At 41.1% G+C, this 72,089-nt stretch overlaps 6 protein-coding genes across 6 annotated transcripts in view; 2 read left to right on the forward strand and 4 right to left on the reverse strand.

Moving 5' to 3' along the window:
* The first annotated feature begins 3,689 nt into the window (after nucleotides 1–3,689).
* Nucleotides 3,690–10,438, forward strand: LOC145443305 (uncharacterized). Its single transcript, XM_080321289.1, has one exon. The coding sequence runs from the start codon at nucleotides 5,984–5,986 to the stop codon at nucleotides 7,115–7,117; it is 1,134 nt and encodes a 377-aa protein (XP_080177415.1). The 5' UTR covers nucleotides 3,690–5,983; the 3' UTR covers nucleotides 7,118–10,438.
* Nucleotides 10,439–18,758: 8,320 nt separating this feature from the next.
* LOC145443174 (uncharacterized) lies at nucleotides 18,759–23,430 on the reverse strand. Its single transcript, XM_080321164.1, has one exon. The coding sequence runs from the start codon at nucleotides 23,136–23,138 to the stop codon at nucleotides 22,005–22,007; it is 1,134 nt and encodes a 377-aa protein (XP_080177290.1). The 5' UTR covers nucleotides 23,139–23,430; the 3' UTR covers nucleotides 18,759–22,004.
* Nucleotides 23,431–35,430: 12,000 nt separating this feature from the next.
* Nucleotides 35,431–36,365, forward strand: LOC145443200 (uncharacterized). The gene has a single exon (XM_080321191.1). It carries the CDS (start codon nucleotides 35,503–35,505, stop codon nucleotides 36,301–36,303), a length of 801 nt encoding a protein of 266 aa, XP_080177317.1. The 5' UTR covers nucleotides 35,431–35,502; the 3' UTR covers nucleotides 36,304–36,365.
* A 3,283-nt stretch (nucleotides 36,366–39,648) lies between these two features.
* LOC145442420 (uncharacterized) lies at nucleotides 39,649–42,865 on the reverse strand. The gene has a single exon (XM_080320325.1). The coding sequence runs from the start codon at nucleotides 42,122–42,124 to the stop codon at nucleotides 41,711–41,713; it is 414 nt and encodes a 137-aa protein (XP_080176451.1). The 5' UTR covers nucleotides 42,125–42,865; the 3' UTR covers nucleotides 39,649–41,710.
* Nucleotides 42,866–66,116: 23,251 nt separating this feature from the next.
* On the reverse strand, nucleotides 66,117–67,713 carry LOC145443628 (uncharacterized). Its single transcript, XM_080321564.1, has one exon. The coding sequence runs from the start codon at nucleotides 67,234–67,236 to the stop codon at nucleotides 66,142–66,144; it is 1,095 nt and encodes a 364-aa protein (XP_080177690.1). The 5' UTR covers nucleotides 67,237–67,713; the 3' UTR covers nucleotides 66,117–66,141.
* A 2,768-nt stretch (nucleotides 67,714–70,481) lies between these two features.
* Nucleotides 70,482–72,089, reverse strand: part of LOC145443622 (uncharacterized) — a 1,667-nt gene continuing 59 nt past the window's right edge. The window contains exon 1 of the mRNA XM_080321559.1: nucleotides 70,482–72,089. This exon is cut by the window's right edge and continues 59 nt beyond it. Within this exon, the coding sequence (XP_080177685.1) occupies nucleotides 70,980–72,068 (1,089 nt within the window). The 5' untranslated portion in view covers nucleotides 72,069–72,089 and the 3' untranslated portion in view covers nucleotides 70,482–70,979.

Below are 72,089 nucleotides of genomic sequence, written 5' to 3' on the forward strand. Positions count from 1 at the left end.
CTGATACTAAATCAAGTGAATGCTGCATCTGCATTTATTTTTAGGCCTTTCAAAATCATTTTTCACGAAATTCATAGAAATTTAAGTGCTTGTAGTTCGATCTATTGATGAAGCAGCGTTTGATATGCTGTATAGCGAAAGTGTATCAAATTGTTGCATTGGTGGCTGCAATTTGTTATAGCAATCGTTTTACTTTGATAATAATGGATTCCAGAAAACATTGTATGCTATTTGTATTGGATTTTTATTGATTTCCATAACCTAACCCTAACTCCTCCGCTGAATAGATTAATACATACACATCAAGTCCCGAGTGCCGAATTCACCATGTATTGATAATGATGCAATATATTGATGCATTAGGTATTAAATTTCTTATGCTAGATTTACCAAGTACCGAGCTCACTTGTAACCGCATATTCAATACACATGGATTGTCCTCTCCCAAAACAATTTTTATAGATTCCAGTGGCGCTTTATGTGGAAATATTTTGATGGATTGGAGTCATAGAACCATAGCATCTGTTGCATTTGGCAACTAATAGATAAAAACCACCGATGTCGTAGCCTGATACTACGCGTGTCATTCCTAGTCTTCATTTACTTCCTCCCGTTCGACGTTGACGAAGTGAACACTGGGCAGTCTTCGAATTGTTGCCAAACTATTTTTGTACACTTCAATCCCAGTTCCAAATATCGATTAGTCATGGAGATTTCCAGCTGTCTATTCGCAACTATATCTGGTTTCACGTTGCTGTGAAAAGAACGCTGTTTATACTCCCCGCGTAGTTGATATAGTACGTTCGGATGTAATCTATTAGCAAGATGAAGCAAAGACGAAAAATTCTTCCTATAATATTGTTATCCTATCATGTCATCAGCGCTGCTGTAAGAAGGATTGAAGACAGAATAATCGGTCAGAGACGATAACCGTATATAGCTGTGTACACGTACAGCATGATATATGCCGAGTACGTTAGTTTGCGTTTTCGCCAAATGAATGACGAGGAGTATAATTAAACGTAGCGTGCAAACTATAAGCGTGTATTCTCGAACGAGGAGTTATCGCGAGTGTCTCATTTAGATTGATATAATTTCTTCATATTTCGCGTATCAAATGAATACCAATGCTATCATATGACAGTGTAAAACCGAACCAATACGGGAATTAGCCATTTTGAGTGTTGGATTGCCATTTTATCCAGCGGCGTCCTGGCCTTGTGAATGGTAGTGATGGTCTTGGTCAATCCTAATTAACCACCATTGGCATTGCCACTCGAATGAATTTTCAGTCACAGAATTTGACGCTATCAGAACTTTAATTATTTGTAATTAGAATGAACGAACGCTATTTTAATTTATCACTCATATGAGCCGTGAGGGCTACCGTTTTAACTTTGGCATAGAGAGACGCGTTGCCACTCTTGCCAGGTGTAAACCTGTTAGTACATCGAAGTAGGAGTGCTTATCTGGAGAATTATTACCGGGCGCTTTAAGCCAATGAGTCAATTGTGAGTCATTGGGCCATTTGAATTAACCGCGAGTACAAGATCCGATTATTCTAATTTCAGTAATACCAGTTTAGACAGAACCGAGAGCGGAGATAGTCAACTGAGTTAGGATGCTGCCAGTACCCTCTCGAAGTCTGAAAAAGATTTGAATTTGGTATTGCTCATGTTAAATACTCGATGTGATCAGACCCGCCAATTCAGCGCCATAGCAAGTTTATACGAAATCAGATCGAAAGTGGGAGGATTAATGGTGAATTGTGCTATGAGGCAGACTTCAACATTCGTGAAAGAATAATTTCAAGCAGACGCAAATGCTCCAGATTCTCTGTTTCATCCACGTACATATAAGCCGATGCGACCGAGACAATACTCTTCCTCACCACCAGTTCAGAATACCTGGTTCTGGTCAATCAAAAACATGACGATTTAGTGAAAATTAAAATTTACCTTGGTACTTTATACAGCGGGTAGCTGGATTTTATTACAAGTGCTATATTCATTGAGATCTGGTGGATATATTTACTAGAAGTGCTATATTCCTGGATATCTGGTAGATGTATTTACCAGAAGTTGCATAATCGTTCAGATTTAGTAGATATGTGTGGTCTTGGACGACTAACTGAGTTCAATTGAAGGACAGATAAGCATACTGATTCCAAGAAGATGATTCTTTAATGTATATGACAAACCTAAACTTTGGTATGGTATGGTATGATCCTTGCTGTGGGGTATAGCAATCCGCTTCAAGTACAGTATGTATGTGCAACGGGTTTTATGGTGTTCGACTATTAAGGTCTTGTGCACCGGGCCTGAGGGAGCTATAGTTAAATCAGATATGTCAACACAATACAACATATTCTACGACCGGAACAATCATGTGCGGATCAGGTAACAGACATTCCAAGTTGAAGCTCACTTTCAAGCACAGTCGGCCCGCTCCTGCGAGATTGTTACATGAAACCTCGCTATGAATAAAACTATGTAGCGGAAGTAATATGGTAGACCCAATTTTCAACTTTCTAAACCACATGGTGGGATATGAAAAGCAGCTATCAACCCACACGTATAGCCGGGATGATCAATCTTACTGACGTTATTAGATTTGATTGCTCATAGCAATTCTATTTAGATTCGTGCACTGCGTTGAGTTCAATGCAAAAGGACGGTGAAATCTAGAGTACTAACATAAAGTTTTGGGAAAACGATCGATAGAAACGCCATACAACACAATCAACATGATATAATTAAATCAAACCAGAATCGTGAGCAATATACTTCAAAAGTGGATAACTATAGTTTCAAGGAAACGACTGATGACAGGTGACGTCATATTTGGTGATACGACTGTTGACATACAAAATTCTCTCCAATTCTCTGCTAGTTGCTGATAATTACCCCTGCCGAGTATCAGCCGAAAATATTCGGGTTCATTTCAATATGAATACACTATTCAATTGTGTATTGAAGTTCTGTATCTCCAAGAACCTTATCAAATTCCGTGAAAGACACACAGGCCTACTACGTAATATCGTTTGGCATTCTCAGCGCTCTCTGCATATCGATTTGGTTTCGTTATCAAACGTGACCAAATTGGCTTGTATTTACTTTAGGATTCCATGGACTATACAAGAACACTGAGATCTCAGTTCGATAACGTTGTAATACCATTTCCTGCAATGAATGATGTAGATCAGTTTTGTTAGCGTAAATCCATATTTTTGCAACACGTTTCTTACTTGATAAGTCAAACGTGCAATATGTAGCTTCCGGAATGAAGTCAAGGGCATGACAAGTTCTTTTAATGTATCGACATCGTTCAGTATTGTTTGCTCGATCTTGACTTCAATGGATTTGAGATCCACCACGCCGCACACAGTACGTATATGCAACCAAACGATTCTAGCTTCCTGGTTGCAAAATATGTTTTGGTAAGGTAGAGACTGACATCGGGAAAGTCATATAGTTTTGCAGAGGTGTCCGGTCAATACCGAGAATACTATTACCGAGAATGAACAATACCGTGAATGAACATTACCGAGAATGCAATATATGCAATGCAGGTATGTTATGCATATGAACAGGTCGTGTGTGTGAATGACGGCGTGGTCACATTCGGTATCGATTCTGAGGTATAAGTTTCTCGACAACGTCCGTCCCAGTAAGCTAGATTCTTGGCATTGGCAATTCTCGGTAATGTCCATTCTCAGTAAATGTCCGTTCTCGGTAATGTCCATTCACGGTAGGCTAATGTCCGTTCTCGGTAATGTCCATTCTCGGTAATAGCATTCTCGGTAATGTCCATCTTGGTAATAGTATTCTCGGTAATAGTATGGAACCTCTTGCAGATGCGGCAATATGTCAGGATCTGATGTTGCATATAAAGAACATGTAACATACTGAAGCAGTCGTCTTCCGCGGGCCTGATAACTTTTGAGATATTACTGGACGGACACGTGTCTTGGGCAGTGCAACATGAGTTTGCCTGAGTGTTTAGATTTTGAATGAGTATTAACTTCGAGTCGAGTAGCCTATTCGTGTATCTCTCATTATTAGGTCATATCGGCATGAAATATGCCGAAAGTTTAAATGTGTGCCTCATATACACAGAATTCAATGCCGGTTCTTGATGAAAGTAAGGATAAATTTATAATATTTTGAAAATGTAAATTTCATTGCACTTTGTGACAATGCTGTGGATGGATCACGACTTCACAGACATGTTATTTCCGCGAACATACGTAGCTTTTGTTCTACACATTTCGTATGCTGAGATACAACCAATTGAGGTTTGAAGGTTTCCACAGATAATACCATTGTTGGGAAGACTCGAGTCATGACTTGACTTGAGTCAGACTCGAGTCACCTTTTTCGCATGACTTGACTTGACTCAAGTCACTTTGCTCAAATGACTTGACTTGACTCGGCATATCAAAAATATGGATTGACTCGTGACTCGGAGCAAAATTCACAAGTCAATTTCAAGTCATCAATTAATCGGTGTCGATAAAAATCACTGTATCTTGCATATGTTCGGATTGTTCGCGAAACGCTGGTGTAACCCGTGGGAGCGACCAATCATTCAATGATCGTGCGTTTTACTGAGCCTCCGTTGTTCTCTCGCAAATAAATTGACCACAAACGGAGTGATCGAAGCTTACAGCTTACGTTGTAGTAAACTAGTAGTAAAGTAATATAATAGAAAATTATCTACCTTAACCAAACCTCTTATTTTATTGATATTGAATTCGAATATAGTTTATATACTCCTCAAGCATTGGCACAGGCTCGACTTGTATCATATCAATATATAAATGGGTAAAGGGTAATGTATTACAACTTATCAATTAGTTTCTCCATTCTCTATTTTGGTTGGTAACTATAACCTGAGGCTACGTATATGCGAGCGATACAGCGCCTTCTTAAGTGTACTCTATATTCGTGCATCGGTTCAAAATCAATGACCACTCAATCTGTATTTCAGACAGCTAGCAAAATGTAATGACGTAATAATGCCTCATACTACGAAAAGGCAACTTGACTTGAATTTTGACTTGACTCGTTACCTGACTTGACTTGAATCGAGTTGACTCGAGTCACCTCAAAAATCGAGTGACTTGACTTGACTCGAGTCCCCTTCGAAAACCGATTGACTTGACTTGAGTCAAAATGTGCAATGACTCGAAATGACTCATGACTCGAAAGTATAGCGACTTGATCCCAACACTGGATAATACGCGAGATAGCATAGCAGTATAATCCAAAGCTGCAACACCAATGGGTTGCGGGTTCCAGTCCGACAGAGGTCGATTCCAGAATTTCTACCTTAGTGTAGAAGGTTTATCTAAGCTCCTCCTCGCCATCTGATCCGTGCAAGGGGTATCTTATAAAAGACTAGAAGTGGGCCGTGCTACAAATCGGCAGCTACGGGATAAAATTGAAAAAAGTTGACCTGGTGTATATGACCGTAGTACTCGACAAACACCACGAATAACACAAACAACAACAACAACAACAACCTATTTGTAGCGTCATTGGTCATTTACCTTTACTAGCGAAGATGAATTTTGCAATTTCAAAAGTAGCAACATCAGATTAACTGCTAAAATTATGTGACCCAGTTACGAAATCTACTTGAGGAAACTAATTACTTGAGAACTTTTCAGATCTTCATTTTCCACTTATACTTGAAGTAGTTTCGACTTGTATTCGAAATTGTTACTTCTACTTGTTACTGCGTAAAAATTTATGGCTTTATTTCTACTTCTACCTGAACCAGCTTTGTCATATCTTGGTAATTGCAAATTCTACTTGTAATTTAGTCGACATTTACAGTGTAACGTATACTTCTACTTGAGTAGCAAAACTGACTACTTTGACCTGACTCTGTCGTTTTTTTTTCTCAGTATCTTAAATCTACGTATCTGAGAAAAACAGGTTCGCGGAAATAATTATTTATCTTCGACAAGAGAGGTATGCATTATAACGGCTCCACGGAACCAACAGACTTGCAGCTGAACGTCACGCTGAGGAAAAGGACTATTTGCCTCATAATTAATTGCTGCTTGATGACTATCCATTTATGGGTAGCGTTCACGACCACCGCGCACGCCGTAAAAAGCCGCAAAAGAAGAAGCACACTTGGCGGAGGCAGGGTCATATATTCCGCAGCTCTGGCTGCCTGCATTCCGAACGTCAGATACCTTGCCACGTTTTCTTTAATTATGATCACAGTGAGCGGTTCCACAGAAAGATCTTGCGAGATTGTGATTGACATCGGGAAAGTCGCTATGATTATTTCAATAGTGTGCGTCAGTTTATTCTTCTGGGCGAGACAGAGAGCGTTCTACAGCCACCCGTCTTTGGGACGTTCGTTCGGAAACTGCGCCAGCATTCTTAGCGTCAGCAGTATCACTTTAATAATCCTCCTGGCTGTGATTAGTATTCCACTGTCTGTATTTCCTTCAGAGTATGACTCGTATTTATCTGGAGCCATGTGCGGCTTTAAAGGAGGCAAGAAGCAATATGCGTTTCGGAATTACTTTTACGCGTCTGTGTCGTTGACAACCCAATGTCTGCTTCTTGGACTGTTCATACACCCACTACGCCTCCATAATCAAACTCAGCGACAGGCGAACGCGGAGAGACAGATTGAGTCAGTATCTAACAGCAAACAAGATCCACTACCTACCATATCTGATACTAATCCACGCGTTTCTCGACTGGTGCAGCTTGGACAAGCCTTAAACTCCGATGGAGCGAACGGGACGGATTTTCGAACGAAAATGAAGGAAAAATGTCGCTCAAAAAAGCAGCAACGAGTGTACGCTTTGATAAAGCGCACCACGGCGTTAAGTTGTGTCGCGAGCGTGACTGACCTAATCGCGATGATCATAATCGGCGTTGTAATATCAGCAGACGACGCACAGGTCGTCACACGTTTAGTATACGACGTGGACTTGTCCGTGAATGTGTTCACCGTTTTGTTTTCGTTGGAGAACTGGCGGAAGATACTGTGGCCTTTCGGCCGAGTCTACGAAGTTCAAGGACCCGCGAATACGCAAAACGGCAGTACGGCTGCTTCGAGATCATCGATGTCAAACGCGTGAGGCCGTGAATCCCTAAAGTGCGTACGCGATAATCGACTATGCTTACAGGCCTGGCTCTGCAGCTGTGGAAATATCTGACCCGTATAAGTCTCAACAGCAGATTTGGATAACTAGATAATTCCATTTGTCTAGTTAGAATATAATTAGTAGGGATGGTGTTAACATGAGGTTCACGTTCGCGTTCTGTCTGTGCGCCTCAGAAATATAGAGGCTCACTTCACAAACGAACCTTGGTAGGTTCTGCACTGTAAACCTTTTTCATTTATTACAATTTTTCACGTCATTATAACATCTTCGGTTGAAATTCTCTGCATTTCAACTTCGGACCACGCTTATGCATGGCGCTGGCAGCATAAACAAAATCAACATCAAACGAGCATGCACCTTGATAATCTCAACAATTTTACTTGCTCTGTTTCAAAAGTTTGCTCGAAATATTCAGCTTTACGTTTGTGAATATGTATAGAGACTCTCTGTCGTGAACTTGACCCGCAATCGCATAACATCCTGAACGAAATGCACTACATATATGTAGTCGGCGAATGATGCATATTCAACCAATCAATGAAATCGATATAAAGAATACATCGGTGTGTAATAAGGTTGTAACTTGTAACCAAGTTGCAAGGATCCGAGTTACAAGTCAATCTCACTCTAATAGTTTTGACTCCAGTCAAGTCGAGTCATTTTCAATTCACCACCGAGTCAAGTCCAAGTCAGCGTGCAAATGGCCGAGTCCGAGTCTTGGTATTATGACTCGAGTCCGAGTTCAAGTCGATGTGTTGATTGCTCAGTTTAAAGTTTAAGTCTTGTTGAACCCACTTTTTATAACTATGTTTGGTGATATCGAATGGTTCGCAATTATAATATACTTATTTTCATCACTTTTAGCTGTTTCTGGTCGCATTCTCAAAAACCAGTACCATTAGACGGAATCCCTATATTGTGGTTACTTAACTATTCTTCGAAATTACAATAAAATGTCGGTCTACCCTGCCCGAGTCTCGAGTCGAGTCATTTCCGTAGTTTGAGAAAATGACTCGCGTTAAGTCGAGTCATCGGAAAATCGGGACTCGAGTCATGAATCGAGTCATTACAACCCTAGTCTAATGTAACAAATCTGGCAGGCGTACGGGATCCATCTTGATTTCATGTTTATTGTATCATAAAACGAAATCCGTGCGATTGGGGTGTTGGCTAAACTGTATAACTTGTTAATGGAGTAGTATCGGTAGCAAGTATGTAAACCCGTTTGAAACTCTGCTCAATATCAATGTAGCAATTGTCAGACGCTGAAAGCTTTGTCTGGTGCGGCCTAGACCGATAAGGCGTAAGCTTATGTTCCCTTGCATGTCTTCGTCTAAATTGTTAGCAAAGCGACGGAAGATATTGAATTTTTGGGATTATTATAGTATAGTTCAGGGGTCACCAACCCGGTACCCGCGGGCCCCAGGTAGCCCGCGAGGACCAGATGAGTAACCCGCGAGCTCGTTCTAAAGATATATGGAATATCAGCATTTACCAATATTCGACAGATTATCACCAGTGAGCTGTTAAATATATATAGATTGATTCCGCAATTCTTGTTTAAAACACACTAACATGTAACTTAAAGACAATAAACACTTAAAAATATCTTCAATTATAATGGTAATATATAGATATACGTGATAGAATCACCAGAAATTGAAGATACGGCGCACTGCCTACAGGCGACATGACGGAATGTCATTCACGGTCTTCTTGAAATGGCGGGGGGGGGGGGGGGGTCCGTTATAATAGCTCGACGTTCAGGGCAATGCCAAAGTAATAAACAATATTACTATTCGGAGTCAGTTAGCCGTGAAGTACTATCAGATTTTAAATATATGTATGCCGATTACGTATTGCATCTTTTGATACAGTTTGTTTCTCTTACACTCGACGCAGTTTAGTACCATGTTTCTAACTTTCTGTAATCGTTGCTGCTGTCCGGTATAATGAAATCTCGTCATATATGGATGCTGGACAGTTGGAGATTGAAATTGTAACACTGAAAAATGACCTCCACCTCAAAGCCTACCAGACTGCAGCAAACGTTTGGTGCCTTGCTGATACGGAAAAGTAGAGTGGTGTATGCGCGGCAGCTATGAAGGTCGCAAGAGTGTGTGGTTCAGCTTATCGTTGTGAATCAGCCTTTCCGGACATGAACTTCATCAAAAACAAACACAGAACACGCTTGACTAATGCACATACGGAGCGCTCACTCAGAGTTGTAGTGCCAAGTTACATACCAGAGTACAGCGCACTATAATTGATATCATACAATGCCAGGCTTCCCACTTACTGCTATAGAAACAGATAACATGCTGTCCAGTCTAAAGTGGGGCGTGATATATTTTGAAATTTGAGTTGACTGTTGTTGTGTAATTTATACAAACATTGTGCGAAGTAATTCATGATTTCTTAAAAAATATTAGTGGCTAGCTAGATGAAATGAGATGTTTGGATTTAAAAGACTCTATTAAAAGTCTTCCAACAATGTGATTCCTGCCCAGTGCTATGGATATCAAAGCGGAAACTCGGTGATGAATACGGGTAAACGACGGGAGTAAATGGTAGCCCGCCGCTTCAATCAGTATGCAAAAGTAGCCCTCGGTTGCAAAAAGGTTGGCGACCCCTGGTATAGTTGATACATCATGTGTCGTTTAAAAAGTCAGCATGTACTATCGCATTGTGACATAATGTGACCGGAGACGGTAATATTAATATGCCACTTCAGTGAAATGTAGGGTGGAATTAGCAATAGGTCGTCATGTGACGTCATAGGTTCACGTTCGCGTTCACACAGAACCTTTCAAAAAGATTCGCGTTCACACGATTCTGAACCTTTCAGGGGTTCGCGCCATCCCTACTTATTAGAGCGAATTACCGGTAATCTAATTATAATCTAACTTGTGAAATGATTCTATGCTCTAATAGCAATTTCAATCTTATTCACGGGTTTGCTGAAAATGGAGATGCTGGAGAATTGTATAATGCGAAACGAGCCAAGCTGGGCGTACAATGAGCATCCGCTTGTCATCCTCGTGCTTTTGGAAATGGACGCTGGAATCGTGTCAACTGAACTTGATATTTCATGTTAATATTTGTTCGAATTTCATTCAATTTCCGAGTTTATGCAAATTCAGTATTTCTTATTCCTGTATAATTTGGAAAGGCGAAAACTTGGTACAACTCTGCTCGGTGCAATGATATTGCGCCGTTGCATTGTCGGCGCACGACACGTATTTATGTGTATGTAGCTATGTACCGAATAAAAAATCAGATGTTCCACGGTCATGACTTGTTTTAAAATTTGTATCGCTAATTACGAAGATTCTAGAAGACTATTCAGTTCGCCAAGGACAGAAAATCACTTGCATCCTCGTGATTCTTACAATGCTCTGTATAGAAAGTATTCGTAGACACATAGCGAAGTGGTGGCGAGATAGCGTAGTGGTATGATCCACAGTTGCAACACCAATGGGTTGTGGGTTCGAGTCCGACCGAGGTTGACTCCAAAATTCCTACCTAAGTGCTGGAGGTTTATCTAGGCTTCTCCTCGCGACATCATCCACGTAAGCGGTGTCTGAAAAATGCCTAAAAGTAGACCCTGGTACAAGTCAGCAGCTGGGACATCGGTCTTGTGTAAATGACCATTATAGTCGACAAACACCATGAATACAGCAACAACCATCACACAATCCATTGACTCATCCTTTCAAGCTTAATGCTGAGTGATCAAAGGCCATAAACTCTGCCATTAGCAAATATCTGTTGGATAATCCCGCTTGTGCGAAAAATTAGCGAAACGACAGATTTCGCGTCCTCGAAAAGGGCTGCTCACACTTTTATCTGTATGCCTTGGAGTCGACCTTTATTAAAATACATCAGCCCAAGCTTTATCCACATAAGGCGTTCGTGTACCATCTTAAAGGAGGACCCCTCTCTTATTTGAGATTTCTTTCCATGCTGGTGACGTCATATGTTGTGATACGATTGTTGATATACAATTTTCTTTCCAATTCTCTACTAGTTGCTGACGATTACCCCCGAGGAGTGTCCGCCGAAAATATTCGGCTTCATTTCAATATGAAAATACTATCCTATCCATTTTGTAGAATTTGATTTTTCCATTTAAACGTTCAAGGTTTAGTGGCCGTTTCTGATTGGTAATCCCCAAATAGAAACTTCGACAACCAGTTGCGAAATTGCCCGTCCAATATAGACGATGACATCTCTCACGTTTCCCCGCTCTACTAAGTTCAGTACATCAACTCCAGGTAAGTATACTGCGATCACGTACGTTAGCACAAGAGCCACATTTAAACCGATACCTATAAAGCTGATAACTAGCACCTTCTCTGGCCTATATACGGCCGATATTTAAAAAAAGTCGCATCCATGTTGGGGTGCATTTTAAACGATTGGCAGGATTGTAATGACCCGAGTCACGATTTTCTGTCACATGACTCGAGACTCAGACGGCCAAGACCGACATTTCATTGTAATGTCGAAAAATAGTAAAGTAACCACACTATTGGGATTTCGTATATTGGTGCTGGTACTTGAAAATGCGACCAGAAATAGCTAAAAGTGAGGATAATTAGTATATTATAAATGCGAACCATTCGATAGCACCAAACAGAGTTATAAAAAGTGGGTTTGCAAGAATTTAACTGTAAACTGAGCACAGTGATCAGTCAACACAATGATTTGGACTAGGACTCGAGTCATAATACCATTACACGGACTCGCTTACTTGGACTCGGACTTGACTCGGTGGTGAATTGAAAATGACTCGACTTAACTCGAGTCAAAACTATAAAAACGAGATTGACTCGTGACTCGAGGCCTTGTGACTTGGTTACAACCCTGACAATTGGTGTTTTAAAACCCATTGTTAAAAATATGTTTTAAACGGGGGGAAATATTCTCGAAGGAACATGTAGTATAAGCTTACGGGTGATTTTCACCTATTATAGTCGACGTATGCGATACGGAATGGTTGAAACCCTCGACACCGTCGTCAGTTCAACAGTTATAGAACGTAGATATAGAGCATTGGTACAAATGAATGTTTGATGATGATGATCGCCTACCGCAACAAATCTGCATAACGATTTAGTACTGGTCGAAGATATTTGTCGTCCGTTAATGATGGGTCTAAATCCTTTTTCGTCAAAGGAGCCATATTTACCCTGTATTTTTAACTGTCAATGTAAATTTACTGTGCCGTCACGATTCAAAAATCTTAGCGTCACAGCTAAAACATGTTTTAAACAAGGGCCGCCTTTAAACATGTTTGTCTTCAATTGACTTTTGCTTTAAATGCAACCCTACATCCATGGTCAAGGCGCATTTTCAAAAGTGAAGAGCATATATATCAGGGGTCACCAACCCGGTGCCCGCGGGCCTCAGGTAGCCCGTGAGGACCAGATGACTAGCCCGCGAGCCCGTTCTAAAGATATATGGAATAGCAGCATTTACCAATATTCAGCAGATTATCACCAGTGAGCTGTTAAATATATATAGATTGATTCCGCAATTCCTGTTTAAAACACACTAACATGTAACTTAAATGATAATCAACACTTAAAAATATCTTCAATTACAATGGTAATATATAGATATACGTGATAGAATCACCAGTAATTGAAGATACGGCGCACTGCCTACAGGCGACATGACGGAATCTCATTGAAATGGCGGGGGGGGGGGTCCGTTATAATAGCTCGACGTCCAGGACAATGCCAAAGTAGTCAACAATATTACTATTCGGAGTCAGATAGCCGTGAAGTACTATCAGATTTTAAATATATGTATGCCAATTACGTATTGCATCTTTTGACACAGTTTGTTTCTCTTACACTCGACCATGTTTCTGACTTTCTGTAATCGTTGCTACTGTCCGGTATAATGAAATCTTGTCATATATGGATGCTGAACAGTTGGAGATTGAAATTGTAACACTGAAAAATGACCTCCACCTCAGAGCTTACCAGACTGAAGCAAACGTTTGGTGCCTTGCTGATACGGAAAAGTACAGTGGTGTATGCGCGGCAGCTATGAAGGTCGCAAGAGTGTATGGTTCAGCTTATCGTTGTGAATCAGCCTTTCCGGACATGAACTTCATCAAAAACAAACACAGAACACGCTTGACTAATGCACATACGGAGCGCTCACTCAGAGTTGTAGTGCCAAGTTACATACCAAAGTACAGCGCACTATAGTTGATATCATACAATGCCAGGCTTCCCAGTTCCCACTTACTGCTATAGAAACAAATAACATGCTGTCCAGTCTAAAGTGGGACGTGATATATTTTGAAATTTGAGTTGACTGTTGTTGTGTAATTTATACAAACATTGTGCGAAGTAATATTTACACGATTATGCCTTAATTATACAACGTTTAAAAAAATAATAATTATTAAATATTGATACGTTCAAAAAATAACAAAAAATAACAATTTTTAGAGGCATTTTTTTAAACCCTGTTTAAAACATATTTTTAACAATGGGTTTTAAAACACCAATTGTCAGGGTTGTAACCAAGTCACAAGGCCTCGAGTCACGAGTCAATCTCGTTTTTATAGTTTTGACTCGAATTAAGTCGAGTCATTTTCAATTTACCACCGAGTCAAGTCCGAGTCCAAGTAAGCGAGTCCGAGTAATGGTATTATGACTCGAGTCCTAGTCCAAATCATTGTGTTGACTTCTCACTGTGCTCAGTTTACAGTTAAATTCTTGCAAACCCACTTTTTATAACTTTGTTTGGTGCTAACGAATGGTTCGCATTTATAATATACTAATTATCCTCACTTTTAGCTATTTCTGGTCGCATTTTCAAGTGCCAGTACCAATATACGAAATCCCAATAGTGTGGTTACTAGGGATGGTGTGAACCTCTGAAAGTTTCGGGTTCGTGTGAACGCGAACCTTTTTGAAAGGTTCTGTGTGAACACGAACGTGAACCTCGTGACGTCATATTGCTAATTCCAACCCTATCTTTCAATGACGTGATAGCCTATTACAATTGTACACGATACCCAGCGAAGACTCGGGCCACATAATGTCGCATTGCTTAAGTACATATTCGCGTTTTAAACGTCGCTAACTGTATCAACGGCGGTCATCAAAGGATATAATAATCTCATAAAATCAATACATTCCATCGCTTTGCCAACAATTTCGACGAGGACTTACAGGGAATATAAGCTTACGCCTTAACGGTCTTAGCCAGACCGGACAGTGTGTCCGAAATCTGAGTATTGCTACATTGATATTGAGCAGAGTGTAAAACGGGTTTCTATACCCGCTACCGATATAATAAACAACAAGTTATATAGCAGTAGCCAGCACCTTAATCGCACGGATGTAGTTTCATTGATGCAGTAAAGATATGAAGTCGAGATTGACCCCGTACACCCGCTCGATTTTTTACATCAGAGAACGATATCAATGTCATTGATTGGTTGAATAAGCATCATTCGCTGACTACGTATATATCGCTGGTGATGTTGTGTGATTGCGGGTCAAGCTCACAGCAGAGAGTCACTAAATATTCACAAACGGAAAGCTGGATATTTCGAGAAATTTTTGAATACTTTGTTGCGCCGATGGCAGACGATGTATATAAACGTAAGACCTTGATAGCTTTCACACCCTATTTGACGTCCACTTGTATGCATACTTCGACAACTAGAAAATTTTCAGCCTTTCCAAATTAGATTAGAATTATATTACTGGCATTTCGCTCTAATTTAGTGAAATTAGACAACTAGAATTATCTAGTTATCCAAGCATATACTTGGACAACTAGAAAATTTTCAGCTTTTCCAAATTAGATTAGAATTACATTACTGACATTTCGCTCTAATTTAGTGAAATTAGACAACTAGAATTATCTAGTTGTCCAAGTCTGCTTGTATGAATATTACTTTATTAGTTACACGAGCTTTCGGCAACTTTTGGTAACAAAAAAGCAAGAACCGGTAAAACTTTTAAGGTTGTCAGGGTGCATGCTCGTTTAGTGTTGATTTTTTACGCTGCCAGCGCCATGCATAGAGTGACCCGCAGTTGAAATGCAATAAATTTGAACCAAAGATCTTATAATGAAGTGCAAATTACAATTTACCAAAAAGGTTCACAGTGCAGAACCTACCAAGGTTCTGTTGTGAACGCGAACCTCTAAATTTCCGAGGTTCACACACAGAACGCGAACGTGAACCTCACGTTCACACCATCCCTAGTGGTTACTGTACTATTCTTCGACATTACAATGAAATGTCGGTCTTGGCCGTCTGAGTCTCGAGTCATATGACAGAAAATCGTGACTCGGGTCATTACAATCCTGCCAATCGTTTAAAATGCACCCCTACATGGATGCGACTTTTTTTAAATATCGGCCGTATACAGGCCAGAGAAGGTGCTAGTTATGAGCTTTATAGCAGGGGTCGCCAACTCAAAATGGGTCGCGGGCCACTTTTCCGAATGCCGAGATGCCGCGGGCCGCAGGACATCAATATCGATATAAAAGTAGGCAAAGCAGTTCAGCAACCACATCTGATAACTCTTCGTTATTACAATGCTGTGCTCTCTAACATGGGCGACGGTTATAGTCACCACAAAAGAAATAATATTTTATTGAACAAACACAAATACAACAAAAGTATCATGATCATCAATTTCCAATTTCGTTATATTTTGAACTATGAGCTGTACACGATACCTGACACTCTGTAGCCGCTAAAACAGGGGTGGCCCACATTTTTGCTCTTCATGGCCGCTTTTCGATTACTCATGTAGCCTGCGGCCGCATACCGGTTGTTATAGTCGTGATAAACTAGCTGGGGCCAAATGCCCACGTTAAACTGTCCATGTCCATTGCCGGTACACTCCGAACTAATCAATTTATGCACATCGGCTTACTATGCGGACCGAAATCGTTAGTAGTTATGTTGTAATAGCCACAGGACACCCCGGTCTGTAGTCGCGCGAAGCGCGAAAAATTTTTCATGTTTATTAGTGAATTTCGTCAATATTCGTATGGTTTCACATATTACTATAAAATATTTATCCTTTCTCGGCCAATGTGATCAGATTCACCGATAGAGCTGATGCAGGGGGTATCTTAGAAAACGTAGGGTTGTTATCAAAAGTGTCGACAGCCGCATAATTTCCCTTCTACTACCGCAGATTGGCCACCCCTGGATTAAAGAATCAATATTTGGATTAGCTAGACACGGTAGGCCTACTTGCTAAACAACTATCTCCTCGTAAAGCATGGTCTTTTGGAGAGCCCGAAGTCGTTTTTCACGCGTCTCGGTCTTGGCAGTGGTGGGCCATTGCACGTCAAGGCAATATTATGCCCATTCGTACCAGCAAATTCTTCATCCATGGAATGATATTACCATGTCGAAGCCGTATCAACTAGTAAGGAATAGTGATATTGGGCACAGTGTAATGGCTTACTTCGAACAACAACAACATTATGTTTCAATTGAAATAATTTTCAGTGTTTAAAAATGATTTACTAAGCGTTTTTCTGAAATTTGTTCAAATCAGGTCGCGGGCCGCAAAATAGGACCTCGCGGGCCGCATGCGGCCCGCGGGCCGCGTGTTGGAGACCCCTGCTTTATAGGTATCGGTTTAAATGTGGCTCTTGTGCTAGCGCACGTGATCGCAGTATACTTACCTGGAGTTGATGTACTGAACTTAGTAGAGCGGGGAAACGTGAGAGATGTCATCGTCTATATTGGACGGGCCATTTCGCAACTGGTTGTGGAAGTTTCTATTTGGGGATTACCAATCAGAAACGGCCACTGAACCTTGAACGTTTAAATGGAAAAATCAAATTCTACAAAATGGATTGGATAGTATTTTCATATTGAAATGAAGCCGATATTTTCGGCTGACACCCCTCAAGGGTAATCCTCGGCAACTAGTAGTGAATTGGAAAGAAAATTGTATATCAACAATCGTATCACAAAATATGACGTCACCAGCATGGAATGAAATCTCCAATAAGAGAGGGGTCCTCGATCCCTTTAAGATGGTACACGAACGCCTTCTGTAGATAAAGCTTGGGCTGATGTATTTTGACAAAGGTCGACTCCAAGGCATACAGATAAAAGTGTGAGCAGCTATTTTCGATAACGCGAAATCTGTCGTTTCGCTAATTTTTCGCACAAGCGGGATTATCCGACAGATGTTTGCTAATGTCAGAGTTTATGGCCTTTGATCACTCAGCATCAAGCTTGAGCGAATGAGTCAATGGATTTTGTGGTTGTTTTTGTTGTATTCATGGTGTTTGTCGACTACAATGGTCATTTACACCAGTCCGATATAACCTTATTTTTGATTCCGTAGCTGCTGACTTGTAGCAGGGCCCACTTCTAGGCCTTTTTAAGACACCGCTTACGCGGATGAGATTGCGAGGAGCCTAGATAAACCTCTAACAATTAGATAGGAATTCTGGAGTCGATCTCGGTCGGACTCGAACCCACAACCCATTGGTGTCGCAACTGTGGATCATACCACTACCTAAGTGGTTCTCAACCTTTTTGTCTTCGCGGACCCCTTTTGGACCGTCACGGACCCCGCGGACCCCCTCTAATTTTCGCTCAAAATTGGCTCAATTATCGTGCAACCGTCAACTGTCTTGTGCAAATAGTGAATGTAGACTAGTGATAAACAGCCACACAATGACTTTTGTTGAAAATAACAGCACACTATATGTAGAAATTGGGTAGATTTTATTAGTTCGAAGGGAATTTTCCAGCTGTATTGTCTTGAAAATCCGCGTCTTCGACTTGATATGAATGAGTGCCGAAAATCCATTTCCAGAACGATGTATTGGTAGCGAATGTAATAGTAACGCGTAACGCTTCCGATGGCAGAATTTGGTGTGAGTTTTTAATGAGCATTTCACGTCCAGCCTACAGTCATTTCTATCTAGCATCTCATATTGAAGTTATTTAGTGGTATATCAGCGGAGAAAATGGATTTCGTGGCGAAGTTGTAATTCCTTCATTGAAACAGATGCGGAAAACAAATTCAGGAATTTCTATTTCAAACGACTGTTTACTAATTTGCTGAGACTGACAACTCCAAATCCGAAATGTTTGCCTGCTTGACCTTGCTATCTCCCATATTTCATTTTTTCACAAGGCCCAACAAAACATCTCTAAACAGCAATATGTTTGCATCAGCAGGTTATTGGCAATTTGACAATTAAGATGAGTTTGCACAGTCGGATATTTCATCTCAGACGACCATTTCAATGATGTGATTCCAAAAGTTTTAGTTATTATGAAGCGAAAAAGGCTCATGCTTTTCTTAATTAAAAAATAAAAATTAGGTTGTCAATCATTTTACAAATTTAGAGGCTTCGCGGCCCCCCTGAAAATGCTTCACGGACCCCCAGGGGTCCGCGGACCTCCGGTTGAGAACCACTGCACTACGCTATCTCGCCACCACTTCGCTATGTGTCTACGAATACTGTCTATACAGAGCATCGTAAGAATCACGCGGATGCAAGTGATTTTTCGTGCTTGGCGAGCTGAATAGTCTTCTCGCATCTTTGTAACTAGCGATACAAATTTTAAAACAAGTCATGACCGTGGAACATCGGATTTTTTATTCGGAACATACACATAAATACGTGTCATGTGCCGACAATGCAACGGCGCAATATCATTGCACTGAGCAGAGTTGTACCATTATAAAAAGTTTCCGCCTTTCCAAATTATACAGGAATAAGAAGTACTGAATTCGCATAAACTCGGAAATTGAATGAAATTCGAACAAATATTAACATGAAATATCAAGTTCAGTTTACATGATTCCAGCGTCCATTTCCATGAGCATGAGAACGACAAGCGAATGCCCATCGTACTGTACACCCAGCGTGGGTGGTTTCGCATTATACACTTCTCCAGCATCTCCATTTTCAGCAAACCCGTGAATAAGATTGAAATTAAAATTAAAGCATAGAATCATTTCACAAAGTAGATTACAATTCGATTACCGGTAATTCGCTCTAATAAGTAGGGATGGCGCGAACCCCTGAAAGGCTCAGAATCGTGTGAACGCGAATCTTTTCGAAAGGTTCTGCGGGAACGCGAACGTGAACCTATGACGTCACAGGACGACCTATTGCTAATTCAACCCTACATTTCACTGAAGTGGCATATTAATATTACCGACTCCGGTCACATTATGTCACAATGCTATAGTACATGCTGACTTTTTAAACGACACGTGATGTATCAACTATACTATAATAATCCCATAAATTCAATATCTTCCGTCGCTTTGCTAACAATTTAGACCAGTGGTTCCCAACGTGGGCGATATCGCCACCCAGGGGGCGATTTGGCGGTCTAGGGGGGCGAAAATACCGAAGGGGGCGATAGGGGGGCGAAAATGGAAGAAGGGGGCGATGGGGGCGAAAACAACGAAGGGAGCGATAGGGGGCGATGGCGCGTTAAAACGGCTGTATTGGAGTCGGGACCGTAACTACCGCACCCCTAACCCCCCAATTGGGAGTGGGGGCCCGAAATCGAAGGAAGCCCAAATTTATTTCGTGAATTTACATGAATGATAGAGTAATTTTTTAGAAAATCATGCGACTTTTTTAAAATTTTCGCGCTGTGCGCGATTTAATATCTTCATGTATCTTGATGTTGGGGTCCCCGTCATCCAACAAAAATACGCATGATTTATGGAAATGGGAGACTTCGGCGTCGGCCATTACTGCGCCAATACGCACCAAGACATATGAAGTTGGAGGCCATGTAACATGCGACTCCGAGAAGTGTGCCAGAACGATCAGCAGCGAGAAGACCTTGTCCGAAAGGAATGCCCTTGTGCTGACCGAAAACTTCGATATATATACATATATAGGCGCCTCAATGGCTGGCGTCGAATGTTCCTGTCCTGGTGACCTTAACCCTATTATACAGGACAAATTCCATCCCGCAAGGAAAATATTATTTGACAGTAAAGTAATACCAATATGAAATCATGTGCGTCTTTTAGTTTGGTACGTTTTGACGATTTCCATATCTTCTGATATAGCAGATATAGGAGGTCACGAAATAGCATCACGTAAAGAAGTCAATATAACAACGATTCCGCCGAAGATGTTTAATTATTATTTAGGGGTCCTACCTTTTCCAACATACCACATCGACCATATTGACCGATTCAAACATGAATTATATAAATTTGTCGCGCTTCGCTCGTTCAGGCGAAATACGGTGACTCACCAAACAGTGGCCTACATGAAATAGGGTATAGCTGATATGTAGCGACAAAAAGCCCACTGGCTGAGGGGGGTCTGGGGTTTGGTTTATCACCCTATGGGGCCAAAGACCAACGTTTTTTTTGGGGGGGGCTGACGAATACTGTTTTTCGGCTCCCAATATCTGGGGGGCGATGATCGGTGTGGAGCTTCAAAAGGGGGCGATGAGTCAAAAAAGGTTGGGAACCACTGATTTTGACGAAGACTTGAAAGGGAATATAAGCTTACGCCTCATCGGTCTAGGCCGCACCGGACAAAGCTTTCAGCGTCTGACAATTGCTACATTGATATTGAGCAGAGTGTCAAACGGGTTTATATACTTGATACCGATACTACTCCATAAACAAGTTATACAGTGTAGCCAACACCCCAATCGCACGGATTTAGTTTTTATGATACAATAAACATATGAAATCAAGATGGATCCCGTACGCCTACTAGATTTGTTACATTAGACTAGGGTTGTAATGACTCGATTCATGACTCGAGTCCCGATTTTCCGATGACTCGACTTAACGCGAGTCATTTTCTCAAACTACGGAAATGACTCGACTCGAGACTCGGGCAGGATAGACCGACATTTTATTGTAATTTCGAAGAATAGTTAAGTAACCAAAATATATGGATTCCGTCTAATGGTACTGGTTCTTGAGAATGCGACCAGAAACTGTTAAAAGTTATGAAAAGAAGTATATTATAATTGCGAACCATTCGATATCACCAAACATAGTTATAAAAAGTGGGTTCAACAAGACATAAACTTGAAACTGAGCAGTCAACACATCGACTTGAACTCGGACTCGGCCATTTGCACGCTGACTTGGACTTGACTCGGTGGTGAATTGAAAATGACTCGACTTGACTGGAGTCAAAACTATAAGAGTGAGATTGACTTGTAACTCGGAGCCTTGGAACTTGGTTACAACCTTATTACACACCGATGTATTCATTATATCGATTTCATTGATTGGTTGAATATGGATCATTCGCTGACTACCTACATGTAGTGCACTTCGTTCTGGATGTTATGCGATTGCGGGTCAAGTTCACGACAGAGAGTCTCTATACATATTCACAAACGTAAAGCTGAATATTTCGAGCAAACTTTTGAAACAGAGCAAGTAAAATCTTTGAGATTATCAAGCTGCATGCTCGTTTGATGTTGATTTTGTTTATGCCGCCAGCGCCATGCATGGCGTGGTCCGAAGTTGAAATGCAGATAATTTTAACCAAAGATGTTATAATGACATGAAAAAATTGTAATAAATGAAAAAGGTTCACAGTGCAGAAGCTACCAAGGTTCATTTGTGAAGTGAACCTCTATATTTCTGAGGCGCACACACAGAACGCGAACGTGAACCTCATGTTCACACCATCCGTACTAATTAGTTTAATTATATAATAGAATTTTCCAACTAGACAAATGGAATTATCTAGTTATCCAAATCTGCTGCTGATACTTATACCGGTCAGATATTTCTACTGCTGACGAGCCAGACCTGTACGCATAGGCGCATCTCGCGCACGCACTTCACGACTTCAGGCGTCAGCGGCCTCACGCGTTTGACATGGACGATCTCGAAGCAGCCGTACTGGCGTTTTGCGTATTCGCGGCTCCTTGAACGTCGTAGACTCGCCCGAAAGGCCACAGTATGTTCCGCCAGTTCTCCAACGAAAACAGAACGGTGAACACATTCACGGACAAGTCCACGTCGTATACTAACCGAGTGACGACCTGTGCGTCGTCGGCTGATATTACAACGCCGATTATGATCATCGCGATTAGGTCAGTCACGCTCGCGACACAACTTAACGCCATGGTGCGCTTTATCAAAGCGTACACTCGTTGCTGCTTTTTTGAGCGACATTTTCCCTTCATTTTCGTTCGAATATCCGTCCCGTTCGTTCCATCGCGGTTTAAAGCTTGTCCAAGCTGCACCAGTCGAGAAACGCGTGGATTCGTATCAGATATGGTAGGTAGTGAATCTTGTTTGCTGTTAGATCCTGACTCAGTCTGTCTCTCCGCGTTCGCCTGTCGCTGAGTTTGATTATGAAGGCGTAGTGGATGTATGAACAGTCCAAGAAGCAGACATTGGGTTGTCAACGACACGGACGCGTAAAAGTAATTCCGAAACGCATATTGCTTCTTGCCTCCTTTAAAGCCGCACATGGCTCCAGATAAATGCGAGTCATACTCTGAAGGAAATACAGACAGTGGAATACTGAGCACAGCCAGGAGGATTATTAAAGTGATACTGCTGACGCTAAGAATGCTGGCGCAATTTCCGAACGAACGTCCCAAAGACGGGTGGCTGTAGAACGCTCTCTGTCTCGCCCACAAGAATAAACTGACGCAAACGAGTGAAATAATCATAGCGACTTTTCCGATGTCAATCAGAGTCTCGCATGATCTTTCTGTGGAACCGCTCACTGTGATCATAATTAAACAAAACGTGGCAAGGTATCTGACGTTCGGAATGCACGCGGCCAGAGCAGCGGAATATATGACCCTGCCTCCGCCAAGTGTGCTTCTTCTTTTGCGGCTTTGTACGGCGTGAGCGGTGGTCGTGAACGCTACCCATAAATGTATAGTCATCATGCAGCAATTAATTATGAGGCAAATAGTCCTTTTCCTCAGCGTGACGTTCAGCTGCAAGTCTGTTGGTTCCGTGGAGCCGTTATAATGCATGCCTCTCTTGTCGAAGATAAATAATTATTTCCGCGAACCTGTTTTTCTCAGATACGTAGATTTAAGATACTGAGAAAAATACGACAGAGTCAGGTCAAAGTAGTCAGTTTTGCTACTCAAGTAGAAGTATACGTTACACTGTAAATGTTGACTAAATTAAAGGTAGAATTTGCAATTACCAAGATATGACAAAGCTGGTTCAGGTGGAAGTAGAAATAAATCCATAAATTTTTACGCAGTGACAAGTAGAAGTAACAATTTCGAAGACAAGTCGAAACTACTTCAAGTATAAGTAGAAAATGAAGATTTGAAAAGTTCCCAAGTACTTAATTTCCTAAAGTAGATTTCGTAACTGGGTCACATAATTTTAGCAGTTAATCTGAGGTTGCTACTTTTGAAATTGCAAAATTCATCTACCCTACTAAAGGTAAATGACCAATGACGCTACAAATAGGTTGTTGTTTGTGGTATTCGTGGTGTTTGTTGAGTACTACGGTCATATACACCAGGTCAACTTTTTTTAAACTTTATCCCGTAGCTGCCGACTTGTAGCGCAGCCCACTTCTAGTCTTTTATAAGGTACCCTTTGCACGGATCAGATGGCGAGGAGGAGCATAGATAAACCCTCTACACCAGTGGTTCCCAACCTTTTTCGACTCATCGCCCCCTTTTGAAGCTCCACACCGATCATCGCCCCCCAGATATTGGGAACCGAAAAACAGTATTCGTCGCCCCCCCCAAAAAACGTTGGTCTTTGGCCCCATAGGGTAATAAACCAAACTCCAGACCCCACTCAGCCAGTGGGCTTTTTGTCGCTACATATCAGCTATACCCTATTTCATGTAGGCTACTGTTTGGTGAGTCACCGTATTTCGCCTGAACGAGCGAAGCGCGACAAATTTATATAATTCATGTTTGAATCGGTCAATATGGTCGATGTGGTATGTTGGAAAAGGTAAGACCCCTAAATAATAATTAAACATCTTCGGCGGAATCGTTGTTATATTGACTTCTTTACATGATGCTATTTCGTGACCTCCTATATCTGCTATATCAGAAGATATGGAAATCGTCAAAACGTACCAAACTAAAAGACGCACATGATTTCATATTGGTATTTATTTACTGTCAAATAATATTTTCCTTGCGGGATGGAATTTGTCCTGTAGGGTTAAGGTCACCTGGACAGGAACATTCGACGCCAGCCATTGAGGCGCCTATATATGTATATATATCGAAGTTTTCGTTCAGCACAAGGGCATTCCTTTCGGACAAGGTCTTCTCGCTGCTGATCGTTCTGGCACACTTCTCGGAGTCGCATGTTACTTGGCATCCAGCTTCATATGTCTTGGTGCGTCATGGCGCAGCAATGGCCGACGCCGAAGTCTCCCATTTCCATAAATCAGGCGTAGTTTTGTTGGATGACGGGGACCCCAACATCAAGATACATGAAGATATTAAATCGCACACAGCGCGAAAATTTTGAAAAAGTCGCATGATTTTCTAAAAAATTACTCTATCATTCATGTAAATTCACGAAATAAATTTGGGCTTCCTTCGATTTCGGGCCCCCACTCCCAATTGGGGGGTTTGGGGTGCGGTAGTTACGGTCCCGACTCCAATACAGCCGTTTTAACGCGCCATCGCCCCCTATCGCCCCCTTCGTTGTTTTCGCCCCCCATCGCCCCCTTCTTCCATTTTCGCCCCCTATCGCCCCCTTCGTTATTTTCGCCCCCCTAGACCGCCAAATCGCCCCCTGGTGGGCGATATCGCCCACGTTGGGAACCACTGTTCTACACTAAGGTAGAACTTCTGGAATCGACCTCTGTCGGACAGGAACCCGCAACCCATTGGTGTTGCAGCATTGGATTATACTGCTATGCTATCTCGCGTATTATTCAATGTTGGGATCAAGTCGCTACCTTCGAGTCACGAGTCATTTCGAGTCATTGCACATTTTGACTCGAGACAAGTCAATCGGTTTTCGAAGGGGACTCGAGTCAAGTCAAGTCACTCGGTTTTTGGAGGTGACTCGAGTCAACTCGATTCAAGTCAAGTCAGGTCACGAGTCAAGTCAAAATTCAAGTCAAGTTGCCTTTTCGTAGTATGAGGCATTATTACGTCATTACATTTTGCTAGCTGTCTGAAATACAGATTGAGTGGTCATTGATTTTGAACCGATGCACGAATATAGAGTACAATTAAGAAGGCGCTGTATTGCTCGCATATACGTAGCCTCAGGTTATAGTTACCAACCAAAATAGACAATGGAGAAACGAATTGATAAGTTGTAATACATTACCCTTTACCCATTTACATATTGATATGATACAATTCGAGCCTGCGCCAATGCTTGAGAAGTATATAAACTATATTCGAATTCAATATCAATAAAACAAGAGGTTTGGTTAAGGTAGATAATTTTCTATTATATTACTTTACTGCTAGTTTACTACAACGTAAGCTGTAAGCTTCGATCACTCCGTTTGTGGTCAATTTATTTGTGAGAGAACAATGGAGGCTCACTAAAACGTACGAACATTGAATGATTGGTCGCTCTCACGGGTTACACCAGCGTTTCGCGAACAATCCGAACATATGCAAGATACAGTGATTTAAATAGCTGGTTCGTGGTACAGAGCTTGAATATAGCTTTCAACACAATATCCATTGTATAATAATATTTATTAACTCGAAGACTTTTCGGGTGCCTCTTTTCAAGAGTTAACGGCACACTATAGGGATTTAAACAGATTTAAAAGCAAAACCAAAAAGGCAAAGTATGACGCAACAATCAAAATCACAAACCATGAAATTCGCATTGTACCAATGGCAACAAAACAAACTATGAAGTATACAGACGATTTCCAGTAAATTCGGTCCTCGGTAAATTCGGCCAGTGAATTCGGCCCTCCGTCACTTCGGCCCTCGGTAAATTCGGCCCCCGGTAAATTCGGCCAGGGCCAGGGTAACAATAACAGTTGCAATAACATTACCTAACCTTAACCCTAACCTAATCCTAAACCTAACCTAATCCTAACCTAACCCTAATCATAACCCTAACCTAATCATAACCCTAAAATAACCCTAATCCTAACTCTAACCTAACCCTAATCATAAGTCATAACCCTAATCATTACCCTAACCTCCTAATCACTTGATATAATATATTATGTAATATAATTCACATTAATTAATTTGTAGGTTTTAGAGGAAATCTATTTGTCTACATAAAATAGGTTTTTTCAACAGTTGAACAAACCTATTTTATGTAAACAAAAAGATTTCCTCTATAACCTACAAATTTCTCATTAGTGAATGTGTTTCGTGCGTGTAACTGTTTATTTACGAATTGCGTTGCTACTATAGTACCGTATGTCTGTATACTTCATAGTTTGTTTTGTTGCCATTGGTACAATGCGAATTTCATGGTTTGTGATTTTATTGTTGCGTCATACTTTGCCTTTTTGGTTTTGCTTTTAAATCTGTTTAAATCCCTTTAGTGTGCCTTTAACTCTTGAAAAGAGGCACCCGAAAAGTCTTCGAGGTAATAAATATTATTATACAATGTATATTGTATTGAAAGCTATATACAGTGATTTTTACCGACACCGACTACTTGATGACTTGAAATTGACTCGTGAATTTGGCTCCGAGTCACGGGTCAATCCATATTTCTGATACGCCGAGTCAAGTCAAGTCATTTTAGCAAAGTGACTTAAGTCAAGTCAAGTCATTCGAAAAAGGTGAGTCGAGTCTGCCCAACACTAGTATTATCTGTGGAAACCTTCAAACCTCGATTGCTGGTTGTATCTCAGCATACGAAATGTCATGTCTGTGAAGTCGTGATCCACCCACAGCATTGTCACAAAGTGCAATGAAATATACATATTCCAAATATTATAAATTCATACTTAATTTCATCAAGAACCGGCATTGAATTCTATGTATATAAGGTACACATTTAAACTTTCGGCATATTTCATGCCGATATGACCTGATAATGAGAGATACACGAATACCCGACTCGAAGCTAATACTCATTCAAAATCTAATCACTCAGGCAAACTCTATGTTGCACTGCCCACGACACGTGTCCGTCCAGTAATATCTCAAAAGTTATCAGGCTCGCGGAAGACGACTGCTTCAGTATGTTACATGTTCTTTATATGCAACATCAGATCCTGACATATTGCCGTATCTGCAAAAGGTTCCACACTATTACCGAGAATACTATTACCAAGATGGACATTACCGAGAATGCTATTACCGAGAATGGACATTACCGAGATTTGCCAATGCCAAGAATCTGGCTTACTGGGACGGACGTTGTCGAGAAACTAATACCTCAGAATCGATACCGAATGTGGCCACGCCGTCATTCACACACACGACCTGTTCACATGCATAACAGGCCTGCATTGCATATATTGCATTCTCGGTAATGTTCATTCACGGTATTGTTCATTCTCGGTAATGTCCATTCTCGGTATTGTCTTTCTCGGTAAAAGCATTCTTGGTAATAGTATTCTCGGTATTGACCGGACACCTCATCTGCAAAACTACATGACTTTCGCGATGTCAGTCTCTACCTTACCAAAAGATATTTTGCAACCAGGAAACTAGAATCGTTTGGTTGCAAATACGTACTGTGTGCAGCGTGGTGGATCTCAAATCCATTGAAGTCAAGATAGAGCAAACAATACTGAACGATGTCGATACATTAAAAGAGCTTGTCATACTTCATTCCGGAAGCTACATATCGCTCGTTTGACTTATCAAGTAAGAAACGTTGCAAAAATATGGATTTACGCTAACAAAACTGATCTACAACATTCATTGCAGGAAATGGTATTACAACATTATCGAACTGAGATCTCAGTGTTCTTGTATAGTCCATGGAATCCTAAAGTAAATACAAGCCAATTTTGGTCACGTTTGATAACGAAACCAAATCGATATGCAGAGAGCGCTGAGAATGCCAAACGATATTACGTAGTGGGCATGTGTGTCTTTCACGGAATTTGATAAGGTTCTTGGAGATACAGAACTTCAATACACAATTGAATAGTGTATTCATATTGAAATGAACCCGAATATTTTCGGCTGATACTCGGCAGGGGTAATTATCAGCAACTAGCAGAGAATTGGAGAGAACTGTGTATGTCAACAATCGTACCACCAAATATGACGTCACCTGTCATCAGTCGTTTCATTGAAACTATAGTTATCCACTTTTGAAGTATATTGCTCACGATTCTGGTTTGATTGAATTACATCATGTTGATTGTGTTGTATGGCGTTTCTATCGATCGTTTTCCCAACACTTTATGTTAGTACTCCAGATTTCACCATTCTTTTGCATCGAACTGAACGCAGTGCACGAGCCTAAATAGAATTGCTATGAGCAATCGAATGTAATGACGTCAGTAAGATTGATCATCCCGGCTGTATGTGTGGGTTGATAGCTGCTTTTCATATCCCACCATGTGGTTTAGAAAGTTGAAAATTGGGTCTACCATATTACTTCCGCTACATAGTTTTAATCATAGCGAGGTTTCATGTAACAATCTCGCAGGAACGGCCCCGACTGTGCTTGGCAGTGAGCTTCAACTTGGAATGTCTGTTAACTAATCCGCACATGGCTGTTCCGGTCGTAGAATCTGTTGTATTGTGTAGACCAGTGGTTCCCAACGTGGGCGATCTCGCCCCCAAGGGGGCGATTTGGCGGTCTAGGGGGGCGAGAATAACGAAGGGGGTGATAGGGGGCGAAAATGGAAGAAGGGGGCGATGGGGGCGAAAACAACGAAGGGGCCGATAGGGGGGCGATGACGCGTTAAAACGGCTATATTGGAGTCGGGACCGTAACCACCGCACCCGCCCGTAATCGAAGGAAGCCCAAATTTATTTCGTGAATTAACATGAATGATAGAGTAATTTTTTAGAAAATCATGCGACTTTTTCAAAATTTTCGCGCTGTGCACGATTTAATATCTTTATGTATCTTGATGTTGGGGTCCCCGTCATCCAACAAAAATACGCATGATTTATGGAAATGGGAGACTTCGGCGTCGGCAATTACTGCGCTACGACGCACCAAGACATATGAAGTTGGGGCCATGTAACATGCGACTCCGAGAAGTGTGCCAGAACGATCAGCAGCGAGAAGACCTTGTCCGAAAGGAATGCCCTTGTGCTGGCCGAAAACTTCGATATATATACATATATGTTTAGTTGTCTATAGGCGCCTCAATGGCTGGCGTCGAATGTTCCTGTCCTGGTGACCTTAACCCTACAGCACAAATTCCATCCCGCAAGGAAAATATTATTTGACAGTAAAGAAATACCAATATGAAATCATGTGCGTCTTTTAGTTTGGTACGTTTTGACGATTTCCATATCTTCTGATATAGCAGATATAGGAGGTCACGAAATAGCATCATGTAAAGAAGTCAATATAACAACGATTCCGCCGAAGATGTTTAATTATTATTTAGGGGTCCTACCTTTTCCAACATACCACATCGACCATATTGACCGATTCAAACATGAATTATATAAATTTGTCGCGCTTCGCTCGTTCAGGCGAAATACGGTGACTCACCAAACAGTACATGAAATAGGGTATAGCTGATATGTAGCGACAAAAAGCCCACTGGCTGAGGGGGGTCTGGGGTTTGGTTTATCACCCTATTGGCCCAAAGACCAACGTTTTTTTGGGGGGGGTGACGAATACTGTTTTTCGGTTTCCAATATCCGGGGGGCGATGATCGGTGTGGAGCTTCAAAAGGGGGCGATGAGTCGAAAAAGGTTGGGAACCACTGGTGTAGACATGTCTGATTTAACTATAGCTCCCTCAGGCCCGGTGCACAATACCTTGGTAGTCGAGCACCATAAAACCCGTTGCACATACATACTGTGCTTGAAGCGGATTGCTATACCCCACAGCAAGGATCATACCATACCGTACCAAAGTTTAGGTTTGTCATATACATTGAAGAAGTATCTTCTTGGAATCAGTATGCTTATCTGCCCTTCAATTGAACTCAGTTAGTCGTCCAAGACCACACATATCTACTAAATCTGAACGATTATACAACTTCTGCTAAATACATCTACCAGATCTCCATGAATATAGAACTTCTAGTAAATATATCCACCAGATCTCAATGAATATAGCACTTGGAATAAAATCCAGCTACCCGCTGAATAAAGTACGATGGTAAATTTTAATTTTCACTAAATCGTCATGTTTTGATTGACCAAAACCAGGTATTCTGACCTGGTCGCGAGGAAGAGTAATGTCCCGGTCGCATCGGCATATATGTACGTGGATAAAACAGAGAATCTGGAGCATTTGCGTCTGCTTGAAATTATTCTTTCACGAATGTTGAAGTCTGCCTCATAGCACAATTCCCCATTAATCCTCCCATTTTCGATCTGATTTCGTATAAACTTGCTATGGCGCTGAATTGGCGGGTCTGATCATATCGAGTATTCAACATGAGCAATCCCAAATTCAAATCTTTTTCAGACTTCGAGAGGATACTGGCAGCATCCTAACTAAGTTGAGTATCTCCGCTCTCGGTCCTGTCTAAACTGGTATTACTGAAATTAGAATAATCGGATCTTGTACTCGCGGCTAATTCAAATGGCCCAATGAGTCACAATTGACGCATTGGCCTAAAGCGCCCGGTATACGAACTCTTACTTCGATGTAGTAACAGGTTTACACCTCGCAAGAGTGGCAATGCGTCTCTCTGTGCCAAAGATAAAAGGTAGCCCTCACGGCTCATATGAATGATAAATGAAAATAGCGTTCATTTTAATGACAAAAGTTCTGATAACGTCAAATTCTTTGACTGATAATTCATTCGAGTGGCAATGCCAATGCTGGTTAATTAGGATTGACCAAGACCTTCTCTACCATTCACAAGGCAAGGAAACCGCTAGATAAAATGGCAATCTAACACACAAAATGGCTAATGCCCGTAGTGGATCGGTTTTACACTGTCATATGATAGCATTGATATTCATTTGATACGCGAAATATGAAGAAATTATATTAATCTAAATGAGACACTCGCGACACTCCTCGTTTGAGAATACACGCTTATAGTTTGCACGCTACGTTTAATTATACTCCTCATCATCAGTGTTGCCAACTCCGGATCGAAGAAAATCGCTAAAACTGATGTTAAAAATCGCTAGATGTCGCTAAATATTGAGAAAAAAGCGCTAAAAAATAGCGGTAAATCTGCATTAATTGCTAAAGGTGTTAAATCGAACCCATAATGTACATTCTTCTCAGCTATATTTTACTCGTCTGGGAATGAAGTCACTTATCATATTTCTAGTTCATAATACGTGAGAGTCATATCTAAGCGGGACAAAACATGCAGTGCATTTCGATAAGCAAATCGCTTTGCGCAATGATCGCTCTGCGTGACCAGTGACCACTGACCAGGTTTGTAGGCATAACCGATAACTATATAAGCGTGACTTGCTGGATGCGTCCGTGAATACGTGATGCGATGTACCGTGGAAATGCGCTTGACTCCTCTAAACTTTAAACCTTAAGAAAATATTCCGAGGACCAACCCGGGGTATGAAATTTAATAAAACTGGTCTTAAACGAAAGCTAGTGTCACACTGATTCCGACAATAAGAATTAACTTATTATCAAGACAATGGAACGACCTCAAAACAGCCTCCAAAGTCTGAAAATCGGCATTCATTCGAACAAAGACTGGACGAAATTGGTCATTACGTTCATTTTTTGCGGCGGTGCCATTGTCGGAGCAATGCCGGTTTTCAGACTTTGAGGGTTGTTTCGGGGTGGTCCCGTTGTCCTGATAAGATTTCAATTTGTATTTTCGAAATCACTGTGACACTACCTTTCGATCAACACCAATTACATTGAATTTCAGCGCTGAAATCGCCAGATATAGCACTGCCATTTATGCTACTTTTAAATTACTCAGCAAGAAGTGATACTGTTTGTCCATGCGTGACCGCCAGGAGTTGCGCATCTATCCGTAGGTTAGTAGTAGTCTATAACACTGGTCAACACATATTTTTAGGCTAGGGTTGGTATACGTCCGGAATTTCACTGTTCAAACTAGCGTCCGGGTGGAATTTCTAAAATATGCCAAATGTCCGGAATTTTGAAGACTTGACGTAGGCTCATCATTTTATCGTAAATTAACATGAAAACATTATTTTTGGCAATATTTATGCTGAGGCATGGTATTTTTCGTCGCGCAGCGCGCGATTTACTATCACATTCATTGTTATTAATATGGGGACTGCCACTCTCGCAAAAGGTGCAATAAAATATAAATAAAAACAACCTTCATATACTGGAATAAGCCTAATTGCAATCGCTATTATAGGAAAACGGTATATTCCTAGAGATCGTAAAGGCCGTTTAAATGCTTTATTCAATGATATATAGTGGCTCCAAACTTGGCGGTCGTTTGCCTTTATTCTGCGGTTCGCGAATATGTTGAACGTAATCAGCTTCCAAAATAGCCAATGAGTAAGTCGGGGCAAAGGTGCTGACTTCTTTTAGTAATCAGCAGAGATGAGCGGATTTGAAATTTCTATGTCCTAATCCAATCCAAATCCGAACCCTCAAATCCAAATCCAAATCCTAATCCATAACTTTTTCATATTCAAGTCCATGTCCAATCCTAATCCGATTCCAACTGGAAATTCAGAAAAAATACTAATTTATGCAATGGAGGGATTCGAAAATTTTCTTTCACAACCAACGATTCACTTGATTCAAGATAACTTAGTAACCATAATTACAATAATAACTGAACTGAATAAAAGTTTGTCGCCATTCGCCACACGACATTTCAATCTCCCAGAAAATAGGTAAATCCAATCCAAATCCTAATCCATTCTGAAAAAAATGTCTAATCCAAATCCAATCCAAATCCGAGAAAATTTCACAAATCCTGTTTTTTCAAAACCTAATCCTAATCCATGCTCATCTCTGGTAATCAGCTCGTCTAATTTTGATCCGGGTCATGGAACATTTTCAAATTGGAGATGGAGTCGTGACCATAAAAGGTTGGAAACCACTGGATGTGGGGTGTTTAAAACGCTCCGTGGTGCGCACCGGCATAAGATTGATAAATAATCTTGTCGGTGGGACATGAACATGACTTAACGATGTACAATTACGTTCCATGTATTTTCGAACTCATCATCCTCCACCAGCTCTACCGCTAACTCTGATGATGTGTGCGGGGAGTGGTAACTATAGTAACTATATAGTAATATATGGAACAACCATTATTATTGACAGAATTCATTCCAAAAATTTACTGAAAAGATGCATATAAAAACCAGATTCATATAGCAAGACACCCCCCCCCCCCCCCAGAAGTTGCATCGATTACCATATGGTGGGCTCAGAATCATTGTTTATTTTGGTCGGAAGGGGCTGAAAAATGTGGTTTCGGTCCCGGTTTCACTACACATAGACACAAACTCCTGAACCGGATCGTGACCACCTCTGGTTTATGAGCAAAGCTTTGCTAGTGTGACGTCATAACTAATTTAGAAATCTTCTAGTGGGCGCTAAAGAGTGTCCGGAATTTGTGTCACAGAAATATGGTAACCCTATTTTAGGCAGACAAAGTAAGAGTGACTTTGGGGGTTCTGAAGGGCACTGATTCCGAATATGACCTTAGTTTTTTCAAATTGGATCTTGTTGTGAAGATAACCCATGGGGCTATTTTGACCAAAATCTCCCATTTTCGCGGTAGGCCTAATGACTGGATACAAAATCGGCTTAATCGTACTATAAAGTTTAGAAATTCAATCTACTTATCATTTTTACACACAAAAGACTATTTTAAATAAAAATACAGCATCAGCACTATATTTAGGGGTATTAGATTTATCATAATTAAATACTTTCACGGGATATCATGAACATAAATAAACTCCAGTCATGTATATGAGTATTTACGTAGAAACTCGAATAACGTGGCATTAGTCCAATCAGTTTTACGTCAACCACTTATTGTAAATTTGAAATAATCAGTTGGAATACAATATTATTGATATATGTTAAATCGAAATTGTTTTTTGTACGATTTTCGCCAGTAAGCTATTTAGTGCAGTTTCTCGAAAGGTTCCGGCAATGGTCTGACATAATATGTTCAATGGTTCATATCATCTGCCCTGGTATCTTTCTTTTGTTGTTCTGATGTCTTGATAGAACCTCTACCCTTGCTAATCAACAAGATGATCGGGAAATATACCAAGATGACTGAACAGGAAGTGAACTTTTATGCTCATGTTTGTTACAAGTTTTCGATATGCAGTTACGAATTTTTGGACCAACTGTTTGCAGTTCGGTGCTTTGTGGTCAGCTAAAAAGTTTTATTTACTACATCTTAGGAGAAATTACATGCTGTGAACTCCTCCTAACGTGAAATTGGAATCTTTCATCGGTATTCGAATATACCAGGTACCAGATTTAAGCTTCTCGTTTGATAGGGTTACTAGGTATACCCACTTTGTTGATTCAGTGGAAAATTATCCATTTACCAATCAAAGGAAATGAGACACATATGAATATAGTATAGTTAATCCTTTCAAGGACAAATTTTATAGTTTTATACTCCTCTATAATCTTGGTATAGAATGACCAATTGATACAGGAGAAGATGAATTTACGTTTTGCAAAAGTACAATTTTTTAGGCTTGACAAACTGCTTTTTTGACAAACAAATTTTTCGCATCACGCCATGTTAATATTGATAGAATGACTGAGAATGACATGAGGGTTCTTCATAGTTAATTAGCCACTTATGCGCAGTATAAAATTAGAAAAAACTACGATTTTCTTCCTACCAAACGAAATATTTAAGCGTAAATACAGTAATTTTGAGCTTTTTTAGGGGTATAAATATCTTCTGACAGAGAGCCAATCTGACAAAACCAATGTGATATTCGTAATCAGCACCCTCAAAACCCCCAGAAACGGCTCTCAGATGGTCTGCCAAAAAAAATATTTCATTTTGTTGGCCAATGTAATATATCATCGGAGTCCGCACTCTGGTGGCCGGTATAGCCAAAGCCGTCGTCGGCCAGAACTGATCTTCATTACTTATTTTCGGTAAAAAAGCGCTAAATAATCGCTAAATACTTTTCAAAAATCGCTAGATTTATCGCTAGGCGCTAGATCCATATTTTTTGGCGCTAAACCGGATGAAAAATCGCTAGATCTAGCGCGAAAACCGCTAAATTGGCAACAGTGGTTAGTATACCCACCAATGAGATAAGAAACGAACGGCGGGACTACGAAGACGAGGACTTGGTAGCAGCGTACTATGACATGCAGCCTGAATATCCCGACGTAGTCACAAAGAAAATATTGGGATGTCTTGCTGCTGGAGTTGGTCGCAAGTTAATGGTCGACGTCGGATGCGGAGGAGGCAAATCCACGAAGCCTTTCGTTCAAGATTTCGAACATATTATCGGAATCGACATCAGTCAGTCGCAGATTGAATTGGCACGGAGGAAAATCAGTGCCAGCAACGTTGAATTTCAAGTAGTGCATGATAATATCTTGCCGGTCGCATCCAATACTGCAGACCTCGTCTTTTGTGGAATATCATTCCAATACCTGGAACCGTCTGTCTTTCTCCCGGAATGTGACCGTGCTTTAGTTTACGGGGGCATAATGGCTTGCGTTGTGTACGGACCAAACATATTGAGGACATTGGCCGGGAAACTGATTTGTGATTACTCAGCGAAAGGTTCCAGATGGGCGCAACTGCAGAAAGAGTACATGATGAACTGTGGAACGGATGAAGGTGTACGCGAAGCTTACCTTACCCGCCATGAAGATACATTCAACTCCATCAAGAACCCGACCAAGCGCTACGTACAACTTGCCGATTTTAACAGGAAATTCACGGTGAAAGAGCTGCTTCGTTTGTGTTCCACCACCGTTGGATATTCCAAGAAAACCTACGCCGATGAAAAGAAAGATCCTCTGAATATTTTACGCCGCGGTCTCGCCGGTATCTTTCGTGATGCAGGGTTGGATTTCGAAGACGATACTGAATTCACGCTCACATTCGAATTTTCGGCAATCATTGTCGAAAAGACGAAATCCTTTGGAATCGCGTAATTTTCCGACGAATGTGAGATTATCCTGTTGCTAAAATCAATACAGAAGATCGTCATGATGAACACGCAATTAACTATTGAAATGAGGGATACAGTACTTCCGATTTTAGACGTAACTTATGCAGTTGAGCGTTATACTGTACGGCGTACATCATAAGTCATCAACCAGCGGCTAATTTGATAATTAGGAAAAACACGTGATAACGCAATTGAAGTATTGCTATGAGAAAGAAATGCAGTCTTTGTTAGCATTAAGCGTGGAGAGACTACAAAATACTCAGGTAAGAAATATGAATAGAAAAAGGCTTGTCACAAGAATTGTTTGATTAGGCAGCGCAAATTTTTTAGAATCCTAATTAAGTTACAAAATGAATGTGTATACAAAACTGCCTTGCGCTCGCCCCATGCAGACGAAATATACGACACAATATAGACTCCTTAATTGCTGGTATGCTTTGTCAAACGACCTGTAAAAATAGGAAACTAACTAACTAAAACGCTACTAAGTTGACACGATTCCAAAGCAACTTATTATTACAACGCGTTCAGTGGTCGAATTGCGACTGATGTGATGGTATTTGGTATGCCGTGTGCACTGCAGTGACTTATGCAGAGGAGGTTGGGTTTGAAATCAAAACCCCGATCTTTTGAACTGTCAATTCTAATTCCAATATATTTAGCTCATTATCTCATTTATTAGCAACTGGTATCACGCTGTTACGTTTCGACCGAACAATACGATGATATTTTCGAAGGTAAAAGCTCGCATTTCTGAACTGGTGCCTGAATGTGAACAGTGGAAGTCACGCTGATCTGCATAAAATATTCTCAGAGCTTCTTGGAGGTACAGAACTTGAATGCACACAATTGAATAGTATATTAATATTGAAATGAACCCGCATAATCTCGGCTGACACTCATCAGGACTAATCGTCAGCAACTGGAAGTGAGTTGGAAAAACATTGTATATCAACAATCGTATCAGAAAATATGATGTCACCAGCAGCATGAAATTTCGAATAAGACTGGTGAAGTCATATTTTGTGATGCGATTGTTGATACGCAATGTTCTTTCATATTATCTATTAGTTGCTGACGATTACCCCTAACGAGTGTCAGCCGAAAATATTCGGGTTCATTTCAATAGGAATATACTATTTTAATTAAATATTCTGTATAATGTTTTCGTTTTGTATGAAGATAATATGGGGAACACAAAAGGATACCCGGCAGTGGCGGCTCGTGACAATATCGGGTGGTGGGGCAAGGGCTGCAAGCGACTTTTTATCAAGATGACGTCACAATGACGTTTTCCAACGTAAACAAGTAACTTAATGATGTTACGGTAACATGAATTTCCCGACAACAGTGATTTTAACGTATGTGCCACGAGAGGTCTGCCGGTGAGCTGTGACTTGAAGTGTGGTAACTGCGTAAACGGCGTACGGAACAAAGATTCAACGCGGTTCATGTTCGCACTAGACCTGACTAATTATCTGCAGAAATGGAAATGACTATAACTCGAGAGATTGCGTAAGCCTAATTGGAAAGGTCAACGAGTTCGGACACATACCCAATTGTTATCTCATACATTGGGCCTGTCATATTGAATCCAAAACATCATTCTGAAGAACCAAGAATAGCAGTCTCGGAAACTCGGTCTCGGTACAGCATAGGAGATTTTGGCCTTGAAACTGGAGACTGTAACACGACACATATGGTTTTATTACTGTCTATAGGTCTGCTGCGAAATCGCCTTTGGAAAATATATTACCGAATATACACGTGGATGAAAGCCGTACACTGTTACATGACATCATCGAGAAGTAGCCTCATGGCCCTTTTCGGTATGGTACACTGTCAAAATAATGCAAACAGACCGAATTTTGCGTAAAATTTACTGAGGAATAGGCAGATCAAGTGATCAGCTGTTAGCCGACATCGAAAACGAAATAGCTATCGCGCTTGACAGGGGGTTGTAAGCAAATGGCTTGAAGGCCACAATTTCACGGTGAAATTGACATTGGAGAATATAATATCAAAGTAAATATTTGAATGCAAATGAGAATGATATCATCATCTCGTCACCTATCTCAGTATGGAACACAGTTAACGTTACCACAGATACACCGGCTTTTGCGTGAAATCCGCAATGCGTTGTAGGCTAAAGTGTCAGATCTGAGCACATCTCTACCATATTCGACCTTGATAACGAAATTACTGCCCTAATCATTGAGTGTCAACCTTGAGACTTGGCACAGCGTTCGATACTAAAATCAAAACACACCGTGCAAAATCTCATGACAGATCTAGGTAAGGAGCATCGTTAAAATCAATAGAGACCAATACCGGCTTTGCGTAAAATCTGTTAGCGATAAATGACGAGTCAGCTCTCACTCGACTTAGGAAACGAAATTACCACTAACATAGTTCAGTGACAAACTTAAAACTTGGTACAGCGTTCGATACTAACATTAAGACTTACCGTGCCAAATGTCATAACCGATCTCAGTATTGAACATCGTCAAAATCAATGGATACCAATACCGGCTTTCGAGTAAAATCTGTTTGCGATACATGACGGATCAGCACACACTCAACTTCGGAAACGGATTTACTACCCTAAACTTTAAGTAGAAACCCTGAAACTTGGGGCAGTGTTAAATACCACCATCACGACATGACATACCAAGTTTCAAGAGTTTTCATGGTGTGAAACACCATCAAAATCGACCTATACCAGCAAAGGTCGACTAAACGCATATGACGGTAACCGAGTTCAGATATAGATACGATTGTTACATCACACCTTCGGGGCACAGACCTATTGAGCCCCGGTTGCTCGGTAATTTTATGAATAGGAGAGAGTAAATCACCGTTTCTTTATTGTGCGCGGCTTTGAGAGAATAGACAGTCAAAGCTTGTTATGAGCGCAACCGGGGCAAGCCCCGGCTAGGCATTCGCAAAGCGAAAACACAGAAGAGGATTCGATTTTCGCAGAGACTTCGCTATATATGGGCATTTACAAGCGAAAGGACAAGAAGAATACGATTTTCGCTGTGATTTCGGTATATATAGATTGTTGTGCGTCTATAAATGGTAAAGAATTGTTATTGAACAGAATTTTAGGTGGGGCAATGCCCCAGTTGCCCTATAGGACGAGCCGCCACTGATACCCGGTATGCATTTTCGGCATAGTTTACTGGAATTTTTGGAACAAAGCAACAGGAAATACAATTTCCACCATTCCTCATGTGATCCTGTTTTTTGGAAGGACTCTTGAAAACAGGCATAACCATTAATAACGAATCCGTTTATTCTGAGAGGTGCGTGATATTGAATCACTGCAGTGGAAAAGTGATATAACGGCAATATCCGTAGGCACCGCGTATGTCGCTTAAATTAGAGCTCGCACTCGATTTGACATTAAACTTCCTTCGTTCGCAGTATTGTGACATTGCTATGCATGCGTCTGAATATATTGCAATGTATATTGCAATGTATTGCAATATTGCAATGTGTGCTTGTCATGCACTTAATTCACGTTGAATGGCGGTTTCAATGTACTCGAAGTGAAGTAATGACGGTAAAATGTATATAATTGTTGATATAAAGATGATTTTTTATGGTTTCCTAGGGGTATATCATTCCCGTGAAGTTATTTACGAAGTTATACACGACCTTCATGCGTTACTAGAAAGGCATCAATCCATAATGGTATCGTTGTGTCCAACCATGCTCATCTAACAGAGTTCTATGCACCACGCATGCAACGTAATTGCGACCCGGCGCTGGAAAATTTCACAATTTGCTATCTATTTGAATGTTATGCAAGCACATAGCTTGAAACTACAAATCTTACCGGCGATGCACATGCAAGAAGAGTAATTTGTGGTTAGACCTAATGTGCTGCATGGGATAGCAGAAGTTGCAGAACTATAGGGTAGTTGAATGTCAAATTCTTGAATATTCGAGCAGAGATATTCGACGGTATCATTGGCGTGGCCCGAATGCGAATTCGGAAGGGGCAAACAACTGTGAAGATGTATAATGATGCAAGACGTTACGTAAACATCAACGTAAAAATGAAAACTGTATTCGTAAGATAAACACATATCCGTCATATTTGCAACACAGGATGTTGCAACAATGCGGATTTACAGCAGTGGTTCTTAACCTTCTTTCTCCAGCGCCCGCCTTCAAAAATTGCCGGGGTCTGGCGCCCCCCTATTTTAAGGACTGCAGTGAAAACAAACAATGGGCAATTGGTCGAAGTTCGGCTCCGGGTTGGGACTTCACTATTAGACCAATCGACTAATTAACGGTATAATTGTATGTGCTAGTGTCGGAATCAATTCCAGGTTGTCGTAACAACCATCGGGTAAGACCTATGAGCGCATAGTATTTGGTTCGAGATCGATGTACAGTTCCCGAATTCCCCTCTGCGATTGGCAATACGGAGAAGTTAATTGTATTACGTTTGGATTTATTGCTTTTGTGACTACTTAATCAACTGAGAATGTGGTAGAGATTTGCTCACATTAAGTTTAGTAGGCCTACTACACCAAGCTCTTAACTTTAACATGAATTGGGGTAACAACACTAAGCAGTATCATCCTTTATGATACGATGAAGAAATATTATGAGGATTTAGCTTTCAAATCCAAGTATATTTAGTTAATCATTTTGGCCAAAAAGCTATAAGGGCATCACTCACAAAAGTTGTACAGTGCCGTGCCTTTTCGATGTCGACACGAAGTGCGCTGCAGGATGCAACATCTAGTTGAAAACATATTGTGGAAAATAGCCCGAGCTATCAATATAAGTATCACTTTATTGATATTTTCATCATTCCAAAACACCACAAAATTGCGATACAATGAAAAGATAGGAAGGTGTCGAACGACTTCGAGTAGCTGGCGTGACGTACGGAAGTGTTTTAACGGGGAATTGGCAATCCAAAAGTACGCCAAATTCATTATACATGAATTAAAATAAACCACTACATCCATGGAAAGATCGTCGGTGGATATTTCGCGATGAGCGCAACGAAAACAGTTTTGATTTGACACATTTTGTCGAACGTTAGTTTGCAATGAGGACTCTGGGATAAATAAAACTATTGTTCTACTATATAATCATTTGTCCTTACTACACCAGTGATGCTTTAATACTCGACTTGACTCGAAGCGAAGCTTCATACTTGATTCAGAATAGATTCACTCTCGTATTCCATTTTGCCCAGCCCTGCAACAAAGCCTATGTGCAGCCAGATGTTTCACGGCGTTATTTACATATCGCCAGCTTGATAATGTGCTTGCTTGAAAACTCAGCTTGGCAGGTTACAAAATCATTATGGGCCTCTATAGTGCATGAAAATGTTACACGCTTGTAAGTTGTGATCAATTCTATGATAGAGATGATCTGAATCTTTGCAGGAAAATGACAGGTAACACAATATTCGTCCAGTTCTCAAACGATCCGACTATTGTGAGGATATTAATGAATAAATCCACATCATAAACCAATTTGAACACGCATTGAGGGGCTTGAAACGGTATCACAACACCATTAAGAACCATCGCCACAATGTCCGTAGATACGGCGAGCGTGGCTTGCATCAGTGTTCGTCTCATCAGTCTGTACACCTTGTCGTTGGTGCTTGGATTAGTTCTAGGTGGCTCTGTGTTATGACATTCTTCGTTATTCATTTGACGCTTATTGTGCCGTTTGGTGCTAGTTTCATCGCTAGACACGCTGCCTTTCACAGTGAACGTAGACTGGTTATTAGGCACTTCGGATGTAGATATGTTATGCGTCATTTCCGGCGCAACCTTCGGCGCACGCGTTCTTGGGAACTTCCTGCATGGCGTAGCCCGTAGCGCATGTTAGCCTTGTGAATTCTCAACGAATGTATCAAAAGTCCAAGCAATATAAACTGACAAATCAACATTCCGACTCCGTAAATAAAATTTTTAAACGGATAAACCTTTTTACCATCTTTATAAACGCAACCGTCCGCGCTGGTAGCATACTCTTGAGGGAATACCGAAACTAGAGTCATGACTATTTATACAATACAAATAATCGCGGAGCTGAGTATGCTAAATATGCCGGCGCATTTTCCAAGCGTATGTCCGAACGCGGGGTGCGCGTAAAACGCTCTTTGTCGAAGCCAAGAGAAGCGGAATATCCAGAACATGGAAAAGCCAAATGCTGCTTTAGCACCATCGATGACCGCTTCACATCTCCAATCTTCTTTTGGATCCAGTGTTATCAGAAGCAACGAAAAGGACGTGATAAACCTCATCACAGGGAAACCCAAGGCTACGGCCGCAACAACGAGTATTAATTTTCCGTTCAAATCGGCTTTTTGCATTTTTTCTATCCCAAGAATATTTGTTAAAACGAACGGTTATCCACACGTCCAGAAACATCAAGGTCGACGTAGCGGTCATGCAAGATATCCATGACGATCTAGTAATAATATCTCCGGGATTAGTCCTATTTAAACTCTCATTGTTCATATCAGAAATGCTGACGATATTTGATCAAGTATTGATGCTTGACAAACTGTAAACGACGTTCAACTGCACAAAATCCTTACTGCTAAAAGTCTGTCCATAATATATAATTAACAATCATTATTGTCATATCGTGATATGAGCTGCATCGTTTATCAAAACGCTTTTCTCATGGATATAGCCCATGTTGCGTTCGGTATTTGGCCTATGGGTTTCGTTGGAAATTGAATGTGTAATGTCATCAAGGTATCACAGATCGTGAACCATCATCATATTAACCATGTATATATATACTGTCATTATTCTGAGTACATGATGCTGGTGTCTTCAAAGCCTTGCTGTCTTCACACAAGATATGGGATAAACAGATCTGGAAAGATACTGGATTTTCCGGCCATGTTAAAAACCTGTGTCCGAAGTTGAGCTGTAGAATGTTATTGATAAAGTTCCTAAAAAATATCAGCGTGACAGCATGACACGCCAATTGAAGAGGAACTAGAAACACACAAAGTTTGAAAAGAACGCAAGTCCGTAGTTTGAAGAAGTCAATTGAATGACTCATGATGGAAAATCGCTGACTGTAGATTTCAAAATTGCTGGATGCATATTCGCGACAAATGCAGAATGACGGCGGCACAAATGAACGCAATCTTCTAAAGCCACATTATATTAGCGTGTTACAGGAGCAACAATTCACTGTTAAAATTGATGCAAATCTTCCAACCACTACTTTCTAACGGGAAAAGCTCAAAAGTAAAAAGTGCGTTATTTCACTTCAACAAATCTTGAAGTGGAGCCGGAAACGGTCCATGCAAATAAGCACAAAAACTCACCCCTTGCGTGAGCACTCCAAAACAGTGGAAATACTCACTGACCAGCTATATTCTATGTGATCTTGCAATGATGACTCATGCGCGTCTTTTATGTTGACGACTTCGCACACTCATATCGGACAAGCATATTTCAACTCAAGCACTCAAGTTAATAGTTTGAAGATGTCTAAAGGCGTTATAGACTATTATGATCGTAAATCGCGGACGATATCTTCAAAATCATCCGGATGCATATTCGTGACAACTGCAGAATGATGGTGCGACAATAGTATCCTACAATGGCTCAATTACAATGGAAAATTCGTGGCGGATTTTGGGGGTCCAGGTCCACGAGCAGAATAAAATTTATATTTGCGTAATCACCGCGTAAACCCCAGTAGCCTACGATTGCTACCAATGTATAAAATTTTGCGCTCGGCAAGTCAATTTAATTAGTGCCGTAAATTGCCTCCGGTCAAATGGTTATAAACTTAAAATGACGTAGCCCAATCGCAATTAGCCGTGCGATTTGCGTGTGTTTTCGATTACGAATTCCATTTGTTATTACCGATTTTGGTAATCTTCTGTATAATCAAGCGTTTTCAGATAGGCTGCTCTCACCGCTATGTAAAGCGTCTGCGAACCACCAATTGTTGTTTATTCACGTTGTCGCAAAATTAATTGTAAATCTTACGTACTTACGTTTGTTACTTACTTACCTACGGCCTTCCTACGTTCATCTTACTTCTATTCCGTTCGTCGGTCATATGTTGCCGTACTAAGTGTCAGCTATCTTCATCAAGTTGTATGTTGTTGTTGTTGCTGCTACACTATTTGTCAGGTATATGTTCATTGGAATCCGACTATATATATGCTGTTGTGTTGATAAAGTCATGGAATGCGTGTATGAATTACAACGATTAGTATCCGTAGATAACCCATTAGACAGGCTTCTGCGCCTATAATCGGCAGCGCAGGATTCAGACTGCCGCGCGGCAACAGCGTGTGTCCACACCACTGTAGGAGACTATGGTTTTTTAAAGTTACACTATGTTACCATCATGATAGGCAACAATGCAGCGCTGGTCCATGAATTTCGTTGTGGAAATTGATGCATACCTTCCAAATACGACTTTCGATAAGCTCAACGGTGAAAAGTTTGTAGTTGAAAAAACTATTAAAGTAGAAGTGAAAGCAGTCTAAACACGATAAATTCAGTCTTGCCCGTGGCAAAAGCGGAAAAACATACGTGAGCACTCCAGAAAAGGGGAAGTACTCAGATACCTGCAGAGTTGCGCTAGGTAGTCATAGTCGGTACTCGAGGAGTAGTATCCATTTGAAAGTAAGTCTTCTAGACCTGAGTATCCCCTAAAATACTGAAAAGTGCAGAAGTAGTCAAAACCTACTTGGAGTACTTGGAAAGTAGAAGAACTTCTTTACCGAACACCTCTGGTTACCAACTGTATCATGGCTGCTTAACCATTTTAGCAAAGGTCCATTTACAAAATTTTAGAATTTATTGAGATCCGTTACAAAAGTACTTGAAATAATTCACAGCCATACAAATGTGATACGGTATAACTACATACAAATCCGGTAAAGCGAAATTAGCAAAAAGCAATGAGTTCTATAAATATTGGTTGTAAATTGGTATGTGCGAGTGGAAGGCAGTGGTGAAAGTTTTCACGGGTCACAATACAATGTTCCCTCTAATTCTTCATGAGTCTGCGCAAATACGCCAACTCACTGCGCAGGCCCTTGGACAACAGTGCGCAACCAGCCCCCCCCCCATAGGGTGATAAACCGAACTTCTGGGGGGCCCTCAGGCTGCACGCTTTTCACCGCTACTAATCATCTATATCTGGTCTTCGTTTAGTGGCCGTTTCGCCTAAACGCACGAGGCGCGAAAATTTTCTATAATTCATGATCAAATCGGTCAATTTCATCGGGAATTGCATATATTGCTATCAATTTTAATCCTGTCTCTGCTCACGTAATCACATTTACAGGTAAAGCTGATCGAGTGAGATGTGTTGGAAAAGGTAGGACCCCTAAATATAATTTAACATCTTCGGGCGTACCCGTTGGTGTAATGACTTCCTTACATCATGCTATTTCGTGACCTCCTATCTGCTATGCCAAAAGATATTGAAATATGGACATAAGTCACTTTGATTCCACTGCGACGATACATACTATGGATTAGTAGAAGACAGACATACACGCACGAGAACGCACTTGAAATCAATACATGCGATCAATGTACGCCTATCGTGTTAAAACACTGATGTGACGTCTTAATACCGGCAATGCACTCATTACTATCAAGACATACAGTCAGATGTAATGATATGAATATTCAAGTCTGATTGAAGCAAGAACAAGATCAGCGTATGACCTTATCGACGGAAGATACGCGTTCAAAGTTCAAACGAATCGAATAAAATCACAAATTTGTGCTGCTGAGAAGCTGATATAATGCAACGCCCTACAGTGCATATAGTTGCTGCATTTCCCGATCACCGTTTGCAAAGGGATGAATTTTTTCAACAATATTGGTGCTTGTACTTGCATATTCTGCATATTATCCTATATCACCATACGTGATCAGATTCGCCTGATGGAAGTGATGACTTCGAAAATTCGCGGCTTGTAATTGTAGAGTAAATCTTACACAATATTCATGACACGCGGAGAAGACTATTCGTTATTTTCTCGCAGTTAACTTCTAGCTGACCCATTGTTATTTATAATTTTGTCAAACCATGTTATTTCGCCATTCCCACAAAGGATTGCGCTATTGATATGATATCAGTATCGCTCACGCGTACGATACCATAGTAAAAGAAAAATCTCTTTCGTGAGTCGCACACGATTGCAAATTCTCATTGCTTCGCGGAGCGCAATATTTGCCTTTTCGGGCCGCACTTGTAGGCCTACCTCAGTTTCAGACTTCAGCAATAGCACTATTTACCCCTGGCAATGTTCCCTCTCATTTTTCTCGAGTCAGAGCGCCTGCGCGGTGCCTTGGACAAGAGTGCGCAACGATTAAAAAAAAAGACATCACTTCGGATTTTTTGTGCGCAGCCTAGATTTTATGTGCGCAGAGACCGTTTCAGCACTGCGCATTTGCGCACGTGCGCAGCTTAGAGGGAACATTGGTCACAAATATGCGAAATCTATTCTTTATAAAGTCTATGGTTGTTCAGCGTTTTCAGACGCAATCATCAGAATAGTTTTCAATGCTAATTTGAGAAAAGGAAGTTATTTGGAAGTCCTTCCTTTGACCGAAACGTCTCTGGCACGCCGCGACAGATAATGTCCGGATTCAGCACTGTATAGGTACGCTGACCTATAGAGAGAGAGAGAGAGAGAGATGATATTCTTTCTCGCCTGCACCATCGAGATGCTTTGGCGACGGAGTTGCGATACGGCCCCATGAGGTCATCTAGTCTGCGCCCCCGTTTTTTTTTCTCCTCCATGCTATCCGTGATTGCTGAGCGCCTAGCAGGATAGCTACGGATACCATTTTTCGAGTCTTTGGTATGACCCGGCCGGGGATCGAACCCACGACCTACCGCTCGAGAAGCCGGACGCATAACCATTACACTATCTCGCTCGGTACAGGATCCTGATCGAATCACTCAAAGTTATACGCGCATTCAGCGGTAATGATTTCGAACACTCGTTCCGGACGTGGCAATTTCATTTGAAATTTTTTAACAGAAATTCCGGGAACACGATCACTTTCCAGTTTTCGAATGACCCGAGAATCGTGACAATGTTTATGAAAAGGTCTACGTCGTACACCAGTCTTAACACGTATTGAGGAGAATCGAACGGAATCACAACGCCAATAAGGACCATCGTCACAACGTCCGTGGACACTGCGAATAAAGCTTGGAACAGCGTCCGTCGCATTAGTTTAAACACGCGATGTTGGGAGGACGATTTTCTTCCTTGCTTCCCAGCTTTGCGGCAGCCTTCTTTTGTATTCTGTTCGTTATCGCACGGTTCGTGGCTTACGTTCTCTACAGCGGAATCATTTTGAATCTGTTGAGTGCTGGTGGCTACAAACGTGCTAGAAGTTGTTTCGGATGGTGTCGAGTATATCTTCTTTTTCTGATATCCTGATGTAGACGTTTTTACGTTGGCCTTGTGTATTCTTAGCGGGTGTATGAACAGAGCAAGCAATATAAACTGACACGTCAGCATCCCGGCGCCGTAAATGAAATTACGAAACGGGTACAGCTTTTTTCCGTTCTTAAAAACGCAACCTTCTGGACTTGCTACGTATTCCTGCGGGAACACAGACAGTGGAATCATGGCTAGCCCCATAACGCAAATTATGGCGGAGCTAAGGACGCTAAAAACACTGGCGCACTTTCCAAACGTATCTCCGAGGGCCGGGTGAGCGTAAAACGCTCTTTGACGAAACCAGAAGAAATGGAATATTACTATCATTGAAGTAATCATCGCAGCTTTAGCGGAATCTATCACAGCTTCGCATCGCCAATCTTCTTGCGGGTCTAATGTTATAACAAGCAATGAAACAGATGTGATATACCTCATTACGGGGAACATCAGAGCCGCCGTGGCGACCAACATTATCATCCTTCCATTAAGTCGACTCTTTGCATTTTTTCTGTCCCAAGAATATTTCACGAATCGAAGTATTATCCAACCGTGAAGTAGCATCAGTAAAGCTGTAGCGCTTGCACAGGATATCCACGACGGTTGTAAGCTGACATCTTTGATAGAAACATTGCTTCGATTTGCGTTGTGATAAATCATATCTGAAAGTTATTTAACCCAGGTTTGCAGCCTGCGATAGTACTAACGTCCACTATACTGAAGTTATGTTATAACTGGTGTGATGTATAAACCTTGGCGTGAGAGTATTAGTTGCGTTGCGGTTGCAGAAACTGATTGATTGAAGCTCGTTCGTCTCTGTCCTTGTCATGACTTGCGTGGCTTGTGTAAAAAAATGTTATCGCAGCATTCTGAGCGCTTCCGCATGATGCTGGATCCCGAAATTGTGGAGTGCATTATTTGAGACTAGTCGTGTCCAGGAAGTCTTTCGATGTCGCGAAAGATGACTCGTGCAACAAGACCACACAAAAGATTCCCGCATTTCCAACTATCGTCAGTTGCAAGGTATGCGTAGTTTGGCGTTCGCTGAGTTACATCAGTGCTTCTTAACCTTTACTTACATGGGAAACACGCACGCCAATCTGCAAGCCCCAGACTCCCCAAAGACCTGCTCTTCATGGGCCGATATCGATAATCGGGAAAGTTCCGAATATCGACCACGATTATCGGCCGGTTCGATAACAATAGGTCGATCTCTATATTATATACATTATTCGGCTAGAAAATAACTTACGGTGTCATTATATTGTATGGTTGACTTTGGGCAGCAACATTAGCAATGGTAATTCAGCATATCCGCAATGATACCAACAGAGAGGCATGTAGACCTAAACAACAAAAGAAAACAATCATCTCCGCCAATGCTCACATATGCAGTCTGTCAGCCAATTGGTAGTTTTTATGTCAGGCCCCAACAAATCAGGATCCTGATCGCCCGTCCACTCTCCGACGATTAGCGATTCGAGGTCCGAAGTGTTATCGATTTTCCTGTCCCATGAGCTTCTTGTAGGATCGTTGATGTTTCTTCTTATCAATAAAATCTACAGAATGTGCCTCACAGCGCAATATTGCTGACATTTTCCAAACTTTGGACAATCCTTTTCCATGTAAATCCTGTCGAAATTTCAACACATTAGCAAGTCGCCGCACGCTGACGACCATCCTGCAGCATGGACGAATTTATGAAATCGTCGCGCCCTTCATGTCGACTCAATATACCATTTACTCGACTCAAAAGAGTCGTATGGTATATATTATTATATAATAATCGTCAATTTCGCTGGGTACTTCCTCGGCTACGCTGATTTCATCGATAACCTTCCCAGATTCTTCTTCCTCCGCAAGTATTCTATTAAACTTCCTTAATAAATCTTTCGATTTCTGACAGTCAGACTTTCCAAGCGAATGGTGACTTTCAGTCTTCAGAATCATTTCTAGACTTCCGCAACTTAGCCTATTTCTTGACTTGGTAACGGTGGCAGCTGCTGCTGACCACAGTCGTTCACACGAGGCCAAGTGCGGTGAGCATGATAGCAAGGTCTTGGCTAACATAGAAATGTCTGGTGCATCGTCATGTACGTCACTCCAAAAGATCATGGGATTTGCTGTAATGCAGGGTGCCCAAACTGAGCTGTCTCCATGAAAGTCACCTGTTTTCATATCATAGGCCATCCATTGCTTGACAAATTCACGAGAAGTCGATCGCAAAAGATACAAATCCTCGAATAGTTGAAGCGCAAGGTCTCTTATCGTTCGCCTCCATCATGGCTGATTTAAGCCGCATCCCCGCGCTCTGGGATCCCAAATCCACGACACGAATTCGTGTGGCTCAATGTAGTTGGCTGTCTTTCGTTTCATTTTATCAAGCAATGAATCCTTCTCATTGGACTGCAAAAACGCACTAGATGATATAAAACTCTTCAACCAATCCAACTTGTCAAAATGAGCCCTGCGGATGCATAATCCATTTCTGACAGGCCCATGATTACGCAGTATCGTTTTAGCAGTTTGTATATTTCTTGTGTGTTTCGCCAGAACGTTTCATCATTAATTATTGATTTCACACACGTGGCGCTTCTACTTTGTAAGTACGGCTTTCCTCGGTCCTCAACGAAGAAAACTTGAATTGCGGTTTGTATGTTGAGAATATGTTCAAGCGAGGTCGCAAAGGAGTACCAACTGGACTCGGTACGCAGCCACATCGGGATGGTTTCTCGCCCGTAATATTTGCACAAAGCGGTTCGAACTACCACCGATTTTCGGACGTATGCAGCAACTTGAACAGCTTTTTCGATTATTTCCCATACTCGCTCAATTTTCATCAAGTCCTTCACAAGAAGGTTGGATTGATGCGCCAAACAAGCTCCAGTCAATGTGATACGCTAATCCTTATTCTCTTTTAAAAGGTTTCTTGCCCTGACATTGACCCTTGCGCCGTCAAACACAAAGTGTATTTGCTTACTCGAAGAATCAGACATCTCGTTCAGGGATTTCGCCATTCTCATCACATCAAGAGCAATGTCCTCGCTGTTCCTAGTTGGGCTTGTTTTCTCTACGGCGAGCACTTCCTTCCAGCCATTTTCATTTATTACTATCCAACACGAATAATTTTGACAAGACGGACTTGTCCGGCTGTCTGAAACCATCTGGTCAGATGTTCGGCCCTGTTGACGAACGATTGGATAGATGCATTGGTTTTTGCATGTAATATCGGTAATACCGACAATCAAGCCTTGCTTCTTCTGAGTATTTTAAATTCTGGCTGTATCGAGAGACAGAATTTTTGGAAATGTTTATTTTCCAAAAAATTCCACGGAACATTCCCGCTTATCAGTGCAAGAATCAAGTGCTCGTAAGCAGAACTAGTAGCAGCCTGATTAAAAGCACCCCTGAAAAACTGATGCAATACTGTTTGACTGCTGCTGCGGACACTCTCATCGTCTTCTTCCAATTGCACTGGACGAGCGAATTTGCATTTGCTGCTAATAGGGGTTCTGTCAGTGGCGGCTCGTGACAATATCGGGTGGTGGGGCAAGGGCTGCAAGCGACTTTTTGTCAAGATGACGTCACAATGGCGTTTTCCTTAACGTAAACAAGTATCTTGATGATGGTACGGTAACATGAATTTCCCGATCCCGAGATTCAACACGGTTGACGTTCGCACTAGACCTGACTAATTATCTGCAGAAATGAAAATGACTATAACTCGAGAGATTGCGTAAGCCTAATTGGAAAGGCCAACGAGTTCGGACACATACGCAATTGTTATCTCATACATTGGGCCTGCCATATTGAATCCAAAACATCATTCTGAAGAACTAAGAATAGCAGCCTCGGAAATTCGGTCTCGGTACAGCATAGGAGATTTTGGCCTTGAAACTGGAGACTGTAACACTACACATACGGCTTTATTGCTGTCTAGTGTCTATAGGTCTGCTGCGAAATCGCCTTTGGAAAGTATATTACCGAATAAATACGTGGATGAAAGCCGTAAATTTAGTGCACTGTTACATGACATCATCGAGAAGTAGCCTCATGGCCCTTTTCGGTATGGTACACTGTCAAAATTAATGCGAACGACCGAATATTGCGTAAAATTTACTGAGGAATAGGCTGATCAAGTGATCAGCTGTTAGCCGCCATTGAAAACGAAATAGCTATCTCGCTCGACAGGGGGATGTAAGCAAATGGCTTGGTGAAATTGACATTGGAGAATATAATATCAAAGTAAATATTTGAATGCAAACTGAGAATGATATCATCTCTTCACCTATCTCAGTATGGAACACAGTTAACGTTACCACCGATACACCGGCTTTTGCGAGAAATCCGCAATGCGTTGTAGGCTAAAGTGTCAGATCAGAGCACATCTCTACCTTACTCGACCTTGATAACGAAATTACTGCCCTGATCATTGAGCGTCAGCCTTGAGACTTGGCACAGCGTTCGATACTAAAATCAAGACATACCGTGCAAAAGCTTATGACGGATCTAGGTAAGGAGCATCGTTAAAATCAATAGAGACCAATACCGGCTTTGCGTAAAATCTGTTAGCGATAAATGACGAGTCAGCTCTCACTCGACTTAGGAAACGAAATTACCACTAACATAGTTCAGTGACAAACTTAAAACTTGGTACAGCGTTCGATACTAACATCAAGACTTACCGTGCCAAATGTCATAACCGATCTCAGTATTGAACATCGTCAAAATCAATGGATACCAATACCGGCTTTTGAGTAAAATCTGTTTGCGATACATGACGGATCAGCACACACTCAACTTCGGAACCGGAATTACTACCCTAAACTTTAAGTAGAAACCCTGAAACTTGGGGCAGTGTTAAATACCACCATCACGACTTGACATACCAAGTTTCAACAGTTTTCATGCTGTGAAACACCATCAAAATCTACCTATACCAGCAAAGGTCGATTAAAAGCATATGACGGTAACCGAGTTCAGATATAGATACGATTGTTACATCACACCTTAGGGGCACAGACCTATTGTGCCCCGGTTGCTCGGTAATTTTATGAATAGGAGAGAGTAAATTCATGTTTCTTTATTGTGCGCGGCTTTGAGACGATGAACAGTGAAAGCTTGTTATGAGCGCTACCGGGGCATGCCCCGGCTAGGCATTCGCAAAGCGAAAACACAGAAGATAATTCGATTTTCGCAGAGACTTCGCTATATATGGGCATTTGCAAGCGAAAGGACAAGAAGAATACGATTTTCGATGTGATTTCGGTATATATAGATTGCTGTGCGTTTATAAATGGTAAAGAATTGTTATTGAACAGAATTTTTGGTGGGGCAATGCCCCAGTTGCCCTATAGGACGAGCCGCCACTGGGTTCTGTTGCATCCTGAGTATGCTTCATCATCCGCGAAATTTGTCCTTCAACTTCCTCAGCACAATAATTACACTTGACCTTCTTTCATACCTGTACACTCGAAGAGCTTGTACAAACTTCTTGATATAAACTCCGGAGAGCATGCTTTCTCCGTCCGGTCCGCATAGCATCTACATTCTAATGGTTGCAGCGACACAATATCCAGTATATTCAGTATTCACACAACAGAGAAACACAACCAGAGCTGTTCATTTGTGTTCGTTAAATGTTGGCCGTCGGACCATTTTCAAGAGCGTGACAGTATCGCTTTTAATTTTACTATTATGAAACAATGTATAGTATACGTAAAACAATGACATCCTACAGGAGGTCGGCGACGATCATGTTTACACCGACCGAAGTATTTATTCGGCCTATATCTATCGGTCTACCTCATCATGCATAATTTTTATGGAGTAGGGCCATCATCATCAAAACATCCAATCGGTTCAAGTGATATATAGCCTGCGTGTAATAGGCCTAATTGCTGAAGCGGTGACGATGTCGAGGGTTTTACTCCTACATATTGTATGTGTCAACTATTTCGTGCGCAAATCGTCCATGGGTTCATGCTACATGATTTTCGAAAATATCAAGACAGGTTACGATAGAATTATATAACTTTTGAAAAAAAAAAAAATTTGTTTTCTTCTAAATGGCATTTGTTTAAAACAATGTTTAAAACATGTTTTAAACAAAGTGTTTTAAACAACCGTTTGTTTTAAATGCCACCATTGATGGCGATATCACAGTCGAAAAGCGCCTTTTGTGATCAATGACTGTTTGAAGTATCATCGAATTATGTTTCCTCCGAACCAGTGAACGGAGTTGGAACACTAGACATTTTGTGGGTGGCGAGATAGTGTAGTGGTCTAATCTACAGCTGCAACACCAATGGATTGTGGGCTCGAGTCCGACCGAGGTCGACTCCAGAATTCCTCTAAGTGTTGGAGATTTATCTATAGGCTCCTCCTCGCCATCTCATTCGTGTAAGCGGTGTCTTATAGAAGCCTAGAAGTGGGCCGTGCCACAAGTCGGCAGCCACGGTATTAAAATAAAGATTATCGGCTTGGTGTAAATGACCATAGTAGTCGACAAACACCATGAATACAATAAACAAACGAACTAGAGAATTTTCACCCTTTCGAAATTAGCTGGGAATTAGAATTGTTGAATTCGCATAAATTCGGAAACTGAATCAATTGCAAATTAGAAAGACATACAACAACAATTAATTTCACTTCATATCCAATCGAAGATCATTCCCATTAGCATTTTCTGTATATGCACCAAGCTTGGCTCGTTTCACACTATTGAGTTATCTTGTATACACTCTGAGCCCAAAGAGTATGTATTTCCACCCCTGTTATGCGGGTGTGAGTATACACCCATGGCACACGAAACCAGGACCTACCGCGGACTTACCTATACCGCGGTATAAATCGGGGACAAAATTTTAATCTAATTACTATTAATGCGCGTAGGCACGCAGGTTTTATGACCGAATTGGAATGAGAATTACATTATTGATATTTCGCTCTCATAAGTCTAATTAGTAGGGCAAGTTTTTGCAACTTATTTTAAAAGCTTCTGTCTGCTTTCTAAATACTTAGAAGTTATGTAGTATGGCGTTTTAAGCTGTCAGGGGGAATTTTATAACGCAACTTTTCTGCATTTTTTCATGCAACTTCTTGCAATTTTTTCCGATTGTTCATGCAGCTTACTTTTGACTGGAGATATTTGGCGCTATATCTCAATAGATCGCTTGATTATTTCACTGTCGTTTAAATTTGAGGTCCTTTCTGATTTGACGTACATTCAAGCTAGACCGCAAAAAATTATATTTTCACCGGGTCATCTTTTCAGGCTATTCATTTTGTTGAATTCGCCTTCACTAAGTTTTGCTACAGTGGCTTGGATACTCAGTTTAAACCGGGTATGTAGCTTTTGTTGTTTGAATGTCTGAAGTGCTCGATCGGTCAAATTAGAACGGATCTGCAACATTGGCGTCGGATTGTCGATTTATGTCAAGTGCTGCTTTTCGAATTCTTTCTATGCGGTCTAGACCACTTGCCTGTCGGTGGTCCAAGCGTACGTGGTACAAGGGGTGTTAATGTAGGCTACATGCGTACATTATCATTGTCAAAACATAGGCGCTTAAGCACTCGGGAACACGGATCTGTGAATACTCTCAGTATTAGAGACAAGATGATCACTATACTGTGGATGTGGGTATATTCAGTTCTGTCTATTAATAAATCAAACATTTGGCAACACCATAAGATTTCGATAAAACGCAAAGGTGTAATGTATTCGAAATGACTTGGAGTGTAATCTTTCAATGAAACACCCACATGGCCTAGCCTTACAACATCGAAATAAGAGTCATTGAGGCTACACTAAATTAACATTAACAGAAGGTAACACAAAAACGTCAAACGATCATTATTTAGCACAGCCGACAGTCGACGAGCATGTCCACATTCAAGTCGAAGTACAAGCAATTACTACTAAATAAATACAGTCCATCCTCAAGATTACCGGACCACGACTGACCTATCGATCTCGCTTCCGATGACATGCCGCCCTATTTCTTGTCGCATTCTTTTTCACACTATCTACTTTACTTTCATTCAGTGTGCATGCCTCCTCTTTACATCGCCTAGGCCAAGGTGGGTGTCAGATTCCATAGACTACTCCTTGTCGCTTCGACATCTTCCTGTCTTTTCATTGTATCGCATTTTTGTGGTGTATTGAACTGATAAAATTGCTAATAAACCAATGATGATAGCACCGAGTTTTGAAGATTGATTAGTATCGTTACGCCGAGATATAATATGAGCAGCTTTCGATAATGGAGGCGTGTGCGGTATGTTTAGCGAATAGAAGACTTTGTATTTGTTCCTATAGCCAGGCCTTGTGGAGGAGTTGTAAAGTACGGGCACCGAGGCGTTGAAAATCTGTTGTAAGAAAAGGTAAAGATAAGACATTGTCAGTCTTACACGATTTTTTATGCAGATATACATGCTCGCATTTGGTATTATGGCTTTATGCATGAATTAAACATGCGTCAAAATATCAATGCATGCAAGACTCTTCAGTTATGTTGTAACGTGCCGTTGACCAAGTTTTACCCTGATATCTTTCTATTTAGGAGTTAATAGTTATCGGATATTAAGAGGCCTGTGATTTATAAAACTTAGTTCGCTTACAGATGTAAACCTCCACGTGTTACCGGTTGGATGGTATCAAGATACCTTTGTAATTCACTGCTCATGTGCTCAAAACATATTCTCGTATGCATTTCGCATGCATTTTGGCGATTGTATTTTATGCGTGGCATAAGTCTGATTGAAGCTACTGTATGGACCCATATGTCAATGGTTTTTGACTTCAATACACCTGCGGGTGCCCACAAAACGAAAATATGGACTGGTTATTTCATTAATATGAATTAAGTGCAGATTTTTATTAATGATCATTCGCATTTATGTTTTAAACAAAATCCGCGGTGTATGTAATAATATTTAACTAATCCAGACAAAATATGGTATCTGACATATATTCAGATTTGGACAAAGTCATTGTAAGTTCCAATCATATATCGTTATCGCATGCAAACATGCATGCTTCGCCCATTTAACTCTTAGCGTAATACAAAATCCGTCCCCCGCCAAAAGTTTAGTAACTAGGAGTGATTCAAATATTTACGATTCCTCGTCCCCAACAATTCATCTTGCTGTTACAACCCTCGGTAACATGATATATAAGCGGATGGCTGTCGGCAGATTCATAATTTGAGCAAAGAATAGCGAAATAATGGTACCCTCTTCAAGATTCGTGTACTACAAAAGTCAGCACATTTTCAAGATCAAGCCATATTGTCGTAATCACTTTTCGACGTGTCGTAACTATTGACTGTACCTAACTCAGATACCTACGGAAGGATATACGTTCTACGGGAGATCGCGCGAAGCGCGAAGAAAGTTTTTTGTTGAGCGCAAGATATCCAGCTAATAATATGCAGATTAAAAGATCGTTCTGGTGTGGTCGCGACTAATACTTTAAGAACCCCTGCTGTACATCATGAGTTATCAACTAGCGGCTGGTTTGATAATTTGAAAAAACACATGATAACTATAGGCAAATATATTTTTGACATATCAAAAAGTCAAAATTAGGTCAAAATTTTAGCGTTAGGTCAAACAATGTCAAAATTGTTTACACAGTCAAAACTTTTTTGCAACCCGCATTTAGTTTGTATCGTAGATTTGGCACTGTTGGTGACCTTATCGTTTGACATTTTACAGCTTGTAGCCTACTTTATTGTTGTAGACCATAGGGGTTCTCAACCCGCGGCCCGCAGAGGTCTGATTTGCGGCCCGCGGCATCTTTCATGACGAACGCAATTACTGCTGGCCTAGCATTGTTGCATATTAATTTAGCGAATTAGCTCTCTTATCGCACCGTCGCTGTTTCGTTTGAATACCCATTCTTTGACGTGTTCTGGTCTCTTGATATGTTCCCGAGTTTAGATTGTTATTGTTCTGAATCAGTATTGGTATGGACCTTTAATTTTCACTAGTCTGCGCGCACTCACCAACTCACCGCGCGCTCCCTTGGACAGAAGTGCGTAACGACTGAAAGAAAGGTCATCACTACGGCTTTTTTCTGTGCGCGGCACAGATTTTCTGTGCGTGGCGACTTTGTCAGCAGTGTGCGGCCGCGCACGCGTGCAGCTTGAATTTGATGAATTTGCTTTCTCATATATAAATGGAAAACCTATATTTGTCATATTTGTCGAAGAACAATTGTCGTAACGAAGCGTAGAAGCTTAAAACGATACCACTAAAGTTTATTCTAGGTTACATATCACCTGATCTTAGAGAAAACGGTACTACCTAGGCGTCAAGCCCAGTAATCCGTAGTTCGAGGAATTATTAAAATTGCCGACGACGTTACAGACGCTTTGGAATATCGCTAAACCCAAGAAATCTGATAGAGAAGGTGTGATTTCACTAATACTTTAACATACTGTGAGAATATTCGCTGTTTCCGGGACTTAGAAGCAATGTTTCTTCCAAGCTGGGCACGTGCGCAAATGCGAAGTGCTGACACGATATGTGCGCACAGAAAATCTAAGTTGCGCACAAAAATCCGAAATGATAACCTTTTTTATAGTCTTTACGCACGGTTCTCCAAGGGTCTGCGCAGTAAGTTGGTGAGTGTGCGCAGACTCGTCAAAAATTAGAGGGAACACTGCTTAGCAGCAGGGACAACATTACCTGACAAAATTTGAAGCTAAAGTTGTCCGATTCAACCGTGATCAGAAGAGTAGCCAGTCGACATTTTATCGCATGTTCTGAAACACGTTGCCGCGTATACTACTTTAGCCTATAGCATTGGACGAATCCATGCACCGACTTCACAGACATTGCATAGCTAATTTTCTTGGTGCATTTTGCTAGCTGTCTGAAATACAGATTGATTGGTCATTGCTTCTGAATCGATGAACGAATATAGAGCTAAATATACACGCAATAAACTGATGTATCACTCACATATACGTAAGTAATTGACTACGTAAGTAAGTAAGTATTTGCAGAAGGAATGCTGGCATGGCAAACGTGGGGAGGTGACCAGCGAAAAACATCAACTTGACAAAGTTGACTTCTGTAACTATTGGTGGAAGGCTCCAGCCATGGAAGGAAAGGACATTGGTTAATTGGTTTGCTCTGAAATGACCCCGAAACGCCAGACTTCTCATTTCACTGAGAGCTCAAAGTGATAATGGCTTCTGTTGTAACAAAAAAGTGCCTGTGTTGTGACGCACAAGGCCTAAACGGCGATAAGCGTCACAGTGATACCATGTGTAATAATAATAATAAGGTACATATACCGATTTGGAAATGAATGCAATGCAGGCTCCATGAAGTGATTTACTTGCGACGCCGGAAGATACATATTCTAACAAAAAAACAGCGATTGAAAACTTACGAACGCTGTCCAAGTGACCATTAATGCTTAGAAATGCCTAAAAATGGACTAGACGCCCGTATACGATTAATAAATAGGCTCCAGTAGCCTAAATTTGCTAGAAGCTCACAAATGCATGGTAATAATGTTTTGCGGCCCGCAGCGTCTTTTGCGGGCAAAATGCGGCCCGTTGTGCATGCGAAGTTGAGAACCCCTGTTGTAGACGAATCATTGTCTGCTCATTATGAATCATAAACATTCAAATGAAACAAATAGTTTGGCATGGTGTTATGCTCAACGTACCGCAGTATCCTAACTGAAGCAAGACCGCGTGGGCATTGTATGATTCTTATATCAAGAAGCGCATTATGAAAATTGTGATGTAGACACCATTGTCAGAATGAAGCAACACGGTGTGTCACCAGCAGTGTACGCACGAATAACTTCAGTGTTGCCAGCCAACAACTGGTACTGTTGAACGTTCTTTCTCCATTCTTGGCAAGCTACTTGTAAAGACAGACATTTTCTACCCGAGAATGTGAAGAGGGTCGGTGTCCTTATGTTGCAAATGACCAATAGATGTTGCAAAGGATACCAACCCTGTCGGAGAATGTAGGAAAGTATCTTTCGTTGTACTACAACAAATTTTAATTATTCCTACCATAATACGTGATGTAACTACTGGAATTCTTCATAGGGCCAGATGTCGGTAAAATGAAGTTTTTTCAGGTCCAACTACTTCGTAAGGACAGACAGTTCGAACCAAAAATGAAGATAAGTAGTACAATTCTCACATTATGTGGGAAAACACCTAACTTGCATGGGGAAGCGGGTGGCGTAGATGGTTAAACACTGCAGTCACGACACCAATGGATGTTGGTTCGCGTCTCGACTCTGCCATGTTTCTATTTGTCGGAGGTTTATCTGGGCGCCTCATCGCCAATCCTGTTGTAAATACAGCACCTTCAAAAGCCGGAGGAAGAGAGAGCCGAGCTCTTGAAAGATGGCAGCTAAAGATCACGTTGAAGGAGCATAAGAAAAAAGACATCTGACATTAATGAATTTCATTACTGGGCGCAAATGACTGTAATAGTGATAAGCGCCAACGATGTGTTAATAAAACGAAACGAAACGAAAGCTAATTTGCACACGTTAGGTCAAAATTGATTTATTAAGGTCAACAAATGTCAAAATTTTGATTTTTTAGGTCAAGATCTTTCGTTTTTTAGGTAAAAAATTGCCCTAGTGATAACACAATTGAACAATTACTTTGAGAAAGAGATGCAGTCTTTGTCAGCATTAAGCGAGGAGAGACTGCAAACCAGCTCAGGTACAAAATGCGAATAGAAAAAAGGCTTCTCACGAAAACTGTTTGATTAGGCGGCACGACTTTATCAGAATCCTAATGTAGTCACGAAATAAATGTGTATATAAAACTTCCTTTCACTCGCCCCATGCAGACGAACGAATATCCATCAACAATCCGACCCAATGTAGACTCCCTTATCGCTGGTATGCGTTGCCAAGCAACCATTAAAAATCGGCAACTGATAAACTAAAACACTACTATATTGATTCGAATTCGATGCAAGTCATTAATACAACGCGTCCAGTCGAGATGAGACTGTTCTGATGTCATGTCGTGTGCAGTGACGTATGCAGAGGATAAGTTGGGTTTGCAGTCGAAACGTCGACTTTCCGAACTGCCAATTCTATTTACAACAAGTTCATCTCATTTTCTCATTTATTAGCAACTGGCATCACGGAGTTATGTTTCGACCGAACAACACGATGACACGTTCCAGGTAAAAGCTCGCATTTCTGAACTCGTATCGGATAGAGATCATGAGAAGTCACACTGATTTGCATTGAATATTCTGTATCATGTTTTAGTTTTGAATGAAAATCATATGGGCACACGCGAAAGAATTATACGAGTTCTGCTTTTTCGGCATAGTTTACTGGAATTTTGGGGATAAAGCAACAGGAATTACAATTTCCGCCATTCGCCATACTACCCTGTAATTGCGAGAACGCTTGAAAATAGGCATACACCAATAACGAATTGGTACATTCTGGGGAGTGCTTGATATTGAATCACAGCAGTGGAAAAGTGATATGACTGCAATATCCGTAGGCACTGCGAAAGTCGCTTGAATTACAGATCGCTCTTGATTTGACATTATACTTCCTTCTCTTCTTCGCGCGGTGTTGTGACATTGCTATGCATGCGTCTGAATAGTCATATATTGCAATGTGTGCTTGTAATGCACGTGATGCGTTGAATGGTGATTTCAATGGACTCACAGTGAAGTAATGACAGTAAAATATATATAATTGTTGATGTAGAGATGATTTTTTATGGTTTCTTAGGGGCATATCATCCACGTGAAGTTATTTACAAAGTTAGATACGACCATCATACGTTAATAGAAAGGCATCAATCAATAATGGTATCATTTTGCCCAACCATGCTCATCATCAAGTAATTGCGCCCCAACGCTGGCAAATTTCGCAATTTGCTATGTTACCATGTACATTTTGTGCAAACAAGTCGCTTAAAATTACAAATATTACCGGCGATACACATACAAGAAGAGTAATTTGTTGTTAGACCTAATGTGTTGCACGGGACAGCAGACGTTGCAGAACTATAGAGAAGATGAATGTCATATTCTTGAATATTCGAGCGGAGATATTCGACGGTATCAATGGCGTGGCCCAAATGTGAATTCGGAAGGGCCAAACAATTGTCAAGATCTAATGATGCAAGACGTGACGTAAACATGAGCGTGAAAATGAAACCCAAATTCGTAAGAAAAATGATTCCATCACTCACACATCTCCCTCATATTTACAACACAGGATGTTGCAACAATGTGAATTTACAGCATCAAACTTAAAATAAATGAGCAATATAAGTGTAATATTCGGCGGCGGGTCGAGTATTTTATCGGGATAGTTGATCGTGGAACGACAAAATCGCAAGGATGTGTAACCTGCGATACGCTGAGCAAATATGCGCGGCCCGCAAAATTTGTCTCTAATTAAAGAGGCACTGCGCGATAAATATGACGTGGTCTCAAATGACAGATAAAATCGGGAAAAATATTTGACCGCCACCGTATTTTCAGAAATCCACCGTAATGAAACTGATGCTAAGATAAAACTACAACTATCTCCATTCCACGCCAGTTGAATATATAGATTTCATATGGTTGCGCGGCTGCGCATCTCCGCCGCTTAACTCGTTGGGACATTGCTGGCACGATTTTTTCACATGCACTTGCTTATCCCGGTTGCTGGACGCGACCTCCATATTCTGCTACCATCATTTCTTTAGGTTGCGCGTTGGAAACATACGATACGTCACTTACTTCGCTGATGATGCAACTAAACGAACTCTCATTGCAAATTATAATATATATTTATACGTATTGCACAATCTCCATAGTGCCTGACGTTCCGCTGTGCGCTACCGGTGGGTACACTGCTGTGCCTACCGATCTGATGGACAATTAATGCAGATCGTACACATCATATGATGTTTCAGTCACTTTCTTGATGATGAAGCAGCATGAACGTTCATTGCAACTTGCAATATAGCCTGTACACTGTACATATATATATATATATTCAATCATAATCAGTAATTAACATATACTGTCAAAGGGTCGGATGTATAAGCTGCCGGTTCTGTCTACTGTGCATTCTGATGTGATGGGGAATAGATGCATAGTTGCATACGCATCCTATGTTTTCCACCTACTATACTTAAAGAAATGATGTGATTAAAATATGAACTGGGAGAAACTGGGTCAGAAGCGGCCTTGGACGGCTTAGACATAACTATTATCGCTCATTTTAGCATTCTTATACAGAAATTGACTATAACTATTTATAGAAAGATACAACAACAACTGTCGTCTATTATATTTTGTGGCATATTTAGAGATCAACCAGAGCCGCAGGAAGGCTAACTTGGAGCCGCATGCGTCTCCGGGATCCGCCGTTGTGAATCATTGCTCTATAATATCTCATGTTTGATCTGTTTGACTTCAATAACGGTTCGATCACCTGAAATTTCCTCACAATCTGCCCGATTTGAGCAGTCGCGCCATCACAATTATCAATTCCTATTGGGACGGTGGTCCTTGCAACCAATGTTACCTCTAAGCTGCGCACGTGCGCAAATGCGCAGTGCTGACACGGTCTCTGAGAACAGAAAATATAAGTTGCGCACAAAAAATCCGAAGTGATGACCTTTTTTTAGTCGTTACGCACTGCTTGACAGCAGCTTCGCGCCACCCCTTCAGCGCCTCCCAGTTTGAGTGCCACTGGTGTAATGTCTTCCGTGTATTGTATAACTTGATTTTCTCTCGTCTCTTGTTACGACTACCGGTGCAGCTGACTTTGACTAGCGTTTCCTTTTATTATTGAATTGCTACGTCATACTTTACCAATTTGGTTTTCTACTGAATCTGTTTCTATATGCTTGCTATTGTGCCGTCAACTCTCGATAAGGGACACACGAAAAGTCTTCGGGTTAATAAATTATTTACTGCGATGAATGTAGTTTTGAAAGCAATACACAAGTTCAGTACCGCCAGCCATATATTCAAGTACTGAAATGGTACGTTCCTACCCATTAAAAGCTAATTGACCAATGAGAAATATAGCTTCGATACTATTTTCCATCGTGGAAGGGTTGAAACCACGCAGCATATGACAAACGCAGTACAAAGCTACGCACGAAATTCTAAAATGTCATGTAGAACTGTCATTATGCAGGGTTGTAACCAGGTCACAAGTTCCCGAGTCACAAGTCAATTATAGTTTTCTAGTTTGGGACTTAAGTCAAGTCAAGTCGATTCATGTTCACTTCCCCACCGAGTCAAGTCCGAGTCCCAGTCAGGGTTCAAAGGTACGAGTCCGAGTCACAGCGTCTTGACTCGAGTCCGAGTCCAAGTCAAAGTCATTGTGTTCACTGTTCATTGTCGAGCTCAATCTAATCCTTACTTTTACCTTTTACTCTTACCTTACTTACTTTTTAACACTCTGTCTGGTGATATTGAATGCCTCGTATTCATTTCGTACCAACCTTCTTAACTTTAGAAGTCTCTGGTCCCATTTTACAAACACAAGTACTGATAGGCGAAATACCAATATTGTGGTAGCTTATTATTCTTCGAATGGCGGTTTGTTTTGGCGGTTCAGGTCTCGAGTCAAATGACTTGGTCGATTCATGCGTAATGACTCGAGTCGAGACATTTTTCGTATTTTAGAAAATGACTCGAGTCAATTCGGGTCACCAAATAAACGCAACTCGAGTCATTACAATCCTGGCAACATAATATTTGTGGTCGCATAAAAGGTACATATCTGAACTTTCTACAAATTCCATACAGTTATTGTGTTATAATCAGAGGTGGTCAGTAACGAAGTACTTCTACTTTTCAGTTTTCCTCTACTTCTGGTACTTATTCAAGTAGATCTGATTTTCGCTACTTCTACTTAGTAATATTTTGTGATCTACTTACTTTCTTTTCGCTATTTTCAGTTTGTCAAGTAGAAGTAGTTTATTCCTCCAATCAGGAAGATAGTAGCAAGAGTTGCGGGCTGTTTTCACGGGGTATCAACATTTTATTTTCATAAAAGTTGAACAAAGCCCAGAATTTTCGTCGCGCTTCGCGCTCAGTGGATACTGAGTAACCAGTACGATTTCGCGAAAGTATCGGTGAATATAATTTAGGTAGCGGATTGGCGTGGTTCCGTTCACGCTGCATTATCGCTCTGCGCTCATATGAAATATCTCATCACAGTATACATGGCTCATCAAAATGTTTGAAACTGATGTTTCGCAATCTAGCATTTACTTATCATATCGTAATCTAGCAGTCAATGGCGTGTCCTAATCAGTAAAAGTAGACTCTGAATTTGTTTAGTTTTAGAACTGTTTTAGCATACCACCTTTGAAACTTTCTGGACTAAAGACACGAAATACATTTTCCGCTTTTAGAAGTAGTATTTATATATTTCACTTTCAATTCCCAGTATCATATATTTTGAGTTCTAATTAATATCAGTTCTTTTATCTGGATAACATAAATGTTGAAGTATAGAAGCAAGTGTAGTAATGCCTTTAATATCCGGAAATAAAGCTACACAATATGGCATTTTTACGATCCACTATATTCTATATTTTATTAACGTTTTGCCTACTAATCGTGCAGTGTTTACACCGTATTCTATATATCTTCTCCGTATTGCTCTTCGGCTAAACTACGTGCCTTATAATATGGGGGAGTGCGCGATGCTATGATATTTTCTAAAACGTGCTGTTTGATTAAACATAAGATTAGTATCGCATTTCCATATCATTACTGTCATTTTCATCCCATGATGCGGACGAATGCTTATGCTGTCGAAAATGGAATACCTCCTGGTATGCATCAATAAGAATCAATCTCGACACCTTTCGCATAGTTCAATTTGCACCTTTTGACAGTCCATGCGAACTAATTACGATTGTTTTCACAACTACTTACTTACTTGAGTAGATTTAAATTCAGCCAATTCTACTTCTACTTCAAGTAGTTTTTGATTGCTTCTGGGAGCAGTACTTCTACTCGTACTTGAGTAGATTTTTTCGTCGCAACTTCTACTTATACTTGAGTAGCTTTCTTGACTACTTTGACCACCTCTGGTTATAATAATAAGTGATGCTTGAATACTCGACTTGACTCGAGGCGAAGCCTATATACTTGATTCAGAATAGATTCACTCTGATATTCGATTTTGCCCAGCCCTGCAAGAAAGCCTATGTGCGGCTCAATGTTTCACGGCGTTATTGACGTATGACAAGCTGGATAATATGGTTGTACAGAACATCACTGCAATATAAAATTCAGCTTGGTAGGTTACAAAATCATTATGGGCCAAGTGCATAAAAATGTTACATAGGCTACTTGTAATCAATTCTATGATAGAAATGATCTGAATCTGACTGGAATCACAATTTCCGTCCAGTTCTCAAACGATCCGACTATTGTGAGGATATTAATAAATAAGTCCACATCATAAACCAATCTGAACACGTATTGAGGCGCTTGAAACGGTATCACAACACCATTAAGAACCATCGCCACAATGTCTGTGGATACGGCGAGCGTGGCTTGCATCAGTGTTCTTGTCATCAGTCTGTACACTTTGTCGTTGGTACTTGGTTTAGTTCTTCTTTGCTCTGTGTTATAACATTCTTCGCTATTCATTTGACGCTTATTGTGCCGTTCGGTGCCAGTTTCATCGCTAGACACGCTGTCTTTCACAGTCAACGTAGACTGGTTATTAGGCACTTCGGATGTAGATATGTTATGTGTCATTTCCGGCTCAACCTTGCACGCGTTCTCGTGAACTTCCTGCATAGCGGAGCGCATATTGGCCTTGTGAATTCTCAACGGATGTATCAAAAGTCCAAGCAATATAAACTGACAGATCAACATTCCGACTCCGTAAATAAAATTTCTAAACGGATAAACCTTTTTACCGTCTTTATAAACGCAACCGGCCGCGCTGGCAGCATACTCTTGAGGGAATACCGAGACCGGAGTCATGACTATTTCTATAATGCAAATAATCGCGGAGCTGAGTATGCTAAAAATGCCGGCGCATTTTCCAAACGTATGTCCGAACGCGGGGTGCGCGTAAAACGCTCTTTGTCGAAACCAAAAGAAGTGGAATATCAAGAACATCGAAAAGCCAAATGCTGCTTTAGCACTATCGATGACCGCTTCACATCTCCAATCTTCTCTTGGGTCGAGTGTTATCAGAAGCAACGAAAATGACGTGATAAACCTCATCACAGGGAAAGCCAAGGCTACGGCCGCAACACCGAGTATTAATCTTCCGTTTAATCGGCTTCTTTCATTTTTTCTATCCCAAGAATATTTGATAAAACGAACGGTTATCCACACGTCCAGAAACATCAAGGTCGACGTAGCGGTCATGCAACATATCCATGACGGTTTAGTAATAATATCTCCAGGATTAGGCCTATTTAAACTCTGATTGTTCATATCAGAAATGCTGACGATATTTGATCAAGTATTAATGCTTGACAAACTGTAAATGACGTTCAAACTGCACAAAATCCTCACTGCTATAAGTCTGTCCATGATATATAATTAACAATCATTATTACCTTATCGTGATATGAGCTGCATCGTTTATCGAAACTGTTTTCTCATATAGCCCATGTTGCGTTAGGTATCTGGCCTATGGGTTTCGTTGGAGATGGAATGTGTAATGCCATCAAGGGTAGGTATCATATATCGTGGACCATCATCATATTAATCATGTCGGCCTATATGTTGTCACTACTCTGTATACACTAGACTGGTCAAATCCATGCTGTCTTAGAGTAAAACGGGTTAAACAGAAATGAAAACATACTGGATTCCGTGGTCATATTGAAAACATGCTCGACGTTAGAGTGTACATTTTATTAACACAATTCAGAATTACGGCGGCACAGATGAACGCAATCTTCCAAGTCATTCTCTGTTATTACTGCGTTACAGGCGCAACAATTCTCAGATGGTCACAGTTAAAATTGCTGCAAATCTTCCAAGTGCTATACTTTCTACCGGGAAAAATCTCATAATTAAAAAGTAGGTTATTTTACTTCAACAAATATTGAAGTAGATCTGGAAGTGGTCGAAATAAAAACAACAACTTGACCCTTGCGTGAGCACTCCAAAACAGTGGAAATACTTCGTTACTTACCACCTATGTGAATTTGCAATGATTACTCAAAGTTATGCACATCTTTTGTGTTAAGTAGTTAACGACTTCGAACAATCGCACCGGAGAAGCATATTTCAACTCAAGTACCCAAGTTAGTAGTTTAGTTAGTAGTTTGACGATATAAGAGGCGTCACAGACTATTTTGATGGTAGATCGTGAACGATATCTTCAAAAACATCCGGATGCATATTCATGGCAAATGCAGAATGATGGCACCACCACCATAGTATCCTACAATGGCGGTGACACACACAAATTGCACGGTTCACTACGATAGGGTCACGTCATTCTTTCCATTAACCCATAATGTCCTATATGGTGCGGAGTGGACACAAGTAAATTTCACCGCTCAGGGAAATTGGTCTACGTCACACTTCCCATTTGTCTAAAGGTAATTTGGTGGTAATTTTTGACCGGCATGCCATGCGCGAAATTTGATAAACAGATATCAATCGAAAGCTACCGCGGTACTGATTGCGAAAACGTAAATTTTATTCAGCTCGTGGTCGCGAAACCCCCCAAATCAGCCTCGAATGTTGCATTGTAACGGAGTTTGGTATTGTGACACAACCATGCCGCCTGGGAGCAGGTGAGGAGCATCGAAATCCGGAAGCGTTTCGGCCATTGTTGCGCAACCGATTAAGCATTCACCCTCTCACTCTCGTGCGCACTTGCTCCTGAGCTTCTCAGACCGCATGGTTCCGTCACAATACCAAACTCCGTTACAATCCAACATTCAAGGCTGATTTTGGGGAGTTCCAGGCCACGAGCGGAATAAAATTTATATTTTCAGAATCAGTACTACGGTAGCGTTCGATTGATATCAATTTCATCGAGTTTTGAGCTCGGCAAGCCAGTCTAAATAGTGCCGTAAATTGCCTTTGGTCAAATGACCAGAATGACGTAACCCAGTGGTTCTCAACCTTTTTGACTTCGCGGCACCCTTTGCAAATGAAAAATAGTTTGCGGCACACTAGTTTCTCACAATGTCCTTTGGCTTACGGCACCTGAAAACTACCAGGATACTTAGCAGCACCCACAGTCGTAAAGAGGGGGCCCTGAAGAAGTACTTATACCTTTTCGGAGCACTCAAGGAGGATCTGCTCAGCCTCAAAGAAGAAATTACGGTATCTTCTATATCTGCGGACATGTCACAAATACGTCAACGAATGGTATGATTTGACACGGGAATTATTGTCAATTCCTCCGCAGCTTTATGGTCCCAAATATTGCTTTCCAATTCTAGTGCAAGCCGAAGAATAACTTTCTCCGCTTCCGTGTGAGGATTTGAATTTTTAGCTATTACTTCTGCGCCCACATAACTAATCTGCTGCGCTCTGGTTGAAGTTTTGGTCTGCGCTTATATGCTATATTTCACAAGATTTGTTTGACAATAAACTCTGCCCACTACCGCATTGTCGATGTAATCAACCATCGCATCGAACAGGCCAAGCACGAACGCCACAAAAGAATACGGAGGCTTTGAGGCGTATACATAAGGATGCCAAACGCATTTTCACGCAGATCGTGTAGCATGCTTGAGAACAATACCTCAATAGTTCCTCTGGCAGGGGCAGCCACCCGCAGTTCAATTATAGTCCCAAGAAACCGGGATAATAACCGCAGCAGGCGCAGTCATGCAGGCGCCGCCAGATCTGCTATTCTCTGCGTTCAATCGACGCAATGTGCAAAACTGAATTCAACCTTCATGGCGGGCTATATGTCGGGTACAGCGAATTCGCGGAGGATATTGATTGTGGGCATGATAGCAATTTTTATTTGTCAACTGCACAAACTTCACATCGAGCACGTTTTTGATTATTTATCGTTTGCTATAGACTAGAATTATTTAGCGCATAATTTGAAAAAAAATTCCAATAAATCTCTCGCGGCACACCTGCGAGACGTAAATGGCACACTAGTGTGCCGCGGCACACCGGTTGAGAACCACTGACGTAACCGAATCGCAGTGAGCCGTGCGATTTGCGTGTGTCCACACCACCGTAGGACACTATGGTGTCATAATTAATAAAGCTACACTCTGTTACCATCATGATATAGAGGCAACAATGCGGGTTTGGTCCATTAATTTCATTGTGGATATTGCTGCATATCACCCAAATACGACTTTCGACAATTTCAAGACTGAAATATAAGTATTTGAAAAGTAGAAATAAAAGTAGTGTAAACTCAACCTCGTTGCGCTGCCGCGTGGCAAAAGCGGGAAAACATACGCAACGCACGCGGTTCATAAAAGGGAAAGTACGCATAGATACCATCATTAGCAGGTCAAGGTAGTCATAGTCGGTTCGCAAGTAGAAGCAGAAGTATCGATTTCAAAGTAAGTATTCTAGACCTAAGTATTCCTTGAAATACTGAAAAGTGTAGATGTAGTCAAAAATCATAAATACTTGAGTAAGTAGCATAAGTATAGGCAGAACCTACTTTTTTGTATTTGGAAAAGTAGAAGTACTTCGTTACTGGTCACCTAAGCTTAACTATTAGCAAAGGTCAATTTACAAAAGTTTAGAATTTTTTGAGGTTTGTCATAAAAGTCATGAAATAATATACAGCCATACAAATGTAACACGGTATAACTACATACAAATCAGATAAAGCGATATTAGCAAAAAGCAATAAGTTCTATAAATCCTGGATGCAAACTGGTCAGTGCGAGTCAAAGGCAGTGGTGAAGTTTTTCATAGGTCATACAGATTCGACATATATTCTTTATAAAGTTTGGGTTTGAAAACAATGACTCGCAGCTGTAAGTAGAGACGTAAACAAGATAACAATGTTCAATGCTCATTTGCGAAGAGGAGGGAAGTTATTTAGGGGTCCATGCTTTAACAAAAATTTCTCAGGCGCACCAACACAAATAACGTCCGGATTCCACACAGAAAATGACCGCCAGTGGAATAGAGGTGACCTATAATATCCTGCAACGATCCCTCAAAGTGATTCCAGCCTTCTGTGTTGGCGGTTTCGATCACTTGTGCTGGACGGGACAATTTCACTTGGAATTTTTCAACAGAAATCCCGGGAGCACGATCACTTTCCAGTTTTCGAACGACCCCAGAATCGTGACCATGTTTATGAAAAGGTCAACATCGTACACCAATCTGAAGACGTATTGGGGAGAATCGAACGGAATCACGACCCCAATAAGGATCATCGCCACCACGTCCGTGGACACTGCAAATACAGCTTGGAACAGCGTACGTCTCATTAGTTTGAACACGCGATGCTGGGAGGATGATTTTCTTCCTTGTTTCCCAGTTTTGCGGAACTCCTCTTGTGTATTTTGCTCCTTATCGCACTTTTTATGGCTTATGTCCTCTACAGCGGAATCATTTTGAATCTGTTGAGTGCTGGTGGCTATAAACGTGCTAGAAGTTGTCTCGGATGGTGTCGGGTACGTCTTATTTTTCTGATATCCTGGTGTGGAAGTTTGTACGTTGGCCTTGTGTATTCTAAGCGGGTGTATGAACAGACCAAGCAATATAAACTGACAAATCAGCATCCCGGCGCCGTAAATGAAATTACGGAACGGGTAAAGCTTTTTCCCGTCTTTAAAAACGCAACCTTCTGGACTTGACGCGTATTCCTGCGGGATCACAGACAGAGGAATCATGACTATTTCCATAACACAAATTATGGCAGAGCTTAGGACGCTGAAAACACTGGCGCACTTTCCAAACGTATCACCGAGGGCAGGGTGAGCGTAAAAGGCTCTTTGGCGAAACCAGAAGAAATGAAATATAAATAGCATTGAAGTGACAAATGCAGCTTTAGCGGAGTCGATCACAGCTTCGCATCTCCAATCTTCTTGCGGGTCTAATGTTATAACGAGCAACGAAACAGAGGTGATATACCTGGTTATTGGGAATATCAAAGCCGCCGTAGCGACCACCATTATCATTCCCCCGTTAAGTCGACTCTTTGCGCTTTTTCTGTCCCAAGCATATTTCACGAATCGAAGCATTATCCAACCATGAAGTAGCATCAGTAACGCTGTAGCGCTGGCGCAGGATATCCATGACGGTCGTAAACTGCTATATCCGATAGAAACATTGCTTCGATTTGCGTCATGATAAATCATCTCTGCAAGTTATTTAACCCA

Source organism: Botryllus schlosseri, chromosome 7 (assembly GCF_051294905.1).
Source record: "Botryllus schlosseri isolate E-star chromosome 7, Bs_hap1, whole genome shotgun sequence".
NCBI lineage: Eukaryota > Metazoa > Chordata > Ascidiacea > Stolidobranchia > Styelidae > Botryllus > Botryllus schlosseri.

Bases quoted from the DNA above. Each gene is read 5' to 3' on its own strand.
- LOC145443305 (XM_080321289.1), top strand. From the start codon at position 5,984: ATGCATTATAACGGCTCCACGGAACCAACAGACTTGCAGCTGAACGTC.
- LOC145443174 (XM_080321164.1), bottom strand. From the start codon at position 23,138: ATGCATTATAACGGCTCCACGGAACCAACAGACTTGCAGCTGAACGTC.
- LOC145443200 (XM_080321191.1), top strand. From the start codon at position 35,503: ATGCAGCCTGAATATCCCGACGTAGTCACAAAGAAAATATTGGGATGT.
- LOC145442420 (XM_080320325.1), bottom strand. From the start codon at position 42,124: ATGACGCATAACATATCTACATCCGAAGTGCCTAATAACCAGTCTACG.
- LOC145443628 (XM_080321564.1), bottom strand. From the start codon at position 67,236: ATGAACAATCAGAGTTTAAATAGGCCTAATCCTGGAGATATTATTACT.